Here is a 72,089-nt window from a genome sequence, read left to right on the forward strand (position 1 = left end):
TCACATACATTATGCAATCTGCTGCAAATAGTAAACCGATTTTCAAAAGCCAGCATAGTATGTAATCAATATGTCTATTTAGCGTACACAGCACATAGTGTTTAGCACAAATTCACTGTTCATTTTCAGTATATGCTGAATGCTTACAGTTGGTTTGCATAACATAGGGAATGCAGATTTAAGGCACAATAGCATAGCATAATAAATAAGAATTAGTTAACCATTAACAAATACATGAAGTTTTTTAATCCCAATATGAACTGTCAATAACTAATGACATGAATTGCATTTACAAAACTGTACAGATTTAACTTTTCAGCAGTTAGTGGTTAACAATTACATTAGTTGACACCAATTCATGTGACCTCATTGTAAACTGTTACCGCGGCGTCTTCTCACTCATGCACTCAACAGGCAAACAAAGGAGTAGCTTTCATGAGGACAGAGTCAGCATGACAAAGTGCTGCCGTGAGAAGAGTTCCAATACCTCAGTGTGTATTTATTTGGACCCAAGGTTCGCTCCCTGACATTTTAAGCTGATTAAGAATTTGCCTCGGCTAACCTTTGAGTCATGTCACCTGCCACGCCATTGCATTAGCGCTTTCATTATCATTCAGTCACATCCAATAATGGCAGGTTCTTACCTGACTGTTGATGAGAATTAAGCCTCTTAATGTCCAAACAATATCATTTAAATAAAGCTTAAACTATTAGTTAAGTGAAGTCAGGCTCTTAGCCAATGCAATGTTGTATTATTACTTTCAGTGATTTACACTTTTGAACACTTTTTTTTACACATGTTTTTGATTACATTTACATGGGCCTTTTATGAATTAATCAGTAAAAGTAGTTCCCCATGCCTTAAATGAGCTAAAATTCCTATAATTCTTATAAATGTCCATTAAATGTCCAACCTATATATGTGTAGAATGAGAAAATCACAATCTAATAATTACCTTACTAAATAATTACCAATTAAACACAATGTAATCAGATTGAGATCATTTGTACACTCTTCCTTACTGGAGGATCACAGTAAAGTACAGTTTTGAGTCAACTACTGAATGTTATCTTCCGGTTATTTGAATACACAAGAAGACTAGTATCAGAGGACTAGCTATCAAGGGGGCGTGCATTTGAAAGTGTATTTCACTGTGATTACAGTTATTTAAGAATATAAGCAAAGTAGAACCTATAAGCTATGAATTCATTAGATGTAACATACATCTTTTTTCGTTGTTGATAGGAATCATTCATGTATGCTACAATAGTTACCGCCATTGCAGCTGTAATGCTGTAAATGTATGTAAATATAAAATTGTATGATAGTCTTTGAAGGGGCTGTGACTGTGCTATGCAGATTCCTGATGGGGCTACAGCCACGGCTGCCCCTACCCAAACCCCTCCCCCCTACCCCAATTAATGACCTGTAAATCAACCAATAAAATCAATGGTAACTGTGACCTCATTAGAATGTAAACGTATTCATTTTTTCTACATAGGCTTTCTAAAGGGTGCATCTCATTTTCATTGACCAGTTAGTTTCGTTGGCCACTTTTGTGAAATGCTTGTGGAATTTCCCTCTTTACATCAAACACTCTTGACCTTCTGCAGATATATTATTCAGTAGTGGTGCTACAACAAGTCGTTTTGTTTGATTTTAGCAATAATTTGAAGTTGTTTTATCAATAATATGAGTGGTTTGCTTTTGTTTAATGCACACATTGGTGCATTGATTCTACTTAGGAGCTTGAAGTTGATATTATTGTGCTATTTCTGGTTTAATACCCATTTGGTTGACCTGTCAGTCCCTTTGACGTTGTACTGTTGGGGAAAAATGCCTGCAAGGGAAAACAAAACCTGAGATATGATGAAACATATAAAAAAACATGCTTTTTAATCAATAACAACTGTTTTAATAACCTACTCATGAGTTTTCTTCAGTCTCACCCATATGTTAACTATCACCCTGGAATCTTCATTCCTTTATTTCCTTTCTGACTAACAAAATAGGCTTTCTCAGCTGCCCTCCAACATAGTGGAAGAGGTTCGTTTCATTCCTGTGACATTGTTTATAATCTGCGCATGTTTTAAAAATCAATGCAGACAGAAGCACGCAGGACTCCCACACTGGTAATATAAGCATTAAGTCATTTTGGTCGGGGCAGAGGCATAGTATAACTGCCAGGACAAGACAGCTTTGGACTCGCATCGATTTGAAGATGTTAACACAGAAGTCTGCTTAACACCCAACTATGAGCTGCTCCCTCTTTAAACCCTGCATTTCAGCAAGCCAGGGCAGCGCATGATGTCAGGACCTCATTGACTGGCAGGGACGGCGTAGCTGGCATCAGACAGCAAGTGCACATTAGAAAAATGAAAGGCTTTCCTGCTAATTTAGGAATATCAGAACCAGATGCTCAGGGTGATATCCTGAGCTGGCAAGAGAACAAGAAAAAGTGCCGACAAGGGCCACTGCCTGCACCACTACACAGAGGGCAGGGACTTGGAGGAATTTAAAGCTAAAATGAAGGGGAAACAGTCTGACAGTGATGCATGGTGAAGTGCACTGCAATGTGTTGACCAGGTCTGCGGGGTGTTAAACCTAATACATCTGAGCTGTAAGCAGGGGAAACAGCCCTGTAATTGTAAAAATGTAAACCGGTGTAAAAATAAAATCAACCCTGTGTTTCAGGCTCTAGGCTAATGCCTTGTCGGAATAATTACCCTGGACAAAATTCAAAGCCACAGAAATAAAATGCATGAAAATGCAGAAAAAAGAAAGTTCCCAGGTAAGGGATAATCTAGCTATCGGTAAATAATGAACGACGCAGAGGCAAGGACTCACCGACACAAGTGAAGGTCATTATTTTTATATAACAGACCACCTTGGAGTGGAATATCTTAGTTATCACGCGGTGAATTACCCTACAAAATAAATAAATCAGTAATTTGACACAAAATAAATAGAAATTACTATGAAACAAATTTTCCATTGTGTTCCTATAGATAGCTAATGCCGACCTATTCGGGAGTATTGGCTAAAGGCCTTTTGGAGTAAGCTATGAGGCAAGTTAACACTAGAACCACCTAGATTACATACTACCTCAACCCCTGCATGCAGATGCCAAATCTGGGCAATCCTCGCTCATTTAGGGGGTGTTCTATTTAAGGCTTCATAACTCCAGATGTGAGCAGCACAGAGACTTGGACAATTGATTAAATGAAGCAAGACACTTTTCAATATTCTCACTTATTGTGGCCATGGATAGAACATACATTAATGAATAATTTCATGAATATTCAGGGTATTCTTGTAAATCTGATGAGGTGGTTTCTAGTTGTGTTTAAAACTCCTGTAAAAGTGGTTAAAAATAGTATCGTTTTGGAATCAAGTGTCCTGAACTACATCGGTATCGAAATCAGGAAAATCGTAAGGTTGTTGATATCATGACAACCTTATTACATAGAATTCATTGTGATTCATTGGATTTTTTCACAAGTTGTCTTAACATTTCACTGGTGACTCTTATAGACATTGTGAATAATGTGCATGACTTAACATGTTCAGTAGCGAAAACACATATCAAATATCAAATTTATTTATCTTAACCCAGTTTAAAATATGAATCCCTGTATGGGCAAACCTGTTCTGTTACCATGAGACATCCATATCTTATTATCAAGGGAAAGATTTGCCTGTTGACACAGGCCCAGTGGCATTCTAAATACACCATCAGACAGTCAAGAGGAGCCACTGCAGACTGTCCCCTGAAAAGAGGGAAATTAATAATTCAAGGTGATCTTAATCTGGGCAGGTCACAGGGTTATTTCACACTGATGGGTGTTCAAATGATTGCCCAAGGAGATGAGATTACGTTTGTGTGAAAGGCGAGAGGAGGCTAAACTACATCTTCCCTTCCAACTATTGGCCTTAGGGTAAACACTGTTATTTGTTATTCTCAAGGGAATTAATTGATGTCGGAACAGAAGTCTGTACGAATCTGTTTTGGAGAATCCTACACATTGAGAATGTTTGATAAGGCAAGACATTGAAACAAGATTATTTCCTTTTTTTTACATTTTTTTCTTACTTCTATTTTTTGAAAACTTAATTGTTTTCATTCTCATATTTAACTCATATAACTCAATTTTCAGGGGACACAAATATATATGTTTATGTCTGGCAATACTAATTATTCTGTCATCCTGACACCTGTGTTGGTAGCATCAAACTTCACATGTCTAATACCACTTGAGTTTAGTTCACTTGCTACTTTGTTCCAATGCATCCACACCCTCAGGGGAAGTAACTGCAATATGACCACACATTATGACCTTAATATCCCTTTATACTGAACTGAGATATGAACCCATACTTTGACATATCACCTATTTATGCAGTAGGATATTTACTGAACCAATTTAGCATTGGGATCCTACCCAAGCATCCAGCTGCAATGTTCAACAGGCGGTTTTTTACCTGCTATCCTCTGGTCATGAGGCCATTGCCCCAGTTATTACCCTGCACTATAAGTCATTTAATAAATCTAATCAGTGCACATGACTCCAGTGCAAATGGCTGGAATATGACCACTGCTCAGGGGAGGAGCCTGAGCACACCACATAATTTTATTTATTTATTTATTTATTTATTTATTTATTTATTTATTTATTTATTTATTGTCTGTGGTTGATTGGAATGGAATATCCAGTGCTCTGTGTGCATCTCAGTGTAATTACTTCCAAAATGAGTAATCACTCTGCAATCTCCTATGCAGTCTGCTCGGCTCCTGCTGAATCCCAAGATGCAGTCCATTTAATTGTTTGTGTGGAGGCCATCTTTTGCAGAAGTGTCTGGCATAAAGGGCAAACATCTTCAGTCGCTATTTATAACATTGTTTGAGCAGGGTATTTTAAAAAAATTTATTTATTTTATTACATTTTTTAGCGACTTAATAAGCGCAGTCCTCAATGCAGTATGTATCCCTGACTTACATCATTAGAATATATCAGAAACATAAAAGGCTGCTGTTCCTCTGACAAAACTACATTAATCATTCTTGCTGTGAAGTGAAAATAAAAAGATAAATACAGCATGTATCTGCTATGACATCCATCTGCCTTCACAGCTGAAAATATTTAAATCTCAGAGGAGTTATCTGCTCTCACGGTGATTTTATAATGATCTGCTTTGGGAAAATGTTAAATATTTAACTAAATGCAAAGGGTCAATGGCTACTTTCATGTTTATTATTCATATGTCATCGTGTCATTGTAATGTAATGCTCTATGCTTATATACCTAAGCTTAATGTTTCATTGACAATTGGGACTCAATGGAAACAAAATAAATGTATACATTATTAATAATAGTAATAATAATAATAATAATAACAATAAGAAGAAGAAGAAGAAGAAGAAGGAGAAGAATCAGAAGAATTAGACATTTAAAACAAACAAACAAACAAACAGAGGTGCAAATCTATTAAAAGGTTGTCCAAAAATAATAGTGTGCAGTACTCATACTGATATTAAACTCTCTGTATCTTCTTACTTACATACTGTGAGAAACTCCATCCTAGTGTACATAAAACAGATCAAAGCAACCCCTCCTGTTCTGTTCATTTTTCAGTTACAGCAAAAATGTTCCCGGGTCAATGTGACCCGGTGCATGTTTAAACATCCAAAAGTTGTCAGAAACCAAAAAATCCTAATGAACATTGTTTGGGTACCTCATTGCTAACAATTCAATCAAAATTTAGTGCAATGGTGTTATTCACCTCTCACAGATCATGGTTTCATTAGTATAATTCACTAGTAGTAGTCTAGTATTCATAGTGCCATTGATTTTTTTCCGTAGGAGCGTTGTACCATTCTGTTGAAAATAATATAAAAATAACTAAAAAACAGGAAATGCTGTCCAAATGGGTGACTCAGTAGAAAAAGGTATGGAGAAGATGTAGGGGGGAAGTAAACACAGTTTGTTTGGACACATATTGCTATGGAAACAAGCGCACACTGCTTGGTATATGCCATTGCTAGGTGAAGTGTGTCCAAACACCAGTAAAATGTGTTTTACTAAACATGAAAATTCACTTACGGTTGTGGGAATTTAACACATAAATGAAGAAACATAGCTGTTATTCAAACAAATGTGCTATGATATATATATAGAATGGCAATACTCTGGAAAGAAGTTAACACCCGACTTTTCACAGGCATTTCAAAAAAAAAAAAAAAAAAAAAAAACTCAAACTTTTTTTTCTGTATATTGGAAAAACCTAGATATAAAATACACTAGTTTTACATTTAATTTTTAAAAATTTGTTTTACATTTTTAAACATTTTTTTTTCATGGGGTGATGTTGCTAAATAGAGATGAGACACCTCTTCTGTTCAGGGTCAAATTGACCCGTTCACTTAAAATCAAGCCAAATGAGTCATAAGGATTTTATTGAAAGTAAACTTTATTTATGCAATGTTTAGAATGTTTAGAAATGAAGAAATGAACAAAAATGAACAAGAGATGAGCAATATGAACGAGGCGTGTGTATGTGTGTGTGTGTGTATCTGTGTGTACACAGCACACGAGTGACATGTCGTCATGTTGTGCTTTGTGCAAATGAATTTTGCACGTCGCACATGTCGTGCTCATCTTGACGTCATGCAGACCTGGCACCTCTTCCACTTCCTTCTTCCCCCAGCAGCAATCTAGAAAGATGAGGGAGATGATTACTATGTCTTTTTGCTGATCCCGATCCCCTGACACGCACGCATGCACGCGCGCGCACACACACACACACACACACACACACCACACACACACTTACTTACCTCAGGCACTGGTGTACTAGGTGCAGCCCTCTCCTGGATCTCCCTCACTCCTCGTGGAAGATGCGCCTCTTGTACAGCTTTGACACGTTCCACTCAGGAAAAATATCCATCCAGATGATGAACGCATTGTAGGCCGATACATCAATTATGTTATAAAAGATGCCTAAAGGCCAGAACGCAGTCATTCGCTTGGTGCTGTAGGACCCCGTTACTTTGTCCAAGTTGTTCCACCCCCCCCCTTTGGTGGCATTGTAATCTAGGATCATGCTTGGTTTCTGGTCCTCTCTGGTGCTGATTTCGGCATTTTTATGGAGAGTGCTCATGAGACACTAGGGCTGTGGTGTCTGTGAAGACGAACTTGGACAATTGAGGGGCCCTATACTTGATCACCAACAGTTCGGCATATCTGCACTTTCTCGCACTTTACAGGTGAGGTAGGGATAATGGATAATAAGAAGAAAGAGTGTTTGTATGTATGTGTGTATTTGTGTGTGTTAGATTGGGGTGAAATATGTGTGTGTGTGTGTGTGTGTGTGTGTGTGTATCGGCAAGTATTACTATCTTTCTGAGAACCAAATGTCCCCACAAGGATAGAAGGATGAGGAAAATTACGCAAGGTGGGGACCTTTTGCTGGTCCCCACAAGTTCAAGAGGCTGTTTTAGGGTTAGGAATAGGGTTAGGCATGTATTGGTTGGGGTTAGGGTTAGGGTTAGAGGTTACGGAATGAATGTAAGTCAATGGGAAGTCCTCACAAGTATAGCAATACAAACGTGTATGTGTGTGCGTGTGTGCATGCGGGTGTGTGTGTGTGTGTGTGTGTGTGTGATTGGGGTGAAATATGGTGGGAGGGAGTAGGAAATACCTTATGTCTCACATATGCAAAGAAAGAAATGGTCTAAATTTAACACTTCTGACCCCTTTTAGCCTCCACTTTCACTGCCGGGTCAAATTGACCTGAACAGTATCTCTGTGATATAAACATGCAGGGGGGGGTTTGCAAATACATGAAATGAACCATTTTCATTTAAAATGTTGATTACACTAATTAAGGCCAGTAGAAGAAGTTCCATACTGAAAAAATAATTTTAAGTATTTTTCCTAGATTTTCAAACTTTAAAAAGGGTCAATTTGACCTGCAACATAACAGGAGGGTTAAAGCTTGCCGTATTGAACATGCAATGGCTAGAATGCTAAAAATAATACTGCATCTTGCTTTCACTTGAATCGTTGATAAGCTCAGGGCTAAAGGCTAGAGAGGTCCCTGTTGCTACCAAAGTCAAAGTAATGCAGATAGTCAGTGGTGTACATCATAGCCCCTCATTTTATTTATTCTTTATTATAAATCTTGATCTCCTTTGAATCTGTGACTTGCATAAATGTATACACTCATCAATAGGTGAAAACTACAAATTTATTTGGATGGCATTAACAGTGGGTTGTAGTGCCCATGTAGTTTATATTGCCCAAAGACATTATTTCTTTACCTCAGGTAGAGTGTTGCAACCCATTGTTCTATTTCCATTCTGATAAAATGCCCTAAAATTCAGCAGTCCAAAAATACCACTGCATCATATTTGGCAAGTTCAAACAACAGTCAGTATCTTAGTTACAATTCCAGTGACTTTTGGGATTATATTATTAGAGGTCATCATTCAAGTTACCAGGGAGCTTTTGGTCCCATCAATCTTCTGCCAGCTGCTCTGAGTTCTGAATAGAACTATCTTTCCTGTGAATTGTGGTTGTATATTTCCCCTTCGCGTTTGAAGCCAAATCCCAACATAATGCGATGGGATTCCAGCTCAGTTTCTTGCAAGGAGATAAAAGTGGAGAATTAAATATTAATGTGATTCAAGCTGGCTAGATTCTCAGCTGGCATTAATTCTATTCTCTCCCAGGAAAGAGCCAGAATTGAGTTCTTGTAAAAGATTTGGGGGACCAGGCTCCTACCTCTAATTAAGAGATAGAACTGAGTACTTGTTAAAGGTTTGGGGGACCAGTCTTCTATGTCAAATTAGGAGCCAGAGCTGAGCAAGTGTAAAAGGTTTAAGAGACTACCTTAAATTAATTTCTAACATAAAATGGTTATGCTGAACTTAAAATATTCTGAAAGAATATTTGAATTTGAAAGAAAAATTTAGAAGGAGGGCAGAGAGAGAGAAAAAAGACATCATATAGCTGTGCATCTGACAACCATTTCACAGTGTTTACTCCTGAATGTGCCTCAGGTGATAAAATTCACCTCTGTATTACCGTTTGCCTCAGTGCACTGCACTGTGACAGCAGGGGTTGTATGTTGCCACTCTTTGACTTGCACTCTCTCATTTCCCTTCTTTTTTTTACTGTAGCACCCCACTGTTTGTGCATGCGTACTTAGGATAACACGTGGCGCATTTATCAGGGTGCAGGGGTATTATTATCCCCTGGAGGTCTGCATTCACCATGCTGTGACAGGTGCATGGTAATTTTAAGATTATTTATAATAAAGCTTCCACATCATAATTGAGTGCCTTTCGCGACTCCAGGGGAGCGGGATTCATCGACAAACCCTGGGCCCCATAGCATGGATTTTTAATAAAGCATTCTAATGGCAATGCTGAAAAACACTTTGGAATATATTACTCCATGCACTTTGGCGAATGTCAATAGTGCCATTGATTTTTTTCAGTAGGAATGTTGTACCATTCTGTTGAAAATAATATAAAAATAACTAAAAAACAGGAAATGCTGTCCAAATGGGTGACTCAGTAGAAAAAGGTATGGAGAAGATGTAGGGGGGAAGTAAACACAGTTTGTTTGGACACATATTGCTATGGAAACAAGCGCACACTGCTTGGTATATGCCATTACTAGGTGAAGTGTGTCCAAACACCAGTAAAATATGTTTTACTAAACATGAAAATTCACTTATGGTTGTGGGAATTTAACACATAAATGAACAAACATAGCTGTTATTCAAACAGATGTGCTATGATATATATATATAGAATGACAATACTCCGGAAAGAAGTTAACACCCGACTTTTCACAGGCATTTCAAAAAAAAAAAAAACGACACAATTACCTTTGCCTCAATGGCCACCAGCTATGATAAATCAGCTGTACCTCCCCCCATGTTTTTTGTGGTCTACCATCAGAACACCCTAAAATACAAATGCATTAATCTAAAACAAGCAGATTTCCTGGTCCCATGTGAATGACTTCTCGCTGGCCAAACCTATGTATAAGAGATGTAATACAGTTCATACACAAAAATATATGACATTTTAGGGTGTTTAACAGGTAATCACCACCCTGTCACCCCACATTATCTTGTATTTGCGAGGCATGTTGTGTCTATATATATACGCTTATAATGCTTGATAAGATTAATAACTTTCTTCCATTTTTGGGCTTAATGACTGAAAGTAAATCATTTAAATTCAAGACAAAACTTTTTTATTTTTTTTATTTCAATGTTTTGTCTAATAATGATGTAAACATGTCTAAAACAAGTGGCTTTGGTCTCAACTTTTAATCACCAAAATACACCAGTAAAGCTCTTTTCTTGGTAGATTACAGTCACCCACTCTTCACAGTAACAACTTGTCATTGATTTAATGGTATCACATAGTGGGATTTAAATCTTGTTAGGAGTTAGTGAAGGCTGCCTAATCAGAGGTGAGAGTTATTTACAGCAACTGAAGCAGAAACATCTGGTCTCCACTAGCATTTAAGGTCTTTAGCTGTTGAGAGATTCTATTGCTCTTTGTCTGCTTTTTCACAGAGAAACCCTAATATCTGTAAATATAACAATTAAGCATGAGATACATCCTCTTTTAAACCTTGGAGAGCACTCAGTTACATAAATATCCTTGCCATTTGCAATCGGGTAACCTTCTCTGTGTTTGTGCCGGCCTGCTGGCATTTCCACAACAGAGCAGATATACAGCAAAGTCGGACACTGGTAATCGTTTCTCGGGAGTTCTCTTCGTAAAACTTGCTCTCCGCTCTCTTCATGAAATGGCTCTTAGTGATGAAAGATCATAAACTGGCTAAAAATAATAAATCCTTCAGGAACAGAAATGATGGCTGCAAAATGTTCTGCAGTTTCTCAGAAGCTAAATTAGTTCCAGCATTAAACAGCTGCATCCCCTCAATCACTGAGGCTAATTGAGGATGAGTTGAAAATGAAGTATGTCTACTTTTTCAGAGTATAACATATAAGCTATCAGTGCAGTCATTATAGGCATGCGTTTTATTGAACATGTTATTATAAATTATATGTCTTAAGCAGTTAATCACAGAATTAACTATGAAATATAAAACAAAGTTCATGGTGCTTTATATTATAGTGCAGCAGACTAGTTTAAAAACTGATTGATAAAATTATACATTTAAACTAACAACTGCGATGGAACTTCTGCCTGATTTTGTTAATTAGCTATTTTGTGGTTGTGATATGGCAAGTAATTATAGGTGTGGTTGTGAAATAATACAATAAAATACATGTCATACCAATGCACAGAAAACTAGTAGTACTTGTTCGCCATAAATGTGTGCAAGTCATAGTAGGCCCACAGCAGACTCAAACATTGTATGAATGGCTATTTTGTAAAGCACCAGGGTGCCATATCAATACATTACTGTATGTTCCTGGCCATCCATCACTGAAGACTAGAAAATAACACAGATATTTTATTTTTATTTTTACCATTTATACTTTTAATTCCCAAACTTTTATTGTTTTATTTATTTATTTAATTTTGATTGCACTCTTGAGGGCTCTGTTCCTGTGAATTGCTACTTTAATTATGGCTCTCTGCAGATAGTTGACATGGGTGTCAAATCAATCCGTATGATACAATAAAACTCTGCCAAAGGTCTGCTGTTAAATTTGAAGTGCATCGCTTCTAGGTCAGATGATACACTGTGGGATGCTTTGGAAGGCTGTTTAGAAGGGTACACTTCTTTGTTATTTTATTTTTTGTTCAGCAGCTATTGTTTCAGTGTGAAACATATATTGTCTGGTCCAAGGCATTGCTATCTAGCACACAAAGACATATTTATTACATTTAGAGTGCACTTCACTTTGTATCAAAGCAGGAAAATGCCATTTGGGAAAAAAAATGAGAGAAAGAAAATCACCATTTAATTATAGGTTTTTGTTTGCTGTGTTTTTTATGTCTGGCTAAGAAGTTTTCAGCACAAGTTTGCAAAAGGATGGCAGTGAACTGACACATTTGCTGGCCAGAAAAGTGCAACCAATGATTCTGAAACCAATGCCATTGATTCACATTTCTGCGCTCTGACACCATGGACTTGCATCCAGCAGTGGCTGTTTCCATATATCCTATGACTGCAACTGCCTGAAAGGCTACAATGGTTAGCAGAACTAGCATTTATTTTTTATCAGACAGGTCAATTCTCACATATCACACACACTTGGAACATTCCTTCCCCCACTTCCGTGTGTGTGTGAGCTCAATTCATCTTACCTGAGTCATTCATTTAGACAGATCAGAGAGGGTAAGGTGCTAACAAAATCAGGCTATTATGTGAACTGCTGGTTCATGCAATGCAAACACAGCAGCATGGAAAGCTCAGATGTCATTTTATCATTTATCCAGAGATTCCAGTATCCCTGTTATAAAAATGTACTTAAATACAGATGAATGTGAATAATTAAATCAACTTGTTCAAGCATTGGTTCTGCACGATAGGGAGCTAGGCTGTTTTAGGGAGCTAGAGCGGTTCACCGGTGAGTGGTGATTAATTATCAGACTTGGCACATCATACCTGGTGCAAGGTCATGATTCTCCGCCTACCTTTGCGTTTGACGTTCAATCCCCATACATACACCAATTGAAATGACAGAAACCAAATTCAGTCCAGTGATGAAACAGCAATCAATGTTAGCAAAATATTAGATTGCAAGACTGGTTGGCAGAAAAAAAAAACAATACCATTTCATAGGGGCAAAAAAATGATGTTTAGTTATTGACTGAATGCATAAAAGAATACAGCCTGGGGTAAAATGAAAAGACTGAAGCTAGGGTGAATTCTGACAGTGATGGACAAAACAGAAGACACTGAACGTTTTCAAGGAACCACTATATAAAAACCCTTATCTGTTGAACGTGCCTTTAGTATTTAATGATCGGATGTTCTCAAACACACTCCTGAATACTAAGTTGGTGTTCAATGTGTTGTGGAAAAAAAATTATTTCCATTTTCCGAAAATAATCGCATGCATGTTCACACGCTGAGAATACAAACTATAGTAATGCTATTGTGGAGTAGGCTGTCCAACTCCCCTTGTGAAATGTATTGGGCCCTAATTTCTAAGCTGTGACCTAATAGGGAAATCTTTTGAGAGTGCAAGAGTTAATTTTCCGGAAGCAATCCTCAATTTATGGCTCCAGCGAGCAGACTTGCAAACTTGAATGAAGAAACCTGAACTGATTAGTCTCAGTGTGTTTCTTCCTACAGGCAAACACAGTTGAGTTTGTCGGTCCTTTGTACAGGTAAAACAATAAATAAATAAATAAATAAATAAACAAATAAATAAATGAATAAATAAATAAATAAATAAATAAAGCTGTGTCATTCAATGCCTGTGATATAAAATGTAATTTTGGTCAGAATGGCACACTTCAACAAGTTGCCACTCTCCCATTGTTTTTTATGGAAGCCAGACACATTTTCAATAAAAACTTGCCTCAAGAGCGGTCCCCTGAAATGGCAGCCTACATGCCCTGAATCAGAATGCACATATTCAAAATGAAAGTGTAAATCATTCTGCATGAAAATAAAAGCCCTATACAGAATGATCATGGGCATGGTGGAGGAATGGAGCTCACTCCATACAGCTTTATGGTTTCGGTAGAGTTAAACCGCACCTGTCTCCACTATATCCTGAGCACAATGGATGAAACATATTTACCAGTTCTAAACAGTCAAGTTCTGCTCAAACATTTACAGTACATAATGCACTGTGCTCATGATTCATTGATCACCACTTATATTCATGCACATATACATTTGGCCGTAACTCATTCTCTGACAGGATGTATTAAATCGCTGGAAATGCAGAAGGATTCAACTCTTTCCAATGTTGCTACCAGTACAATGATATTTCACATGCAATAAAATAAATAAAATCATCAGCTATCTTAGAAGTAGCGGTGGGCAATATTACTTTATTAATTTCAACCATCCTCATGTTCTTCTATCTTATAATGGCAGACTGGAATGAAATATGAGGGATCACTGAGTTATTAAGCAGGAAAGACTTTGTTCATAGATGGGAAATTACGAGCCTAATTCATGTTGTAAAGGGAACATTTCTCAGTACTTTACTGTACAACCATGGTTCCAGGAAAATCAAGACTTTCTGCTTCACATGAGTTAAATTAACTTCCTGTTACAACATATATGTGGCTTCTTAAAACAATGTCCCCTCTGTTAAGACTGTAGAGACTTGTTAGCTTTACTGAATACCCATATGTTACAGTTTCACATTTTACTGAAATGCAACGAAAGCAAAATACACAAATTACTTACACAGAATTAAAAGTGAATCAATATGAAATTCAAGTACCTTGACTTCCAATTACATTTTAGAAGCATTTTCCACAGACCCTCCAAATGTCCATGGAAGTAGATGACCATGTCAGATCCCCCTTGGCTTTTTTTTCGTTAACTTTTTTCACTGGTAGTGGCTCATAGGATTGGGGGGGGGAGGGGGGGGGGCGGGTTTCCAAAAGCTCATTTCATACATTCCTGCAACTTTTTAGAGGTTTAATAACATCATCCTTAATTGACCATGAATGTCGACCTAAATCTCCAGATAGATATTTTAAAGTTATTCCATAAGCTATAGATTTGGCACAACATTACTTTAAACAAGTAGTCTCATAGTGTTACACTTCAGAATATTTCATTAGAATCCTTTTCATCAGTCATTAATAATGTGCTGTCAGTCACTGACTTGATAGAGTGTGCATGCCAATCAAAGCAGCGCAATAGTTCTGTCAAATGAGAGTTCCAGAATAAAGAATTCACATTATAGTTTAATGCCATGGTCAGGTACATATCGAGCAGCAGTTCATGATCCCTGCAGCCACAGTGTGAAACTTACTGCTAGTACGGGACATACTGCAAATTAAGCAGCACTTATTTAAATGGATGATCACCATTGCATGGTTATTCCAGACAGATTGACAGGCAATTTCATTTTCAAATTTAATTTATATAGTGTATTTGTTGAATTTATTCAGTTACTGTGAGTGTAAAACCTTTAAAGCCAAGCTATACCAGAGACATCCACTGTGAGAAAATAAAAAGAATCAACCAAATATTCTGTGAGTCCAAAATGGAGACAAGTTGCTCTTGTCAACCTTTTTGTAATCCCCAGTGATAAATGTGATGGAAAAAGAAACTGATAGGGTCACATCCTCTATCCTGTCAAAATGTTGATGGAGGATTAAACTCTTTATTTTATCAAGACAAGCAGTTTGACATTATCTGTCTCAGGTGATTTGTACACATATCACCTGAGACCAGTCACAAGTACTGCAAAATAAATAAATAAATAAATAAATAAGTGCTTTCTACATCAGGGTATTGCACAGGGTGCACTGTCAGCAGTTTAACTGAAAATGACCTCAAAAACATAAACCACAGTATGACACACAATGAAGCGCATGCGGTATGATAAAGCAAGATGTCAGCGGTTATTTATTACATTAATTACATGTATGATTGCATGAACTGGAAAATCGTTGTGGTCATGGAAGCTGGCAATTTCCATGGATCCATATTTTATTTTTTAATGACACTGATGTGCATTAAGATTCAGTAAATCTATTCATCACTTTGTGAATTAGCTGGCAACGCCATCACAATGAGCATGCAACACTGTTTAAAGTGATTTAATGACACAATAGAGGGCACTAAATAATAACATTCATAGCCATGTAATTATTTACGTGATGCATGTCTTAAAAGTTTATATGCTACATACACCGCATGACACTATTATCAGATTGATTGGTGACACTAAAGTGGAATTCCAGCATATTTTAGGCAATAGTTTTGAAATATGGGTAACACTTTAGGCTGGGGTCAAGTAGCATTTATGAAGCTTTTACACACATGCCATAGTGATTCATAGCACTTTTTTGCACGCATACATACCCAATGCTATGCATTTATAAGTGGAAGCATACATTTTTATGCGGAATGTAGCCCTAATTCCATAATCTCAAATATAAATTGTCATAACAACATAACTATGACTTCTACCTTTACCAACATTTGCTGTCTTTATTGCTATGGAAGGGAACATGAATGTGCACGTACTAAAAAGCTGAAACATACCTTTGCCACACAATCCCTACAGCCTGCCTGTAGCACAGAACCAACTTTTTCATTTATTTATTTTCATGCGCTTCAGCATCAGTTCCATAATTTTTTTATGTATCTGGGTGATAATCTTACTTCACCTAAAATCTTCATTGTGTGAGGGACTGAATTCCCACACTCAAATCCTTTCGCCAGACTACGGATTTCTTGGTGAATTCTAATATTCCCTTACAAGCATCATAAACATTGAGAATTCACTCTACACAATGATTTGCTTGATGTTTCAACTAAATGCTTGGTTTGAATATTGTCACTATTTCTAATTGTCACCTGCACCAGTCAATTATTGTGATCAACTTTTTAAGTTGCCATGTAACATAGTATCATTTAGGGATTTTAATTCAATGCAGATTTAGACAATATATGGTCACAGTTCATTCTGTGGTCTGCACCTCAACATTGCATCTATGATTATTATTATTATTATTATTATTATTATTAGTGTGGTTGCCTTTGGCAATCACACTACTATTATCTCACGTATTATTCTTCTTTATTCCACCCCTTTTTTGGCCTTTACTCCTCCCATAGTTTACGCACCACATACATGTGCAAAATGTCAAATTGAGCGGCTTCATCGGCAATGGTGTGCTATTACTTCGGTGCATGGTATCTGAAAAATTCAAAGTTTTGTGGGCAATTCTACCCCATAGAGAATGAATGGTGGAATGTTGACACTCGTGACATCACAATGCCCTCTAGCAGCTGAACACAGAGCATTATGACATCATGAGGGTGACCATTCCACCATTCATTTAAATTGCCGTAACCCTAAAAGCTGTAATCTGACCTTAATCTGAGCTGTAACCCTAACCCTAACCCGAGCCCTAATTGTAAACCTAACCTTAACCCTAACCCTAACCGTAGTTGTAAACCTAACCCTAACACTAGCTGTAACCCTAAACCTAGCCCTAACTGAAACATTAACCATAACCCTAATTCTAACCTGAACCCTAGCTGTAACCCTAATCCTAACGTTAGCTGTAACCCTAACCCTAAGACTAGCTGTAACCCTACCCCTAGCTGTAAAACTAACCCTAACCTTAACCTGAGCCCAAGCTGTAACCCTAACCTAACACTAACCCTAACCCTAGCTGTAACTCTAACCCAAACCCTAACTCTAGCTGTAAGCCTAACACTAGCCTTACCCCGAGCCCTAGCTGTAACCCAAACCCTAACCCTAGCTGCAACCGTAACCCTTACCTTAACCACCTAGAACACCCTAGCAACCACATACAACACCATAGCAAACACATAGAACACCACAGCAACCTCATAGAACTCAATAGCAACCACCTAGCAACCTAGAACACGCTAGCAACAGTCTAGAACACCATATCAACTACCTAGCAACACCCTAGCAACTGCCTAGATCTCCATGGCTACCATCTAGCAACACCCTAGCAACCACCTTTAATACCCTAGCAACTGCCTTGAACACCATATCAACTACCTAGCAACATCCTAGCAACTGCCTAGTACTGCTTAGCAACCACCTAGAACACCTTATCAACTTCCTAGCAACACCCTAGCAACTGCCTAAAACTCCATAGCAATCACCTAGCAACACCCTAGCAACCACCTAGAACAGCACATCAACTTCCTAGCAACACCCTAGCAACCGCCTAAAACTCTATAGCAACCACCTGGCAACACCCTAGCAACCACCTACAACTCCATAGCAACTGCCTAGCAACACCCTAGCAACCACCTAGAATATCTTAGCAACCACCTAGCAACACCCTAGCATCCACCTAGAACACCTTAGCAACTGCCTAGAACTCCATAGCAACCACCAAGCAGCACCCTTACTACCACCTAGAATACCCTAGCAACCCCATACAACACCATAGCTACTACCTAGCAACACCATTGCAACCAGCTAGAACACCCTAGTAACCACATACAGCACCATAGCAACCACCTAACAAGACCCTAGCAACCACCTTGAACACCATAGCACACATGAACTTTTCATAAAGAGTTAATTTAGCTCTGTATATATGTGTTGCAAGTCAACTTGTTGCCGTGATGCTATAGCACATACACAATACTCTGTTTTTGCTCATACTACAGACACGGTTCACACTGTTAAGCACAATGTCGACTTTGCATTGGCAGCAACCACACTTCACAATTTCTGCAGGAATTGTCTAGTTATTATTATTATTATTGGTAAGGCTGATTTTATAGTGGGCTGGATGATTTGAATAGATAGTAAATAACGTTGGTACAGAGTTCAAAATGGAACGTAGTCGCTAATTCATCCGTAGAGCCTTAAATGATCACAAATTAATGTTTTTTTTGTCTTGAGAAAATCTCCATATGGGAAGTCAAATTTGATATTCTACTGAGGTATTCCCATACGTCATGTGTTAGAGCAATAGTTTTCAAACAGCATACTGAAATCTGAGCGGCTTAGCAGTCTATTTTAATTTCTGTAATGTTTTCAAAGATGGTTAACATCCTATGCAATGAAACATTTCCACACAGAATGTTATTTATTTGATAGCCATCTTACAAGACTAAATGTACTACTACTACTACTACTACTACTACTACTACTACTACTAATAATAATAATATGACCTGAATTCAATTCCATATTCTAAGGGAATAAGATAAAAACACATCACTCAGCAGGTCGGGATTTAAAAAATAATAATAATAAAAAATCACACAAAACATCACTTTACTATATTACTTATTTTTTTCCTTTGAACACACTGAAAGTAAAAGGCAGTCAATTTTCCAGAATCATGAAATGAATAAGAAAATACTCAGCCAAAACATTACCATCCACTCATTCTAAAAGGCCTGAAATTGGCTGTCCTTAACACATTTAAACAGGCACATTTTCAATACTATATTTTGGTAAAACTCAAAACAGTTTTTTGAGTGTGCTGTATGTGTTCGAACGATCAGTTTAGTTCTGATTCCCACCCTTTTCTGTTGTCTGAGCCCACCTGCACCTGCACAGGCAGTCTTCTTAACAGGTGTGATCTTCTCCTGTCTGCAGGAGACAACGTGCTGCGATTACATCTTCCAAACCGCTGTGGGTGGGGAAGAATTTTTTTCCTCTCTCACCAGGATGTATGCTTCCCTGCTTCTCTCCACTCCTTCCAGGCAGAGACCAACCTCTTACTGATCGTTTTGACTGCTACTGATCTGAATGCATAGTTGTGTCAGTCTTTCCCCCCCAGTGATTTAACAAAATGCAGCAAAATCAAATTTTTCTATTCCATCTGGTAGCTCTCTGCAGTTGAAATTACATGTTCTCAAATTCTAGCGGTAAATGTGGAAAGAATAAAAATGCTTGTATTCTATCTGTGTATGAGGATCGGGTTTTGATACAATGCCAAATAAGTATATGTATTCTTTAATTAGTTTGTGACCGGTATTTTGTATAAAATTAGTAGATGCTACAAAACTGACCGTGAGACCATCCTTTTGTGTTTGGGCTGCAGGCTGGCATGGTGTTTATTTTACATTTCCACTTCAAAACTTTCACTAGAGGAGCAGAGATAATTAGATAGGATGATGAACATGGCTGCCCAAAATGCCCTAATGGTGACTTATTTTCCTCATCCATTGCAGCTTCATAGCAGTACCTGACTGAAAATGGTTGCCCTTATAGTTTTATTTTCTTGTAGCCTTGGTGTTAATTTGTTTACACCAATAAAAAGGGTTCACCTTCATTTCTAGCTCTCTTGTGGTATAATGAGTTATCCACTGTGCGATATAAGCTATATTAGAACAGTTATTAGTCATCCATGTTTCAAAAACATAACAAAACGTCAATAAATCACAGATCATTTATATTTCTGTGTTATATAACACCATAAATGAACACTAAGTATTTTTCTCTTAGAGGTTAACGGCTGAGCCATTTTTTTTTCTTTTGCTGAAAAAAAGTAACTTTGAGAGCTCAGACATTTTTCTGACTTTTTCCTGTTGATTTTGGACTGTGCCAGTAGTGTTTATACCTTAAAAATAGTGAGCCTATATTGCTTTGCACATCTGACAAACAGTTAAAGTTGGCTCAGTCAATACTCACAGAGTGCACAATCGATTGATGTCATGTAAAATTTTATTTTTAATTTCCTTTTCAGAATAATAAGCATGCCAATAAAAGTCATTTCCGTTTGAAATCTGTGTATCCACTTGCGTAGCCAAGCCAATATCTTTCAGAGTCACATAAAATTCTTAGGTGAACAAGATCACCAAAAATAAACGTCTGTTCTCTTACAAAGAAGAACCAAAAAAAGAGGCTATTTCTGCCAAGAAACTTTGCCCGTTTCAACAGTATGACAGTCTAAAAATGAAGATAAAAAGTAAAGATGTTGAGTTCTGAACGTCTCTCACCCTGCACTCTAATAAACAGGAACAAAGTCATGCAAAATAAGTGAGAGAGAAAAGGAATGTAAACTGGCAAGACAACATAAACAAATTGTCATTAATGCCAGAAAATTGTTTTTATTAGTTATTAGAAAAGTTAGTTATTAGAAAATTAGTTTATCAGAGTAATGTTGGTTATTACTACTCAGTAACACAGTGAGTCCACTTGTTCATTTATGTTTTAAAGGTCATCGGACAGCAGCATGTTTTGGCCTGATGTTCACAATAAGTTGGGAAGTCAGTGGAATAACTTTCATTCTTAACAGCTGAGGAAAAAATAAATAGATTTGATCACCAAAATGACACCAGGGCACACAGTGATACCATGTGTGACCGGTGCATTTATTGAAGTTCAATTTCATTCCTAAAAAAAATACTGACCTGGGTAAATTACGTTTACTGTACAGCATTGCATGAAAGGCATGACCACTGTATTTCGTTAAAAGCATTTCTAGAAACTAGCATGGGTTTGTTCTGATGGCTTTGTATAATATCCAGAACACATGCATAAATAAATATCTCAAGTTGCAGGTAATTGGAAAATGTTCATTTTAACAATCACCGGCTAGTTATCTAGTTACCTTGATAGTTGCAAGCAAGCTCACTATGATAAACTCAAAAACACATTTCTTAAAACTAACGTTACTAAAGGAAACTTGCAAACACTCAAACATTACAGCAGACAATATTGTTCTAGTTCTAAGCGAACACAGTTATATCCTTTACTTATGAACAAGAACAATGTTCATCATGTTCATCATCATCATCATCATCATCATCATCATCATCATCGTCATAATCACCATCATAATCACATCATGCTAACAAAATTCACAACATCAGGCTTACCTTAGGATTAATATTTATTTGGCTTTCTCGTGGCATGTGATGTTATTGCATCATAGCCTGGCTCAAGAACTCAAACTGAGTAATTCTAAATAACAATAGAGATATTCATAGCTTACCTTATTCAGGCATGTACAGGAACTGTAAATAGCCAGAGGGTGTGCTGACAATAAGTCGGTTTTCTGAGGCTTTTTTTTTTTTTTTTTGTAGAACAGTTTTGAAATAAACAAACTGTAATGACTTTTAAAAAGGAAAATGACAGGAGAGAGGGCAAATGAGACAAAAGGAAAGGTTGTTTTTTCATTGCCAGTTCAGGCAGTGTGTCTTGAAAATACAACAGTTATGAATAAGCCTGGTTGTTTGTCATGGAACATAATTGGCTAAAGTCATGGCGAAGTTGTTGCAAAACAGTGTTTTTTTTTTAAAAACAAGAAGTTATTAAATTAAGCAAGAGATCTCATGTGCATGAGTGAGAAATGACTGAAATAACATTAACAAGTAGATTGACAGTAACACTGTATTACCAGTGATGTGTGCTTGAAGTTTGAATAAATGTCTGCGGGCAGCTGCTGCTATAACAAAAAAATACGAATACAGTCTGTCACATTGGCACACTCACCATTCGCTCACACGTTGATCCCTATGGGCAATTTAGAGTCTCCAATTAGCCTGGCCTGCAAGTCTTTGGACTGGGTACCTTCTTGCTGAGAGGTCAAGGTACTATATGCTGCATCACCTGACCACCTGCATGTGAGGTCTGTTGTTTCAAGTGAACATATTTAATTGCTGACATGCCACATATTTGTTTATGCACACCTTTGATGTGTGTGGAGCTTTAAAATATTGTCTTCAGCTCAACGTGTATGTCTTTCTCTCAAATATTTCTCTTGGCCCTAACACTGAAAAAAGAGACAGTCTTGGCTCATCCAGTTCTAAATTACGTGTCTTGTAAGCATAGTCAGAAGGGATTTTCTAAATGATACCATTTAGCTCGATACCATATGAGTATGTTATTTATCTGCCTGCACATGATCTACACAGTACCTATGGAAATTGTTCTTTATATTAAAATGAACCAAAGAAACAAAAGATAACAGCCCATTTTTTAAAGTCTGTGAAGTTTCCTAACCAACAGGTGCCAGTAGGTGTTAAATATTAAAATGTATTTAAATATATGATTTTGCTAAACATTGCTAACATCCACCAGAAAGCACAGACAACCTTGTGATCGACTATAAAAATACTTAAGTTTAAACTATATGAAGGTTTTTTAAATTTATTTTTAAAAGTATTTTTGCTAAATGGAGCCACATATGTTCTCCAAGACTAAAAAAAATATCCTGAGGTCACTGCTTGTCAGTACAGACTAGTGATAGAGGATGAACCTTCCTTTCTGAGCGAATGTCAGTCTATTTTTTTCCGCCCTTATCTCCCTTGAGTTACACTTCATTCTACAACACCATGCCTAAAACTGTTCAACACTACCTGTCAGCCCCCTCAGCCCATTTCCTCTGTCTAACTTTTACAGATTCAGTTTTTTCTGTTTCTGGAAAGTTAAAAAAAAAAAAAAAAGCTTTAAGTTTTAACTTTCTATAGCACTATGTAAATTAGCATAATATGCACTGAGAAACTATTAATTACAATATATGACAATATTTTATTTAATTTACTGTAATTTTTCCAAGCTGAACTGTTCAGTCTGTTCTAAACTGGTAAACATAGATTAACTACTTGATTGTGTCAGAGGAGATATCTGAAGTAGCACATTGCTGGAAACTAAAACTAACATTTCAGATCAATAATGTGTTGGGAGAGGGTCTAAATATAAAACCCCTGGTGTCTTGTGTTGTGGTCCATCAGTACAACTGGCTAAAGATTAAATGCATGACAGATTGTATACTTCCATAGGGCAAAAAATACTTCTCAGATTTTTTCTTATCTTATTTCACTGAACACATAATCCATTTAATTAGTCTCTCGGGACTTTACAAGTATATAATGTATTATGCTTATAAAGTTTTATTGTTGTACTTTGAATATGTTTCTATTGGTGTCTATGTGCCATTATTATGTTTTTTTATGTATTTTATGTATGTATCTTTTTTAAGAGTGGGTGTTATTTAGAAATGAGGAAACATGGCTAAGGATCTGGCCTGACATATAGACTTAAAACCACCTATTTAAACTCAGGAATTACACAGTTTCCTGCATTCATCCCTTTGTATGCCCTAATCTTTTTTACCACCTTTAAAAGGGCATTGCTCTATGGGGCCCAGCAAAATTCCCCCGGAGCCCTGTAGGCCAGGTTCCTGAAAAATCCACACTTTCCGTCTCCACATCTTCATTAGCAAAACAAATAATCTGCAAGCATGTGGTTCTGCAATAACAAATTATTTATGGCTACTAAAAAGGGCAATACTGTTAATTAAATGTTTATTATGCACATTAAAGACAAAGTGGAAATGGCTTGTTTCAATATGCTGGAGAAGTACTTTCATCAGTCTTCTAGCACTGCAAAGAAACAAGCTCATGAACAAGTTAAACGGTTCTTGTCAGGTTATAAAACAGCAAAGGACATATACAAGCAGTTGTCTGTGTATTTACTGTGGTACATCAGGACAGATTGAAAAGGAATTTAATGTCATCATGTATTGTGTTCAGAATTTAAGATGATATTCCATGATAAGCAGTCAGAGTTTGTATAGAAAATGTAAATTAAAATTGACTTGGCTATTCATCCTACTATTCTGTTAACTAGCACCGTCCTGAATGGTTTGGTTTATTTGCATTCAGTGTGCTTTTTTTTTTACAGTGAAATTTGCAAACGATACGGTCACACAAGGTTCCATTTGAAGGTGTTAAAACCCAGGACTCTAGCTCTATAGACTATTTTACGATCCCGATGTCATGGCGACAGCGGTTCCTTATTTTGTAATGAGTGGACACAAAAGGGTTGATCAAAACAAAGAATACTTACTTCTTTGTGTTCTGGAAATCCACAGAAAAGTCGATAAAAAACTTTCAGGCAAGAAAAAAAGCTTCCATGTTCACTGTATTTAAGCTTCTGTTACTTTGTTTCAGATATATGTTAAGTAATTCTGACTTTTGGAAAACTAGCTCACAAGAGTTATTTTCCAGAACAGACTAGGATTATGCCTGTACTTGATAACAGTAACAATCTTATTTTCAGGCTTGCTTTCATAAAAGGGGGTTAAAGGACCCTGGGCTAGGCAGTTTGACAGCTGTTTTTTGATTTTTATAAAATCTATTTCAGTATGTTTCTGGTATTCAAATGAAACATCAAAATGTATATGTATAGTAGAGGCACAGGACTAGACAGCCTCTGCTGCCCTAGATGAGATCACCAAATGATGCAGGGGTGAAAGTGAATTCAGATGGGGGGTAGGGGCTGATTATACTGACACATGAACACGCGCAAGTGCACACCCACGCACACATACACACACACACACACACACAAGCAATGGAAGGGGACAAATACTCTCCCTACCTGATTTATACCATTGTCAGATCTAATAGTTACAGATACAAGAGGGATTTTTTTTCCCAACAGAAAAATGACAAATAATGGATACAGATATATGGATCTATTTTTGATATGTTTCTCTTAAGAATCAATCAGTTGATCCCCTTTCACCAGGCTGACATGGCAGACGATTGACCTCATTGGGAATCCTGCATTTAACCTTTGGCAATCGTCCAAAGAGGTAAAGGGCATTTAGAATATTGACCATCTATAGAGAGTCTGGTTAGAAAGAATTAGGCTAAAAGGATTTGAATTTGCTACTATAGCAAATTCCTCACTGTGAAACAAATAAAACTCACAGCTATTTTACACTTCAGGTCACATACTTTCTGGAAATGAGACAAACAGTTCTTCGGAATTATAGCATTGTATAGTTTATTAAAGTAATGTTTAAGGGTCCATGGATGTTTAATTTATTCAATATCAACGACTGCATGGACATGTAAGTAATGAGCTGCTTCTGTAAAGTTATATGATGTGCAATGCTATCTCTGAAGATTGTCTGGTCCCACTGCTAATCATTAAAGTGATGGCACATAAGGACATTTTCTTGAAATAATACTAATAATAATAATAATAATAATAATAATAATAATAATTATTATTATTATTATTATTATTATTATTATATTATTATTATTATTATTATTATTATTATTATTATATACAACCATGACAGAGTAGGAATGTTATATAATAATATCCATAATTAGGATGAAAATTGTATAATGCAACCTCAAAGGAAAATAAAGTTTGGGGTTTTGCCAGAAGTCTGTGTTATTCTTATCTCCACTCTCCAGCCCTTGTGTGGTTTCTCATCTGAGCAGTACAGCTTTCTCCCTCCCACCCGCTTCCACACACCCTTAAAAGTATGCTATGGTACTCCATCTAGGAATTCAAAGTTTTCAGTTTTATATTTGGACTTTAGTCATGCTGCAAATGTATGAAGAGTGTAACTTTGTTATATATATATTTTTTTAAATGTGTCTGTTTGATATAGACATTATTTTTTTTCACTGAGAGAAACAGAAATGTAATTCAGATGGAACAAACATGCATAAACACACACTAAGTGCCTAAACACAGTTTAATGGGGCATTGTTTGGTAGGGGGGGTTAAGGACATTTAAAAGGGTTATAAAGACATACTGTACACATCTTACTGGGTGTGGTCTGTCCTTAGATATGAATCCTTTCAGTGATGGTCATGAGACACAAATCCCAGAGGAAGACACTGTTTAGCAGATGTATGCTTCAGGAGGGCTTTTTATGTATTTTATGTAATATATAATTTCCTTATATTATATTACTTTGTATACGTCACAGAGAATACTTCAATGGAGTTCTTATTTGCAGGCTATATTTTAGTTCTTGTAAAAGAGTACAGTGCATTATGTATTAGTTTCTGATGGAATACGTACATGTTATCTTTGAAAGCACATGAGGTTGGAAATGGCTTTATAAATAAATAAGTGCAGCGAAATAAATAAATACATGGTAGTTTCAGTGTTTTCAGTGGTTCCAAAAAAATGTTCCAAAGTTTAATTCAGCTCTACTCAAAGGATAAAGAATAAAACCTCATGACTCCCTGCTTTAGTTGTGGGACTAAATGAAAAAAAACAAAGAAAAAAACAGAACATATAAAGATGAGAAGACAATTCTACATGATACCAGCGTGACAAATTTGAAAGCATTTTTTAAACTATGTCTGGTTCCTGCGTTCCCACAAGTTCCCAGTCACTTGTCTGCTTATTAAGGGTGGCTACTTAGGACTTACTTGTATTTGTATCAAGATTTGTTTGCCCAATAAAATTAATTGTATTTGTATTTATATTTGGATAAAAACAGGAAGTGGGAAATGGATTTTAACATGGAAGGTTTATAAAATGTTAAAAATCCATGATTTTTACCGCTGTAATTGCTGCTGCCATTGTTGCCATAGCCATAACAGGTGTTTATAACATTGAGGTAAACCAACAGTCAAATCAAGTTTCAAACGTAGGCAAAATGTTTTTTTATAAATCAAAACAGTTTCCTTACTTTGAACTACATGCTTGGAACTGCATTAACCCAACCACCACGCCTACCTGAGTTACACTGAATTCAATTATAAACTGAAAAAATACAATATACTAATAAAATAAAAAGTCACAGAATGTAAGGCTAACATGTTTTGTTTATGTATTTATTTATTTATTTATGTATGTATTTATTTTTTGTTAATGCTTCTTTCTTCGCTCTATGTTGAAGGCCTAGTTAACCATTATGTTTTATTTTCATAAGCTTGAATTAATTAAATAAAAAAATGAAAAGCTTTCCTGGGTGGAATATATCTTCAGCTATTATACTCTTACTCAAAATTCCCCAAGTTATATTTTTGCTGTGAGCAGTCTAGACCAATAGGGAGACACAACATCCCCTGCTATACTGAAAAGCTGCTTGGAGGAAACACTCATTTGGGGGCAGATAGGCTGTTTTAGTGCCACACGAGCGAGTCCTTGGTGTGTTATGCTGCGTTTTTTTCTACCTACTACTGCCACGCTGATGTCCAGCGGCGTCAGATGTATCCAGCATTAGAGAATCAATTTCTGCATCAGCAGCGACCTAATTTCATAAGGATTACGAAACCATAACTGAGAAACACGGAGAAAAGTTCAAAAATGTGCATGACAAAACACAAAATAGAAAAAGTTAAATGCAAAGTTCTGATTTTGCCCAAAAAAGGTGATTCCATGGATAATAACAAATTCAGCCCATTTTTCATCCCTTCTCTTTGAAGAGCGCTTTTACATAGCCTGCGCATCGTCGCACTCTTCTCATCAATTCTACAGAGAATGTGCAACTTTGGTGGTTTGCTAGAACCGCACACACACTAATAGGTTGCATTTCCCATGGTTTTCATGTAGCTACTCTATACGGGTTATTTAGTCTCAGTTTCAGTGAAAACCCAAAATTTTGTTGGTGCCGTTATCTGTACAGAGTTCTAAGCCTATAATTTCTATAACTACAGTGTCCACAATTAGTCATCCCCATCTTAAAGGCTTTATCAACTTCATCACACGAAACTCTCACTCCACTGTCTCTCAGGTGTGCGTACGTGTATGTGTGTGTCTAATTGAGAAACTTAGTGCTGACTTCTGAGCGAACTGCATCAAAGGGGTGGGAAAAAAAAGATCTGAATCAGAATAATATCGGCCAAATTCAGGAAGAGAAAACATTAGTCAAGTGTCATAGAATATGATATTTGCATTCGGCGCCATCCCAACTGTTTACAATAACCCAACCAGCACCAATTAAATCATTTAAAACATGACGCTTTGGGGAAGAATTCTATATTTTTTTCATTATTATTATTACATCACCATCTCATTATGGTTTATTTAATTCTATCTTTAGGTTTGGCTGTGTGTTATCCCAGGAACATTTTCACACATTGGCCCAAATGTGTGAAAATGCAAACATGTCACAGTAATGTGCAATAGAATTATACCTATATAATGCATCTGTCCATTGGATAAATTTAGATGTATTTTCCTTCAGAGCATTATCAGATGAAGAAAATAACTTTGAATCACTGTCACCATCATTCACAGGAAAGCCTTTCTTGAGTCATTTAGGAGTGAAAATAATATAAAAGGCATACATTATGTGAAAGTGGACTATATCCACCCTAAGGTGCTCTTCATAGAAATATATATTTATGTTCATGTAAAGCAGACAGCCATTTATTTATTTATTTATTTTATTTATACACATTTTATGCATTGCGAACACACTCTGAAACACATTTGTTCCACTTGTTTCTTTTCATGGCATGGTTGGAAGGAGTAAAATTAATGAAGTTAAATATGTGTAGGACCCACCTGTCATTCTCTTTATGTCTCTCTCTCTCTGTCTTTCTGTCTTTCTGTCTCTGTCTCTCTGTCTCTCTGTCTCTCTGTCTCTCTCTCTCTCTCTCTCTCTCAAAACAAGACCGATGCAAGTATACCATCAGCGTTTCTGCTAGTAAAATCCTTCATTTAATTTTTAATTTATTTTTTCTGGAAGCTTTAATGGCAATCATAATTAAGACCAACTCAGTGATTGTGTTCTGAAATTTAATTGTTCATTATGTACTTGGTTAATGTCATGTAATGCCTCATCAGTCTATTTGAACAGGAAATAGTTCATGGGAAAAGTGTGACAGTTGAGCTCCCCATACAGATCCCATAGTGTCAATTATTCCTCAATGGCTGGCCAGTTCACATTATCAACAATTCATTTTCTTAATAAACTTTAAAGAATGAATAAATATTAATTGGAAAAGGATTGCTTTTTATCAGCAATAATAATGATAGTAATTTTGCTTAGTGAGGCCAGTATATTTTAAACGTGTTTTTATGTAACTATGCATGTGTTCCATCAGCTTGACACAAATTGACATTTCATGTGCTATAAATAATAGTGAAAATCTTCAAGTGAAAATCCTCAAGTTATATTCAAAGAAAGCACTAACAAATGTATTTTTGTAGACTCCCAGTTCTATCAGGATCAGTTTACTTATCACCAAAAAAACTCACTTCTGTTGTTTTAAATCTGATTGAATACCCTATCTAACTTCCCTTTTATTGCCAAATCAGATGGAGGAGGCATGCTTCATGTCTTTAAGGGTCTGAATTATGGATATACAAATCAACAGGGTCTTGAGAGGTATACATTTGGTTAAGGCGGTCTGAATATCCCTTTCTCTTGTGTGTAACAGAAAATCCAGATGAACAACATCGATACTATGCTGGGGAAAGCATTGTGCTCTAAAGCATTACAACATAAATATCATATATAATTCAAAATATTCATTGGAACCATGAGCACAATAATAAGTAGTTAATGGACCTAATAAAACTGAAGATAGGTCACAGGAGCAAACTCATATGTAATTCCCCAAATTGGGTGAATGCATTTGTACAGCAGTTAAGCATTCTGAGGTTCAGGGAAAAACCTGATATTTGTTTAAAAAAAGTAGGCATGTAGATTGAGATTTAAGAAGCATATCCTTGATAAGTGTTTTTGCTTTGTTTGTTCTCAGGGCTTACATAACAGTAGTAGTTACTATTCTACAGCAATCATTAAATACATTCAAAAATGATAAATCTCATTAAAAGTTATAAAAAATGTATGTAGTTCATGGTCAAGGTTCTTGTGTGGTGGTGGCACTTGTGTAATTGTAATTGCACCTATCTCTGGCTCTCAGGTGTCAACATACCATGAAATACAAAAAATATATACTTTTGTAAGTTTCTTTGGCTAAACGCATCAGCTCAATGATTAAGTGGTATTGCTGTTGGTTAATGGGAATCCACCACTGATTTTATTAGGTTATGATCAACTCTAATTTCAGCATCAATTTAAGTTACTCAATTGCAAAAATGTAAACTATTCCTACTCGTATAACCCAAAAAAAAAAGATGTTTTAAAATCTTAAGAACTAAGACAGTGGCTTTCGAACATCCAAAACTTTACTGCCTGTTATGTCTTCTCTCTGCGCGAGTCATAAAACAGACTTAAGATGTGTGCTTAGTCTATAGAAAATACATTCTCTTTGGGATCTACTTATTTAATTTAAGTATACAAAAGCCTCAGCCATATTTAAGGAACAGACATCTAAGCCAGCAGAAATCCGTGCAAGAATTATCAAAGTTCCTTTCATTACCTTGCTGAATAATGTATGTACCTCTACTCAGTCTGAGCATTCATGTGGATTCATTATTTACAAGTGTGAGTGCAGACAAAGGGACATTTTTATGCATACAACATTGTCTCAACCACTGTGATTTACTTTACTTGCGCTAAGTAAGAAGCTTGTCAGTGCTGCGGCACAGTCGATATTTATCACAGTATTTTTTTTCTCTCTCTGTCTCTTTAAAAAAGTGTTAACTCTTATTCTCATTTTATACTATTCTCATTTCATTTTCTCTAGCACTGAACAATACTTCCATTTTATTTCCAGTATGAAGAGCAAAGCTTGCCAGCTGTGTGAATTGTGGATCTGGCATTCTCAATCCACAAGAATGTAGCATATTTAGCATCATCAAGCTTCTCCATTTGTATTCAGAGGCTGTGACCCGCACCAGTTCACCTCTGTACAATCCACATCTGTTTGTGCGCTTTTTATTCCATCATCATTCCTGCCTCATGCCCCCTGCCTGCCCTGTTGCTCTTCCTTTTGTTCTATAAGCCTCCCCGTGCAGCTCCAACAGCTCCAGGGCCCTGAAATCCTACCCCGCGAGCTCTCGTCCCCCACTGCAAGGGTTAAAAAAAGCCAACTTGCTGGAAGTCGTCAGGGAGGCTGGTTCGAGGACGGGAAGGGAAGGGGTTAAGTTACACGAGGGGAGAGGAAACAGTGAGGTGTTGATCTCGCTGAGAGGGCCCCTCAGTCACCGAGCGGAGCCTGGAGTTCCTAGGCGCTGCGCACTTGTAGCCGCTCGCAAAGTTAACGAGTCTTTCGCGCACAGTTGAGGAGTGACCCAGCGGATGCCTGCACAACCTCAGGAGTTCATGCTCCCGAACCTCACCCAAACCGACAGCCTCTGTAAGGTAAGCAGCGCTCTCGCAATTAGCTGGCGAACTGAATGTAGTGGGCGAAAGAGAGCATAAGCAGGCACACTGTTGCATTTCAGCCTGGCAATGCTTGATTTATTTCTGATATTGTTTTTTTTCTGATTTGAATGGGATACCAGTGGGAGGCCAAAACAAAAATGTAAGGAGTGCAATAACGACTATCAAAAATGATCATAACAACTTGAACCAGATCTCTCTTATTTGACAATAGGCTGCAAAAAATAACAGGAAAGTGGAACATAATGCATCTGGAAAACAGTTTTGAAAGCAAAATTTGTACCTGTTGAAGAAGGAATTGCTTGAGGCAAATCATGTTGGCCACATGATATTTATTTTCAGTATATGATCTGATATAAAATTGCAGTTTTATAAGCTATTGCAACAATAATCTTGGCTGATGCATAACAGCTTGTGTTTTAGAAATACATTTCCTTGGGAATAACCAATGATGCTTTAAAAGAAATACTACAACAAATTCTGCTCCATGGCCAGCCATTTCATGCAATGTAATTCAGTGACTGAAGTGATATACTCGAACAGGAACAGGGGGTCAAGGGCCTGTGGGTCAAGCACTTAGATTTTTTATTTATTTATTTATTTATTTATTTTAACCTATCCTTAATTAAACTGTTTGACAGAACACTTTCAGTCAGTGCATGTAATTATCATAACCTGAGGCACATTCCAATCCTTCTATACAAAATAAATTTAAATAAATCAATGAAATTAATCATGTGAGGCTTCCCTACACATCTGGGAATTTCCATTGTTGTACTTATGAGACACTAACAACAAAGAAAGATCAAGCTTTTCATTTGACAGAATGAAAATGAATGACTTGTCCTTGTAAGTCATTACTGTGTTCTACTACTTTCTACGGGATCCCGACATTGCTATATCTCAACAGTATTTCATCTCGGAACAATCAGATAATGTATACACCTGAGGTACAGAGTTACGTTTATTCCGGTGGATCTGTTTTCATATCCTGATTTGTTTGTGCTATATTTCCTTCTGAGAATTGACCAGGAACTCCAACTGTTGATTATGTAGCTTTTCTTATATGCTTGTTGCTTTCCTTTTGAATTTGCTCAATGAAGATAATTAATGTAAGCAATTTTGAACAAGGTGTATACCTGAAAATGAGCTTACATTGTTTCGGAATAGTTTTCATATGGCAACTGAAAAGCAACTGTATCAATAATGACTGTACTATGGAATGTGTGGCAGTGCTTAAGTGTGATTTTAGCAATGGCATTAGCTGACAGGTGGCTGACGCCATTGTGCTTATGGGAAAATAATACAGTCACCCTCATGGTACAGTTGCTCTATATGCCAGTTAGAATGACTGTTACACAAATGTTTCATATATTTCCGTCCTGTAAACGGTTACAAATGTAAGGACATCATAAGTTTAACACTGACTCAGGATCACCGTTTCTGAGACAATGCTGCTGAACCTGGTCTAGACAGTAAAATACAAATTACCCCTTAGCAGGAGTTCCAGTTTCTGTATTTTATTTTTCAAAGTCCAAATTATTTTTGACAGAAGAGCACATCTGTCTGTGTACCTCCCGTTGAGATATGCCTAATGGGCTGCAGGAACCATTAATTAGCATTTATTTCACAGAAGAATTAGAAGGTAAACTGTGTAGCTGCGAGTGTAAAATTTGTTGCATAGTAAAGGGGGAAAACTGCATGTCTGCATGTTGTGTCATTAAAAGTCAGAAGGAATGGCCATTGAAACACTATTCAAAAGAGCAAGCATTAGTGCTTTTAAACAATGGGATGTGCTTTAGAATCTTGGCCAGAAAACAATAATATTCATGTGTGGAAAAAATAGAACATAATTTTTTTACAAGTTATTTGTTTGTATTCCTGCATGGAAAATGTATTTATTTATTTATTTATTTTAAAGTCATCAATATAAGGAAAAAGTGGACATGTTATTTGAAAGATGTCTTCCCTGCAACTTTCACCAATTTAGAAAGGTTATAGGTTGAACCTTTCATCTTCATGGTGATGTCTGCACTTTCTGTTTTAAAGAGAAATGATACGGTACTCATTGAGGTCAAATTGCAATGCCATTCTCAGTTGATTACCTGACTGAAACAGTACTGTTTAGTAAGTGGATCTCCTCCCCTTGTGTCTTTCACATTAGTAGGCCATTGCTGGCAGTAAACCAGCATAGTGTAAAGCATCACCCTTAGAGAATGTAAAAATGAACTGTGACTGCTGCTTCAACATATCTGTTGTTCTCCTTTAAATGGATGTGGAGATCACTTTTTCTCTATCCTTTGAATGGGTCTTACGTGATAAACCATCATATATTGATAAACCAGATTGACATGTATATTTTTAATAGGAATGTGCCTGGAATACTAGCAAACAATCAGAAGCTTCAACACCTTTCCACTATTCAATGAATAAAATACAAATAAAATACAAATGAAATATTTTGAAAATAATGTTTTTAAATGCAATATTAATGAGTAGTACTGCAACACAGATAGATGTGAGTTTTTAAATATATTCCTAAAATATGATGCTCACCTCCATGCATGCATGCATGCGCACACGCGCACACACACACACACACACAGAACGTTTTTTTCCCTTTTACTTTGTCAAATAGTTTCCAGAGTATTGACTTTCAGTTAAAGTAACAACATGTGCGTGTGAAAGTACTTTTACCTCCATTAACCTAAAGCAACATATTTCCAGTGACATGTTGAAACAGAAAGACAACCAGAAGTTACAAGAGAATGACCTAATTTTCTATGAGAAAGACAAAAACATGCTCCAGCTTCTCAGCTTTTTTTGCAGATTGGATGTGGAAATAATTATGTTTATAGTCTGACACTACGACCCCAGTTAAAATGCATAACACCGTGTGTGGGGATTTTGAAATCGTGTATGTCCAACTACATGATTTTGGTGTTATGTTTACATGTTTCAAATCCAAATTTACTATGAAGACCACAGACATTCAGGCTGCTCCCAAACATTTATACAGTACTTTGCAGCTCTTTACTGATGATCGCCCTATGCCTATTCATAGCACTGCAGCAGATTTGAATTCAAATTAAAAGTGACATCTTCGCTCTTTTTCTCTAAACAAGCCAATAGATATGATTACAGTAATTTATGCTGTGAATATTTATATAATAGAAAACTGATATATGGCAGACACAGCAAATGCCATACAAGGAAGGAAACAATTGAACAGTAACAAGAAAAAAGCCACACAGCTGTAGCACACATTCTCAAATTTTAATTCTACCTATATTTTTCAGATCAAACTTGGGCCTAGATTTAATTAAAAGTCATTTCTAACCTTTACTTGATTGAAAATAGTATTGTGTGTTTGCTTGGTGAGTTTTTCATAATAAAAAATGGACTGGTAATTTGCCACAGTGTCACTTTTGGAGGAAAGTTTTGGTCGGTATGCTTGTGTTTCTCACCATGTAAGAGTGGCTGTAGTCCACCAGATGAGCTGTGCAGACCTGTAGTACATACTGTGCAACTGGTGGGCTGTAGAGTGGGAAGGAGTATATAATATATATACTATTTCATGAAAATAGTTTTAAACGCACAACATTCATTATTGATATAGAAAATCCATGCGGAAAATTATGGCCAGGAATCGGGGGGACTTTGGATGAAGAATCTATCCCAAATTTTATATAATTTATTAAATGTATAGTCACAGAATCTACAGAATATAATTGCATAAAATCTAAATAATAATAATAATAATAATAATAATAATAATAGCACAACTCCATTGGACATGGATTGGACACATATTGTGGGCCCGTTAGATCCACAGATCTACTGTATGGACATAGAACAGATAAATCAATGTAACATAAAAAACTGTATACAACTCTGTTTGGAGTTCAATGTGCTTACAATGCAGCAATATGGAGATGTTATACAAAATTAATTTTTCTTAGGCAATGAGACATGTTCAGTTTTTATGTACCATTTGAAGACATAAAAAATCACATTAAATTAAATAAGAAAAACATTTTTAGATGGGATGCAATTTGAGTTCATTCATTTGCTGTTAGCACATTGCATGTAAAGGTTTTTTTTCTTTTCTTTTTCTGTGCCGATTGTGCTATCATATTTTCTGTAATGTAAAGTTAATTTATTTTATGCATCATCAGCTTGTAAGTTCTGTTCCACATATAATATATATATATATATGTTTTTTTTCCCCTCCCCATTACAGTACATTACATTTTCTAATTACCCCCAGGAAACATTTTATGGGAGCACGTGTCCTCATGACTTGTGCCAGGTAACAGGCTATCCATTGTATTGTGTAATGTGTATGCCTCATAGTGCAAGAATGTGGTGCTTCTCCATTGGTGACTAGTTTACAAAGGTCATTTTATGTTTCCATGGAGATGTTAGCTGGAATAAAACTTTTTTTTTTTTTTTTTTTTCAAGGATGTAACCCTTAAACGTCCATTCAAAATCACAGTATGGTTTATGCGTAACACATATCCCTGCATTTAAACCCTGATTATTTCACCCAGTTCAACTCTATTTTAAACATATTCCTTACACTTTGTTCTTTTGATTAAACAAGTGCATGCTTTATTAATTTGGGGGTACACCTTTCAGGGTATGAATTTCAGTAGTACTGTTGGGTGCTTATTTTGCATTTCCCCCATTTAGCTGACTGCCTGGCTGTACGTTTCTTTGTAGAAAAATAAAACACCGTAAATCCATCATTGCAAATTCAGCATTTGCTTGTTTAAACATCAGTGGGCACTGAAATTGTAGTCCCTGAAAACAGCGTGGCTGTGGCTTTCTTCTTAAATTTCCTTACTTCTTTCTTTGCTTTGTGAAAACGTACGTTCCTTGCAGTTGAACACACTCTACATCCCATCTCTTCTGTGACATAAACAATACTCGCTGGAATTTGTCTCTCTTCTTTGCCCACTCGAACAGATAGGACTGGAGGTGGGAACAGCATCCATTCCCATTTGTTCAGCTGGTTGGAGACGTGATTAAATAGCATGGAAATGCTCCAGGGAGCCGGCTCTCTTTGAGGGTGCCCCCACACCCCCCCCTGTGAAGCAGGCTTGAATTTCAGACCCTCAGCAGATCGCCCAGCAATTGCTTCCTACTGTGATTTATTATTGCAAATTGAAAGATTCCAAGAAGCGAGTCAGTTTGTGTTGGCACAGCACAACTCCAGGTCAGTTACAGTCAACACAGCAAGAATCCCCCCTTTTTTGAAAGTTGTATCGGTCCTGAAATAGTACCACTGCTAAAAAAAATATTCATTAATAAAGATAATGCAGCAATATGACAGGCTGTTAGTTTCTGGCATTCCAACGAGAGCATACTCTTACGAATAATAGTCGATAATAATGTGCTATTTTCAAGGATTTTTGACGTTATATATATATAACTGTCTCATAAGTGGGTAGGCAAGCTGAAACATGTTCTGTTCTCCGTAGGTACTTGATAAACCAAAAATAAATAAATAAATAAACTGAACAGTTGAATTGTTCCTGCCAAGATACAGCCTCTGGTTCTGTACCATTAACCAGCACATTGCGGTGCCTCTGCTTGACGTGTAGGCCTTTATTCCCCTTTTACTGCCCTTATGCATTATTAGTAGGACATTTTTATAACATCTTGAATAACTTTGCCAACTTATAAAATTTGCATGGCCCCAGGGCTTTCCCATCCTGCCACAGGAATGGTTTAAGTTCTGATCATGTGGTAAAAACCTAAAATCGTGTCAGAGTCAAGTTTCAAAAATCCCTTGTAGAACACTTTTATTTATTTATTTATGTAGTGTAATCATTAAATTCAACATGCAAACTCTGGAAGAGGACTTTTTGTGCTACTTATAATTTATTTATTTATTTATTTCTTGGGGGTTCCTATTACCACATCAATTCTACTTAAAGCCTTTGGAAACTGCTTGGAAAAAAAAAAAAAAAAAAAAATAATGGAAACAATTTCCAAGGAATCACATTAACTGTAACAGACAAGTAGCATCATGGCTATAATGCAATTATTATGTCTGAAAAAAAGCTTAATCCATGATTCAGTACTCATGTCTTGAATCAAATACCACCATCACGTATAAGCCTATGCTAATCAAAGACAGTTCCTTTTTGTGGAGAATGAAATACTCTTTGAAGCAATTTGTTTTGATAATGCTGTTTGTCTAGATGAAATGCACACATCAGAGACACTGTGACATAATATACTGGCATTTCTCTAAAGCCTGCACTTTTAGGGAAAGAGCCCATTAAAGCGACTGTAAGACTTTGCCGTAAATTATGACACTGGGGGTCAAGCACTTCCAATTTATATGCAGGTAATGCACACTAACCCAAATGAAGTCTTGAGTGCGGTTCCCAGGAGTCCAACAATATTGGCTGGGAAAGGCAAAACAGCCTTGGAACAATGTATAACAACTGAAAATATAAGTAATGTATGAACTCATGTGAATTAATATGAAGCAATATGAAGTGTGAAGTGTAAATGGTAGTAGAATAGATTGCTGAAAAGAATGCATATTCATATTTTACATACAGTATATCATATATTTTTATCCATTCCATTTTTTTTGCGCTACAACTACATGCAAAAAAAGAAAATAATGCATAAGATGTATTTATTTTTTTCCAGACTGAAGATAAAAGCTAAACATAGTGTTGAGTTGAATTTCTGTACTCAAACTGTGAAGTACTGGATTTTGGGTTCAAGTTAGGGATTAAGACCAGGAGCCAGACCTCCATGATGCACAATAAATGCATGTAGGAAACTATTTCACACAGGCAATGATTTTAATGAGTTTATTGGAAGTCATAATGTATAAGTCATTTGCCCTGCCAGAAACAACAAAAAATAATATGCCACTGATTACAATGCATATGGAGTACGAGAGACATTTCGATGCAATATTTTTCCTTTACATTTCTAGTGGTGAACCGTGAAATTTTCAGTTACATATGTATCTAGAATTTGCAAACTATTTTAAGATCACAACTTAAATTTTTAAATGAGATTTATGATAATGAAAGGGGTGAAGCAAGCAGATGGTATCTATTTCCCAGCCTATTTCATTTCCCTCTGTTTTATTCATCTATTCATCCTTTCTTCTTTGTAAATACAGTATGAGTAGCTATGTCCGTGGTATTTCTATATATTTGGCTATGTTTTGCTCATAAATATTTTGGGAGTGCTCGAGAATATTAAGTGGTCATGTTTTTGTCTAATAAGCAATTGAATCTGTTTTAAATCAGTTTAAGCTCTGTATAGATGATTGTTTTGGAATTACAGTGCTAAAAATGAGTTGAAGAAAATGATGTAATTGTGCCAGAATAAAATTAAATTTTCAGAAAGAATAGCGGTTATTACAATAAAACATTTTACCTATGATAAACTTTTCTATATGCTGTATCTGGTTCATTTGGCAAACCCAGGATGTTCTGGGAGAGTTGAAAAAATATTCCCAGAATCAGAAAATTGCAAATATGAAAAATCAAAATGTTTTGATGGAATACCAAAATATATATATATATTGTTTCAAGTACACTTCTAACTCAGTAAACTGAATGTCAGGGTCCATAAAATAAAAAATATATATATATATATATAATAAATACATTTTAAAAAGAACGTAAAGAACCACAAGAGCCATTCCTTGGCTTTAAACCCACAACCCAGGCAACGTACCCTTCTTTTTTATGTTATTTAAATGGTCACACATACATTGTTGACATTTCTGCTTACAGTTAATATGATTTATTTAATTTGGAAAAATCGTTCTTATGAAAAATCATCCAGATGAAAAATCATTCTTATACTGTGTGCCTATATTGGCTACATCACGCCAATTCAATATTGGAACATTGCAGTAAATTGGGAGACAATTCCACAAGTACAATAATCTAAATGCACAACGGTTACAGTATTAAAGCAGAATTGCACTTGTTCAGTTCATCAAGAGAACATTACGTTCACATGATGACATACAGTAGTGATGGTATCACAGACTGAAGAAAAACAAATGTTTAAGTAAATAATGAACCGTAATATTGACAAAATAAATTGTGTTACCTCGTCTTTTGGATCCTACATCAAGCTCAGGCATTTGTCTTCAAGACATTTATATGTCCCGTGGTTTGAAATCAAATCCTAGCCATGCCAGTATTGACTGCAACTGCAAGTCCCATGGGCAGGCATACAGTTGGTCATAGCATCATTCATTCAGCAGGGTATTTCCTTCCTCATTGTTCAATGCCCACTTCTTTGGTTGAGTGGGTGACCGGACTGATCCTACAGCGCAGATGATAGATTATAGAGTGAAAAAGTGTAAGGCAGCTTTATGCGTTTTGCAATCAAATGTGCTTTTCTGCAGCTTCCCACATTTACATTTTAGTCGTTTCGCAAACACACTTCTCAAGAACAACTGGCACAGCTGACGTTCTTTTTATTCGCCACCTATTTTTACAGCTGGGTATTCACTGAAGCATCGCGGGTTAAGCAATTTAGGTTAAGAGGTGCAAAAGCGGCAGCCCACCTGGGAATCAAGCATTCAACCTGAAGAGCACAAGCCCAATTCCCCAACAATTATGCTACACTCTAAAAATGAAGCAGGGAGCGGGGCTACATTTATGATGGTGCATTAAAACGGGAATGATTTAAATAAATTCAATAGAATTGAATGGAATATCGGTCAATAAGGGTCCATCCCATACGTCAATCTCAAGTCAAAGAGTCTGTGATCTTTATTACGGCATGTTCACAAGACACAGCCCATGATGTCCCTTGCCTGGTTACAAATCGAAATCATTAGCATGTAACATGTGGGTTTACATTGCTGATACTGTGCTGGGCTGGTCTGAGATATGTTTTGATTCCATGGACTATGCTGCTAGTTTTTTATTAATTAATTTATTTTTTTACTGAAAGTAGGCCAATATCTGGAACAAAAACTAATAGGCATCAGCAATGGTGTGATAGATATATGCTGGCGAGGACAGATTGATGCTGTATGTTGTGTTTTGCAGTTTAAAAACTCTTCTGCTCTAAAATGTACATTTGTAAAGAATCATCTCACCCTTGCTTTTCGTAAGAAGTTTGGCTGTTTCTCTGTGTTACTTTGCAGCATACTAATGAGTGCGTGGGGTTAGCAAGCCTTGGCGTGAAGCCTTGGACTGCTTGGAAGCCTAGCATTGTCATTATAAATTCTTCAATTTCATTTTCTGCTTAAACGTGCTTAATCTGCCAACTATGCAAGCTGCATTAGGTGATGTGATATTATTGTTTATTTGCCTTTGTTGGGAATCAAAGTCTGTATGTTCTTGGTGAATTAATATGAATTACTTGAAAACTCCATAATTATACATTATACTCAGTACTTCAAAATCTCAGGACTTAAATTCTTCCTTTTTAAAAAAAAAAATTTTTTTTAGGGACACACCATGATTTTGTGTGGGCATACTCATCTATAACTAACTCATGTGTTATCGTTATTTCCATTATCTCTGCAAGTTCTTATTGACGCACATATTTTATCTGTTTTATACACTTCATACATACTAGATACTAAGATTATTTATTTATTGATTGATTTATTTAGTAAACATCAAGGAAAATGACATCCACCCATCAACCCCTATTCTAAGCTTTGTTTGAAAAACTGCTAATTACACAATTTCACTGATGAAAAATTCCACAAACATCAGTGCAAATAGAGCTAATCATGCTGAAAATATAGCATCCCAAATGTTGACACTGTTTTATGGCTTAATAAATAAATAAATAAATAAACATAGAGGTTTTAGAGAAAAACATGTTATGTGAAATGAAAGCTGGATAAGATGTTTTCACTGGAGTACAGTTTTTGATGGAAGTACAGATTTAGCTGACCTCCAGAGAAGTGATTACAGACGTTGAAAAATGGTCTGGTATAAAACAAAGTTTGAAAGAAACAACAATTAAACACATTCTCCATTTACAGCCTCAAACTTCGTCTGTACTTGACACGATGACAATGCAGTTTTTTTTTTTTCATTGCACACTTCTCCAGATGTACAAGTGATTCTTGTACCTCTATAAATACACATTATTGTGAAATCAATACCAGAGACTAATTAACTTGAGTCGGTGAACTGTTTGGAACCACGGAATACGCAAGCTATGAAGTGGTTCTTATTTCATCCAAATTTTACTTTAACAGGCACATTTTAGATTTTATTACAAGCCTCTTCCTGAAACCAATTTGTTATTATTATTATTATTATTAATATGAATATTAATATTATTATTATTATTATTATTATTATTATGAAACAGCAATTGGCTGTTTCAGATGTTAAGAGCTACTATACATGATTGGCCAAATAATGGATCAATTGGGATTTGTGCTGTATATATGAACTGTTTGGCTTTTGAGAGGCAGTGAGGGGAAAAGATCACATTTAAAAGAATGGGACGCAATAACTAGATGTGCCGTCATAGGCGGAGAGAGTGAGAAAGGCATTAAAGTGCGGGAAAGATTAAGAGAGACAGGATCCATGAAACAATTATCTTTGTAATTAAATGTTGTCAAAATGTAGTTCATTAGTGGTTGATAGATAAACATGGTGGCGTGGGTACTATTTCATTGAAGCTGTCAGTGACCTTGACAGGAAATGGCTGCATTACTCTCCCTCTACTGTCGCATGGACATACCTGTGCTTGACTGAAGTGTTCAACTGCCTGTCTGTAAAATAATAATAACAATCATTCTCTGCCAGTGCTTCAGCAATGTGATGTATACTTTGGAGCATGAGGGCCCTGCTAGCTTCGACATGTCTTTGAAGCCTGCTGTCAGTAAATACAAACTGTATTTTCATGTTCCCCGTGTGAAGACAATATAAAGGGGCCATTGATTTGAAAAAGAGAAAGAAAAAAAAAACAAGTTCTTCTTGTTATAAACTGTCAGTTGACTGGGCACCAAGCCAAGATGTACAGTAACCCTTAAGACATATCACATGTCCGTTTACCAAAAAAAGTTCCAAAGCTCTAGAAAATGTAAAACCATAGCTTTCAAGATGAAATGCGCCAACAAAACTAAAAAGAATGTGAAATGACTAAATCATTTACTTAGCACAATGCATTGCCAGTGTGTGATTTATTTATATATTTGATTTATGAAGAAACATGCCACAATTTATGGTACAGTCGTTATGCTGGCTTGTTTCAATGAGAACAGATTGCAGTTTTGATATATGCCCCTAACACATTAAGTTACAGCCTGCCTGTGTTAAGTCTGTACTACTGCCCTTAGTTAACAGTTTTGTTCAAGCAGTCCATATCACAATCATGGGTAAATGTCAGTATATCAGACACAAGTAATGAAAAAATACACTGTATTGAAAAATTCTTAACACAGCTGAAGTTATGTAAAGTAATGAAGACATTCTGCTATTTTGATCATTGTTTAGACTATATATATATATATATTTCTAATGTTCCTAATTATATTATATGCTTTAATTGTTTTTATATATGATGCATGTACAACTAGTGTAGCAAATTATGTCTATTATTGTTTTGCAGTTGTTTCTTTTTATTAGTCTTTGTTGTGTAAATTGAAATGGGGAAAATGCACTGAATATGTTAGCCAAAATCTGAATGTCATTTTTAAAAAATCATGATTTCAACATTCCTATGCTTTGTGTCAATCCTAGAGGTAACTTGTTGCCTAATACCTATTTGATCTTATGGTAGGCCTGAAAAACAAACAAAAAAAAAGAATAAATTGAATGGACTTCTCCCCAGAGTAGTAATGTACCTTTGGCTTTTACAGCCTTTAAGAGTGCCACTGAATAATCATTAAGCACTGATTTCTTAATGTTGATGTATTGCTGAGATGGGACAGGTGCCCTGACTTTTGCTTCTGTGCACTGCGGCAATTAATCTAATGTGCCATTATGTGAACCGCAAGCGGCGTTAAAATATAAGATATATGAATTATATAATTCATTATTTGTCCTGTATTTCAAAGTTTGGCTCTAGCAGTGACCTTGGCTGCTCCTCGTGTAGTGAACAGAAACGGAAAAGTGCAGTAAAGTAGGCCTAGAGAGATCATTTTGCCTTTCAGAGGGAAGCTGGGCAGAAGGATATTAGCCATATGTGATTCATTTGCAGCAGTATGCTTCAATTAATCTGCTCAGGGTGGCAGACGCTGTTTTTCGGCCCAATGCCACCTGAGAAAGAATTATCTTCCTGGGTCTGACCCGCTAGTAAATAATTAGAGCAGAAAATGATCTTTATCATTAATATATCTTACATTACCATCATTCATTGGCCTACTTACAACAATGGTCAGTGGTGAGAATGGGGTGGGAAAATAAAGACAGAAAATGCATATCTCCACTGATTGTGCCATTATATGGATGATTTAAATGTAATTATTTGTACGGCACTCACAAATATGGATGAAATTTTAACATGTAGAAGCTGAAAGGAAAAAAAAAAAAAAAACTGAATGCCTACCAAAATGACCAGATGGAATTACAGATTGGGAAAGGGCTTATTGCTTCAGTGATGCCATATGGAAAACAAGAAGTTATCTACCAACTCGCCATCTTTGTCTGACTGACATTTCAGTCTGATGGCAAGAAAGTGAGAATGAATAATTGGAATGATAAAGTAAAAGGTGGCGGAACTATTTATAGTCTTAGAATAAAACAAAACATGTTTTCAAATGGAGAGATGAAATAATAAATCTACATTAGCCTAGAATCGTCTTTATTTCGATGTCTCTTCCATCTCATCTTCTGTTATTGCCAAAGTGGGTCAATCAGAAATGGCCATGTTTTTGTGCATGACCGTTGTATAAGAAACAGATGTTTAATTCCAAAATGCCTGCACATTTTAGAAAAGGTCTGCACATTTAAATCTGTAATACCGCAAGACAGAAGAAAGCTATATAGAATGTGTATTATATAACTGCTTTGTCCGAAGTCATATTTTAATAATTGACGTTTCTTGGATAGTGAGAAGTAGCACATACACTCACATTTAGCACACCCTTAACCACATTTAGGTCACCCTTCACCAGAGTGACTTACTCAGCTTTTTTCATGCAGTCCATTTTTACTGCCATTTTACAATTCAGGCTAAATATTTTGCCCTAGGGCACAAGGATATAATGCTACAATGATGTGCCACCTGGGACTTCAACCTGAAACCTCTAACTATTTAACTACCTTGAAATCCCTAAGCATTAATTTAAACTCATTTGCTTGGTGCATGTATTTCAGGGCTATTTTAAGCACAGTTAAGTTGTCTGCAGATTGAAAGAAAATCTGTTCAGAAACCGTTGTGCTATATTTATGTGGCTACTTCCCTCACAACTGACATGATTGCTCAAATGAACAATCCAGTATTGCCCAGTTGCTGTCTAAGTGAACTGTTTTTCATTGATGCCAGCTTAGATATTTCAGAATATTGCAAGGCAGTTGTAGACAATAAAGAAACACCACAACCCGCTCTAGATTGTTAAAAAATAATAATAATATAAAAATTTAAAAAATCCCAACAGCTTCAACATAGAAATATAGCAGCATGCACACAAAGAAAATAGTGCTTCTCTGCCTCATACTACCAGCTCATGTGTAGTTGACCTCTGACCCCACCGGAAGGGGTCCATGATCAGGTATTCCAGAACACAACTGACCACTTGAAATTGTTGTGAGCTAACACGATAACCAGATCAGATAGCCTTTAATGTGGACGGTGAGAACCCAGCAACAGTCGAGCCAAGTATGTGAGCACACAACAAAGGCACCTGCCCTTGCCCGAGGCCCAAACACGCCAGCTGCATGTTTTACCATGCAACACTCAGTTTGTCCTAAAAAGTCAATGCATTACAATGGCATGGTGATCAGCCTCAAGCCTTCTGTTGGGACAATCACATACAATGCTGCCTCAATTTGGGACCAGATTAGAACCTGCCACTACATGGAAAAACGAAAACTCTGGGGGCATAAAAAATGACATAAGAAAGCTTAAATTAAAGCTGTTATGTCCTCATCCCAGTCGGTTGCACTGCCCTCAGCTTGCTTTGGCACAACCGGCAAACAAAAGGGCACTCAGTCAAATGTTCATAATTTCACAGCATTGTGGGACATTCATGGCAGAGAAAAATATTTACAGTTATAAAATGACCCCACCTGAAGCCATGCTGACCGATTTCAGAAGACCCCCACAAATCTGTACCAAAGAAGTAGGACCAGCATGGTGCCGACTGACACATTTAGGCACCCCTAGGGACAGAACAACTTGCCAATACAGCTGCAAGATCCCCTGGGCAGTTAGACTGGAATGAGGAAACCCCATGGGAGTTCACACACTTATACTAAAGGCAGCAAACTAAATGCACTGCGTGGGGCTCTCAACATGAGACTTAACCATGCTTCCAAAACCTTGGTTGTGCTGCTTCCAAAACCATGTGTTTTTTTCCACTTATACATTTTCAATTTCTTCAGATTTGAAGTAAGGAAAACTGATCATGTATATTGGTCACTGGATAGCCAGTGAATCTTTTAATTTTTAAACAAGACTAGTGGTCATGACCATCGCAGACTTGATTTATGCATGGACCTCACTGGATAACTGTTTTTTGGATACATTTCGATTTGAATGATTGTGGTAAAGTGCCTTGCTCAAGAGCAGCATGGTAGTGGAACTAGCCAGGATTTCAGCCTATAGATTATTTATAATACTTTTTTCCCTTCCCTATGTGTCATTAAGATGATGTATAATATTGGGTATTATATTAACAGCAGATATGGACTTGCTTGTCTTGGCTAAACCAAAAGTTATAATGGTTTGTAAAACTAATTGATGTTGCTGAAAATAGGTATATAATTGTTGAAATCAATATATATATATACATATATATAGCTATATTGCTCAGTAATAGCTATGTTACAATAAAATATGCCGTTGTTTACATCAAAAACACCTCTCCATCACATGTATTCTTATATATTCAAATTACTGTTAAATACAGTCTATCAAAATTGTCCACATTTGCTACAAAACATATAAAACAGCAGACATTGGCATTGTTTTAAGAGGTTAAATGCCAAGAGCAGAATTTATTCTAAATATTGTATTATTATAAATTTATTTTCACCCTTGAAATTATAGTGAGAAAAGTATCTGTGATTTATAGCCACAGCTTGCAGATCAGAGACAAAAATATCATCACATGGAGAGGGAGAATTTGAAAGTCCCTATCACATAGGCAGCATTGTCTCAGGGGAGCCTCCTACCTGTCAGTCTGTTTCAAATGTCAGGAATCACACCTGGTGTTGCATTTTGCAAATGAAACACATTTTTGAGAGTGTGACTCAAAATATCTGTCCTTCCTGGGTTGAGACAATTTTACCTTGTCCACTGGATGTCAGCAAAACAAGAATGAGGCAGATAAATGTTTGGAACATGGGTGGCAGTGGGAAAAGGTGAGGGGGTTATGCACAGCGCGTGAAACACAAACTTCTTACCAGGTAGTAAGGTAACACAGAACGTAAATCATCGCACCAAATACCCAAGTGTTATTTCAGGAGAGCTCTGTTTGAAAACCATCAAGAAAAGATCAACCCAAGAGAAGACTGTATGACGAATTAGAAAATATATATATATATATATATATATATATTAGCTTCCATAACAATGGGAAAATAACTATGGGAAATATAGTCATACATTAATGAACTGAAAGCTACCAACTACAGTATATGAATGCATTATTTTTAACGTACTGTAAAACAATAAGCTAAAGGAATGCAGAATGGAGAAAAACATCAATAATATACATCATGGCTTGGGCATTTTGCTCACGGTTGCCAAATTAAGATTGTTTTTGTATTTTATGAGTGGAGCTTTAACAAAGTGGATTTTGTGAGGATGACTTAAATTACTGGAGGTTTCGCTGAGCAGAGGCAGTCGCTCTGGAATAGTGAATTCCTTTGCTCACCCTCTACGGGGACATTCACAACTGATGTGACATAAAAGGGAGAAATCCAACCTTTCTTAACGGCTCCTCACTGTGACCTCTCCGTGTATATCTGTCTGTGCCTGCTGAATAACAAGCCTTTTTTGGGGGGCTTCCAGTCCCTGTTTTTACAGCTTGATGCACATACGAGGCACATCCATCTGCAGTAACCCAGTAGAGGCATTTATTTTCAGTGCGTATTCACCTCAAACCGAGAGAGCTGCTAATTAAATAAATCAAGGAGTTTGGTGGCCCCCGGTCTGAATGTTTTCTTTTGAACGGCCTGTATTTTTCTTTCACTTGATCAGACTCACCCAAAGACACTTTTGATAGAAAACAGTGTATTACACACCCATAGCCGAATTTTTAAAATAGTGAACTAATTTATCAGTATCCCGTATCACATTCTGTTGTAAGCATATTTTATTGCTCTGGCATACATGATAAGAAAAAGGCAGGGAATATATATTACTGTGTCACTTTCATACACTTCACTTTGCATCGGGGATTACAGTTTTTGCATCCAATCACTGATGACATAATACTTAATACCTGATTGATTTGGTATAATTGTGTGCAGACAGCGTGCAGAAATTGGAGACCGGTTGACAGGCAGCTCATCAAGGATTTGTGATGCAAGTGTGATGAGATTATGCATAATGTATTCCGCATGTAAATGTCAACATGGAATATAACCAACATTTCGCAGAGAAGCTCTTGTTATGAGACCAAACAAATACCATGTGGAAAGAAATATCCTTTGATGTGCATTTCAGAGAGCCACAGATGTACATGTTTAAACATCTGACACGTTGTACAGTAGTAATTAAATTGGCATATTAAAATGTTTCACCTCTTCCAACTGTACTGCTCCTGATCAATGCTTGTGTAAAGACAAGTCTGCAAACTAACATGACCATTAAATTCCATTTACCTGCCTCAAACAAGTGCAAGTCTTTTACATGAGGATTCAAGAGATGAAATTAAGAAAATCGACAATTGCAACTATGTACAGTTTGGATATGCAAGATGTGCTGTCCTTATATTCTACAGACAAGCCTTGCATGCAGGATTCAATTGGTGTGCACTACTGCCACCTTGATTTAATGTGTTGAATTTGCAGTCCTTTGCCTATTGCCAGCCATGCGCATCACAGCTCATACTCTAAATACTAATGTATGAGTATGTATATACATAAATGAAAATATATATGCAAAATACACAATCCCTCACAGAGGTGCGGCAATCCAAAAAAAAAAGAAAAGGATTACTATTTTTAGTATATAATTTTGTTATGTGACAGACCTTAAATGCCAAATGAAGAGTGCTGATCCAATGGATATGACATCCAGTAGGAGTATTCCCTTCTAATATAATCCTGTGTAATTTCCCCTACCCCTCCCCTCAATCGAGCAGCTAGTTCTGTTTTAAATTCTTTATCGACATGATCTCATTTGATATGGACGCATGCCCCTCCGATTTTTAAGCCAATCTGTTTAAAGATTATAAACAGATCCTCGCCTATGCATGTTTCCCGTGGTCCATTATTTAATTAAGAGAAAACAGGAAAGATCTTGATGGAAATTGAATTTTGTATAATGGAAAGTGGTGGGGGTTGGGGGGGGGGGGCATGGGGGGGTATGGGGGTGGTGTGGATTAGAGAACATCTGTGGCATTTACTGTTGTATAGAAAATTAAACCGAAACCCCACTGAGGAGAATCACAAACTATTTAAAAGTTAAAATATTATATAAATTATGTTTCTCAAAGAAGCTAGAAAAAAATGTAAAAATTTTATATTATATATATATATATGTATATATATGTTTTTTAATATATATATTTTTGTGTTGTTTATAATTTCTAGAAACAATTAAATTGTTTTCATAAAGCAGCAGAGACTGCTCTTTTTGTGATACATGCGTTGTCATCATCATAGTCGCCACATCATGATCCATTAAAAGTTTCACGTCCCACCTTGTCATCCATGACTAATGATTGCAAATTGATAAGGTTGATCAATGACGCATGACATAATCAGCATGCCGTATAGCTTTTTTGCCCATTGGCCATCCATTAATCTGTCCTCCTGTCGTTACTTTGATGTCACTCGGATATCTACATTGATAGAGCGGACGCAACGGTAATTAAACAGCAATAGCCAATATCAAGCCATTTCCATGCAGCATTTATTGTGTATGTTAATTGAGCTGGCAAGGAAACATCAAGGTCAGGGAAAGATAGCTGCCCCCCCCCCCCCCCGCTCTCTGGAATAAAACATGAGTGGCCAGCTTATAAACCTCTCCATCATGGCGCAAGGGCAGCCTAGGCCATGCTCAAAATGATATTAATACCAAATATCGTTCCACTCCCAACTTCCTCTCCTCCCACTCTTCCCTAAAGCATTAGGAGGGACTATGGTTGTCTTTGCCGCTGCAGATTTCTAACTGGGATGTGGTAGGGGTTCATTACGTACAGGAGCAGTGGGTAGAGAGTCAGGCACCTCTTTAAGGTGGACTAGTTAAACTTGTGTCTGCAAACTGGTCACAAGTGGGATTCAATCAGTCTTCAGAAGTGGGCGGAGACAGAAGATATTACACACACTGTCAGTGGATATGTCTGAATAGCAGAAAAATACAGTGCTGAGCAGTCAAAGGTAATCTTCTGGAAAGAGCAGCTAGGACAGTAATAGAACAGGTTCTAAAGCCTGTACTTCTGTTATTCTTCCGAAATATCCACAATTTTTCACTGATTTGAGGGCCGCTCCTCGGTTATATATTTAGGCACTCAGACATATTCTCTTTGGTATGTCACATCAAGCGTTTGAACTTTTGCATCTGATGGCTTCATTTACATAAATCTCAATTACACACAGCAGCATATAAAATTAAAAGAGTGAAGAATGGGTTTCATCTCAGCAGGACACCTGTGATGGCTTTGACACTTGAGTGTCAGAACCGCTGGATATCCAAGGCTTGGAAGAGACCCGTAGCTGTTCACATCTCACTCTGCCATATTGTACTGTTGTACATCTGAGTCGAAAGATCAAAAATCGAACATCAAGCATATGTCCTTTGGCTTTATTGCATTTTCAAACAAAATTATAAAATATTAGCAGATTTACTGAGGGGTTTTTAGGAAGAAGCAGCCCATATAAGAATTGAGACCAGAAAAGTGATCGGATTGGGAACTTCAGCCAATTGGACCAATACTAATATTGCAGGTGCAGCTCTTTCTCTTTTCTAAATTTAATTTTATTTATTTATTTATTTTTGTTTTTTGGGGGGAGGGGGGTGATTTAATATTACTGATCTGTATTACGTTCTATCCAAGAAATAATTAGAACTGAATTTTCTGTCATCCAAAGTGCATAGTCTAAAAAGACTCGTACTAAAAATGAAAGGCAAGATGTAAAAAAAGGGGGGTGGGCAGTGGGGGGGTGAGGAGCCTCAGCCATTTCCTGACGCTTTTGTGTTACGGCAAAGGAGCATTCTTTATTCTGTGAGGGTGGGAGGGACAGAGTGAGAAACACTGAGAGAGAGGGAGAGAGCGAGAGAGAGAGCGAGAGAGAAAGAGAAAGAGAGAGAGAGAGAGAGAGGACGAGAGCAGTAGGGAGAGATCGCTATCAACCGAATTCATTACTGTAAACATCTCCCAGGGGTTCCGGGGGAGAAAGGCAAGTCTTACATTAGCAGTAAACAATCAAATGCGAGTCATTATGACCGGAGGATTGGAGCGGAGTCTTGAGAAGTGCACGCTCACTGTTTTGGGGAGGGGGGGGGACCCCGGGAAGAAGAAGTGGGAGCAGTAAGTCTCTCTCCCAGCTCTTTGGCTAATGTAATCCTTTAATCTCTGGAAGGGAGCGCGGAGCTGAGGTGCAGGGCTGAGCCGCGGGGTGACAGGACTGAGGCGGCAGCAGCAGCAGCAGCAGCAGCGACGGAGGAGCGCGCGAGAGCGGGAGACGGAACCTTCCCCTGGACCCCGTCAGCATGCCGCACGCCAGATCAGCCGCCGCCGCCGCCGCCGGAGGACACGGAGCTGACCCGCTCGCGCCGCAAAGGGCACTGCCGGTGCCGTGGAAACCGACGCGCAGCCTGAGTGCGTGAAGCCTGCCCACACTCTGAGGACAACAGACAGGAAAAGTGGCATGCTGCACACAAATACCATGAGGATATATTATGAAGAAGGTTAAAGCCTCTCCCGTACAGGTACAGATCAATGTTTTATATGGAATAGTTGTTTAAAAAGAAATATGTATTAGGTTAAATATATAATTTTTTTTTTTTTTTTTCTCCAATAAAATAACTTATATTCTTGGACAATAAAATAAATTAGCTAATAAACCTTGATCATTTTTGAGCACTCAACTACTTCAATGCATTTTAGTTAACAAGTTATGGAGGCATTGATCTTTGTTCCTGCATTATAGTCATTTAGGCTTTTATTGCCACCACTGTAATAAACTCAATTCAGTCGTATTGTTGTTCACGTAAAAAAGTATATTGAAATGTGAAAAATTACCTATATATATGTATATATATATATATATATATATATATATATATATATGTGTGTGTGTGTGTGTGTGTGCGTGTGTGCGTGAGTGTGTGTGCATGTGTGTGTGTGTGTGTGTGTGTGTGTGTGCGTGCCTCAAAAAAGACATTTCCTATTCACATTCTGTTCACAGTGCTTAGATATAGCAATACTATTCCTAAAGAAATAATTAAATAAATGGATTAAAGCAGCTTCCTTAAAAGATGTCTGCGGAGACTATACAGGTAAAAGCTGTATGCGTGCCCAGTTCCCGGTCTGTCTGTAATGTTATAAATCAACCACAGCAAGACCTAATTCAGCTGAATATCCTTCACAGCACAGCCTTTGAAGTTCACCTGATCCACACTCTCCCATTTCTGCTTAATAGTGATCGTTAACTTTTAATTACATGTCTCTTAAATCCACTCTCAATCCTTTTGTGGTGAGTGGCATATCATCATATATGTATATGTATATGTGTGTGTGTATATATATATATATATATATATATATATAGACCCTATTTTAAGAGCTGTATTAGAAGAATAAACACCCATTTAATCATGGTGCAGCTTAAAGAAAATAAGATAAGGTCCCTGGCTGAAGGGAAAATGCTGAGTGCACCACTCTTCGTGATAAGTTAACCTATTATTCATAACACAGTATTCTGCATTGACAGTTTCAGTATTGGGTTAATACCAAATTAATATAACCTGCCATTTCTTCAGTTATGTTGTCATATATTTTTTATAGTTTTTAATAATTTTAAATTAAGACCTTCTTTTTCATGTTCCATATTTAATTGTGGTACAGTTACATGTTTCTATTTGTTGAATTAAAACCATTGATACATTGATAGCCATGCGGTAAAATCTTGCTAAATATCGAGGCCCCATTTGTGCAGTTTAATAATACAATACACCATTACTGATACAGACTGCCATTATTATTATTATTATTATTATTATTATTATTATTATTATTATTATTATTATTATTCAAATAAGATTTTGTTCCAAAATGTTTACCTTCTTGCACTGTATAAAATCTAGGAGCAAAAACAAAGCTGGCATTCTTCAAAGCTTTAAAGGGAAAAAAATTGACCATCATATGTGACATTTAAATTGCATGACAGAAAGAATTGTAATATATCTGGAAAATGCAACTCCCGAATTTAAATCTGCAATAATTGTGTGACCTTATGCACACTCTGCTGTGTACCCTTCCACTATGCATTGGCCCATCAATCAGATCCAGCCTGTAGGACACAAACTTTCTAGCTGTGTTTCACTTGAGAAGTTGTAGTTAGTACATAAAACTCAGCAAAATATATTTAGAATAATTAATTAACAAATATAATTTATATCGATGTAAACACATTGATATCAAACACACCTGAGAACCTTTTTGTTCTGTCCACGGCAGATAAAAGCAGGATCACCTCCATAATAGTGGATGAATTACACAGTTAGCCTTTTGACCACACATTAAAAAATAAATAATAATAATAATATGGGTAGTACAAGGCTGAGCAACTCTTGTCTTTCTCAGACTATATTTGATGTTGTTATTTCTTATTATTGCTGCTCATTTAAAACTGTATTTCTGTGAAAAGTGGTGATTTACATGTATGGGGAATATTTATTCCTGATTATAGATTCAGTTTCCAAACTGACATTGGCATTTCAAAATAAAAGTAAAACTTAAGGCACAGGGCAGAAAAAAATACCCTTTTTATACTTACATTTCAGTACATTTTGTGATATCTGATTTTCATATAACACACACACATACACACACACAACAATAATTACAAATTAAATCTCTACACAAGGTGACATCACTTGAATAAGCTGTGAACATCTGAATTGAAGTTCACATACCTCCCTTTATACCTGTTGGTTGTATATATTGTTTTATTCCCTTTCATATAAATCTACAATGCATTTATGTGAAAGGGAATAAAATGTTGCTATAGTGTGACCATAAACCTGTGGAAACAAGGAGTGTAAGAGTTTTTAATGAGGAACTGCTGCCATGGGAAGTACTAATTTTCTCTCTATTTTTTATTAAACTAGGTATTTGGATCCAAATGTCAAATCCGAGGGAGGCTTCTTCAGTCAGGGACCAGCAGCCTGTGACAAGTGTGTAAGAGAGGAGTCCTGCATGACAAACCAGCTGAGCACTCCCCACTTTACTCCATGCCACATGATTTTAAATTGGTCCTCCCTGGGCTGAAAGCAAAATGTGATGAGCTGTGCAATCATCTTTTAACCGAGCATGTACAGATGCAGGCAAAGGACCCTCACAGGTTAATGAGCCTATTGCTCTTGTATTGGGAGTTTAGGATAGGCAATTATAGGATTGCCCCCCTACATGACTTGGACTTAGTGTACTCAACAACAAAGTAAGCAGCAAGAGCTCTCAAAGAACTGATTCTTGTTGGATTTTATTACATTTCATTTTTGACAGTTTCAAGGCCCCTCCTAATCATAAATAATGGAGTTACAAGCACGTGTGTGGAATAAATGCTGGCCTGTGTTTCTCAGATCTTGGATAACCATACTGCTGAGTTTTCACACACAGTTCGACTGGGCCACATCCTGTCCGGAAGAGTGCCGCTGTGACAGAACTTTTGTTTACTGCAATGAGCGCAGTCTGACATCAGTGCCTCTTGGAATACAGGAGGGTTACAAGACTCTCTACCTCCACAACAACCAAATCAACAATGCTGGATTTCCTGTGGAGCTGCACAATGTCGCCTCTGTCGAAACGGTTTATCTCTACGGCAACCAGCTGGATGAGTTTCCTCTCAATTTGCCCAAAAATGTTCGAGTGCTCCATCTTCAGGAGAATAACATCCAAACCATCTCCAGGGCTGCCTTGGCCCAGCTCGCGAAGCTGGAGGAGCTGCACCTGGACGACAACTCCATCTCCACTGTTGGGGTGGAGGAGGCCGCCTTTCGGGAAGCCGTTAGCCTTAAGCTCTTGTTTTTGACAAAGAACCACCTGAGCAGTGTTCCGATTGGGTTGCCAGTGGACCTGAAGGAGCTGCGCCTGGACGAGAACCGCATTGCGGTCATCGCAGAGGAAGCGTTTAAGAACGTCACGGAGCTGGAGCGCCTGATCCTGGACGGGAACCTGCTCACTGACGAGGGGATAGCCTCGGGTACCTTCCAGGATTTGGTTAATCTCAGAGAGCTGTCCATAGCCCGCAACTCCCTCACCGCTCCTCCCCCAAACCTGCCGGCTGAGTTTTTAGTCAAACTCAACTTGCAGGATAATCAAATGAATGAGATCCCTGTGACATCCTTCTCCAACCTCCGCCAGCTCGAGAAACTGGATATTTCTAACAACCAGCTGCAGTCTCTGACAGAGGGGGTCTTTGATGGCCTTTTCAGCCTGAGACAGCTTACTGTTCGAAACAACTTGTGGCACTGTGACTGCAACATTAAATGGGTCATCGTGTGGTTAAAGTCTCTGCCAGGGACTCTCAACGTCCGTGGATTTATGTGCCAAAAACCTGAGAAACTACGTGGCATGGTAATCAGAGAGCTGAATATGGACCAGATCCAGTGCCCAAACAGCACGCCCTCCGTGCCGCGGTTCACCCAGCTGCCCACGCATCCTCCCCTTGCCACCTCCACCAGGCCTGCCTGGGTAGTATCATTCTCACCTCCACCTGATCTAGCTTCGTCCACACCTGCGTCCCTCCCACTTCCTCTACCAACGCCAAGCAGTGGCAGCGAGGAGAGGACTAAACTTCCCAATCCTCCCTATCGAGACCGTGACGCTCTTCAGATTTCCTTTCATGTTGTGAACGACACCTGCATTCAGGTAAGCTGGACGTCTGTCTTTTATGTCACAGCATTTAAGGTGTCTTGGGTAAAGATGGATCACAGCCTGACAGGTGATACCGTGCAAGAGAGGATGATCAGTGGTGACCATCAGAGACTCAGCCTGGGCAGCCTGCAACCTAAGTCCACATATCGCATCTGTGTATTCCCGTTAGACGCTTTCAATAACTACAGTCCAGGCGACAATACAGTTTGTTCAGAGGCAACGACTAAGCCTGCTTCTTTTAGCTCTGATAACAAGGCCACTGGCCCAGAGCAAGCCACTCAGCAGGACCCAAGCTCTCCATTTCTGCTGGCTGGACTGATAGGCGGAGCAGTGGTTGTTGTCCTGGTGGTGTTGTTGAGCATATTTTGCTGGCATATGCACAAAAAAGGAAGGTCCTCTTCATCAAAGTGGAAATATAATCGAGGGAGAAGAAAAGATGATTACTGTGAAGCGGGAACAAAGAAGGATAACTCTATTCTTGAAATGACTGAAACCAGTTTTCAGATAGTCACCTTAAATAATGAACAGCTCCTTAAAGGAGACTTCCGAATACAACCAATTTACACCCCAAATGGGGGCATTGGATTCAGAGACTGTCAATTTGGGAACAACAGCATAGCATACTGCAAAAACAATGTTCCAGAAGCAGACTGTTGCCATACATGAGGGTATTCAGAAGATGTTAAAACATTTGTCTTGAGAAAATAGTAAAAAAATCATTTCCAAGACATGTCTACTCTGTAATTTATACTGTGGACTAAAATGTGGAAAACTGCAACCTTTTCTATTCATTAGTAAATTGTTTTTTTTTTTTTGCTTGTTTGTTTGTTTGTTTTTTTCCTTCAAATTAAATTACTTGAGTTGAAAATACTAATATAAGTCATTTATGTTTATAAAAAAAAAAAAAAAAAAAATTGCTGTACAGAGGAAATTGTACAATCAAAGCTCCCTGGATTCTTCTTACAGAAGCTGTTTTGTTTTGCTTTTCCACACTATGGAAGCCGGTACACTTTCTTAACCACAGAAGCAATTAAAAAAGAGAGACAAACCCATTCGCAGTGCATTTGGTAAGAAGACTGCTGGTTACCAGATATAAACAGTACTGCTTAGTCTGCATTAGGAAGATAAATCATAGCATTTCAGAACATAATTTTTAAAGGGCTTTAAAGGGACAAAGAGCACGAACAGATTATGAAGGCAGACATTCAGGAAATACATTATTGTGAAAATCTCAAGATTTTTTATTTTTATTTTGTATTTTCCCCTAAATATCTTCTAAAGAAAAAATAGGAAAATGTTATATATAAAATAGAGGTTGGAACCCCCTCCCCCTCCCGCCTCCCACCCCCTCCCCCCATCTAATCCACGACTTGTGAACACAGGCCACAAGGTGGCAGCTTTTTTCAGCCTAAAGAGAGATGAATTTCTGATATTAATAGTGTAGAGGCAATATGTTTGGTTTCTTTGTTTAGGTGATTACTTATATACATCTTACCAACACAAAAGAGAACATTGATGTTATGTAGTGGGCCAGTAGAGAGTAAACATGTACTTGATGATGGAAAACACAGTACATAGTAATCATGTACTTATCATGCTTTATAAGTATATAGAAATGTTTGTAATACAGTAAATACACAAGGAAAGCTATTCTGAATATCACTTATGAGAAATATTTTTTCCCTTAACTTGAGAAAATAGGCACCTTGCAACTTAAAGTGGAAGTTCTCTTTTCTTCACAGAGAATATTTAATTTATAAGTCACAACCCAGTACCTAACTATCAATTTCATTATTATTATTATTATTATTATTATTATTATTAGTAGTAGTAGTAGTAGTAGTAGCAGTAGAAGTAGTAGTAGTAGTAATAAATAGACTATAAAATTCAAAAGAAAATGCTTTCCTGGAATTTTTGAACCTTTTTAATGATTTCAGGTTTTAAATTAGCAATGATGTGGTTTACTTGGACATGATTCTTCGTTTGGGTATTTCAAGTACCTCTGTTTAAATCTTCTGGCCATGAAATAAGGTACATTTAAAGTCCCTTTAATTGGTAACAAGTACAAGCTGACACAACCAGCATTGTTTTAAAATTTGTGGTCTCTCTCTCTCTCTCTCTCTCTCACACACACACACACACACACATACACGCACACACGCACGCACAGACAAACCAGAGAAACACACAAACATGGCAGCTTCTCTGTGGTCATCAAAGTGTTTCTTATCAATTTCTAATTATCAGAAAGTTATTCCCACAAGTCTCCCAGAATAAACTCTGCTTTCATTTCTTTGTGGTTATTCCATGAATTTCGTAGATATATAAAAGAGAAGTCTCAAGCTGACACTTGCATGTCTCAGACAGGAAGTCTGAAATTTTCAAATGAAAAGAGGAAACCATCAAAGAGGGCAGTCTGCTAAGCCTAATGAAAAACTTTCTCTAGTCCGAACAAACTGGCTCTACAGACATATACAGTCCACCACACACTTTAACATTTAAAGTTTTGCTATGATTCAACATACGCTTTTGTGCTATATTTATCATTATACAAAAATATACAAGCATCCGCCAGTCCTCTTAATCTTCCAGGAATATGTTCAACATTGCACAATTAATCTTTATTTTATTTTCATTTCAAAAAACTATGTTGTTGTTATTATTATTATTATTATTATTATTATTATTATTATTATTATTATTACCCTGCGGCCCTGCTCAGGATAAGCTATTATTATTATTAATAATAATAATAATAATAATAATAACAACAACAATAATAATATAATAATAAAGTTAATCACTATGTTCCATTACATTTCTCAGATATTTAAATAGTGTCCATGAAGGTATTTACATGTTCATATTCCATCAAAAGAATCAAGTTCACTGATACTCATGTCATTGTTTTCTTCATTAAACATGTTGAAACCATAATTGGTCAATACTTTTCCCCAGCTTCAAAAGGTATTACATTTTTCTATTCAATGAAAAATATGTTGTGCTGTTGGTCTTTTGCTTTGTTGATTAAAAAGATTTTGAGCTAACAGATTAACACAAAATAATGAGTGATCATTTTGATACAATTTAGTTGTCCATGTCATGCAGTTGGTGAAATTTATTCTGCTGATCAGGAACCAAAGTTTTTTGTTCTCCTAAACAAATATTGTTGTTGTAAAATGTATGTGCCTTGAAATTAACTCACAATGTCAAGTCCTTCAAACCTCTAAATGTTTTTGCACAAATGTATATATAGTAGTGATGCTTTTGAAAATAATAAATACAATAATTGGATCACATTTATTTATTTTATACCATAATGATACACTTTATTCATTACCTGAAAATCCCGGTATTTGTGTGGACATGTTATGTGTCATTTAAACTCAATTTCTACTTTTTGATTGATGACAATTCTAGAATTATACTGTTGGTTAATCTCAGAGAGCTGTCAAAATAAATAAATAAATAATGGTGATGTCATCACAAAAGTTTACTTATGAAAAACAGCCATAAGTCACAAACATGTACACAGACACACACACACATGCACACGCACACACACACACACTCACACGAAATCCTGTTATATAAATTATATATATTTTATTTTCTTTGAATGGGAAGGCGTAGAAGATAGCATTGTCACCTCTCAGCAAGAACGTCCCTGGTTCAACCTTTCTATGTGGAGTTTGTATGCTTCCCCGTGTCCGCATGGCTTTCTTCTGGCTTCTTCCCTCAGTCCACAACTATGCAGATTAGGCTAAAATGAGAGTCTAAATTGCCCATAGGTATCACTGTGTGAATGGTATGTGTGCCCTGTGTTGGGTTGAGAACCTGTCCAGGGTGTATTCCTGGCTCGTGCCCAATGCATGCTGGGATAGGCTTGATCCCCCTATGTGAACCCTGACCAATAATAAGCAGGTTAGATCATGGATGGAAAGATGTCTTTGAATGTCACTTATTCATAGTCTTCTCCCACACTGTCCATAAATATGACTACTTTTATGATGAAGAGTTAACTGTTGAATATTTTCTTTCAAATGGATATTGTTTAAATATGTTGCATTGTTTTACTGCTACACACACACACACACACACACACACAATACACACACAATTAAATTATTATTTATATTTTACTGTCTCTAAATGTCATGTTATTTTTTATTCTAGTTTATCTATAGCCTTCTCCCACAGCTGCACATAAATATGAGCGCTCAATTTTCCATCATAAAGCCTGAACTGTTGAATAGTTTTGTTCAAATGCATATTGTTTAAAAATGGTGCATTATGTTTACTGCTATGCACACACACACACACACACACACACACACACACATACAAACATTCATGAGACTTTGTGACTATGACTTGGTAATACTCCAAAAACATTGAGGCTTATTGGAGAATTTACTGACTGATCTGTAAAGTACCTCATCTGAAATGCCTTCATGAAATCAATATGTAATTTAAATCCAGAAAAGAAATTATATCTTGGCCAGGGATTTTCCTCATAAAACACCCTTTTGACATAAGATGCAATGCTTCCATTTGTTAAGCCATATAGTAAGTGCAGTATCCCTTATTATGGAATGGCAGGCTGATACAGATAAGTGTTAATCTGCATTTCATAAAACAACATTTATATTTAATAATGCTTGTGACAAAATTTTCAAATGAATGCTTTCTCGATCCTAACACTAAAGCAATCTCAATAGAATCAAAGATTTCAGCTGCACTGAATCGACAATTATAGCATTCAAATAGAGTGGTTTCACCGGTCTTTATCTAATAGCCCACTGGAGCCTTGGTTCCGATGCATGGAGATCCATAATTTTCTAAGTGAGCACTCAAACAGAGAAATTGAGTCAACTTCTAGGAAAATCATTAGATTAGTCAGAAAGGTACTGTTTTCACACAGACACACACACGCATACACACACACACACACACACACACGCACACGCACACGCACACACACACATGCACGCACACGCACACACACACATGCACGCACACGCACACACACACACACACATATGCTCTAGCCTTTATACACTGCAGAATGTATTTGGGCAGTGACACAGTTTTTTTTTTTTGCTGGCACTGTACTCCAGCATATTGGAGTTCAAGTGAAATAATGAATATGATGTTAAAGTGCAGACTGTCAGCTTTAATTTAAGGTCATTTACATTAATGTCCAGTGATCCATTTTAGGAATGTCAGCCATTTTTGTACATAGTTCACTTTAGCAGACCAAAATAGCACTTTAGCAGACCAAAATAATTGGACATATTTACATAATGATAGGTAATGTTAAATTTAGTACTCGGTTGCAAATCCTTCGCATTTAATGACTGCCTGTTGACTGCCCCATAGTCATCACCCGATGCTGGGTACCCTCCCTGGTGATGCTCTGCCAGGCCTGTATAGCAGTCCTCTTCAGTTTCTGTTTTTTTGGGGGGGATTTTTGCCTTCAGTCTTCAAGTGAAATTCATTTTTTGTTGGATTGGTCAGGGTCATTGTCCCGCTGCAAAGTGAAGTGTGAACCAATGAATTCTGAAGCATTTTGTTGGATCTGAATAGATGCTTCCATTGACTTCAGAATTATCCTGCTGCTGAAGTCAGCAGTCACATCATCAATAAAGTGAGCTAGTTTCAGTGGTGGTCATACATGCCCAAGCCATAGCACTACCTCCACCGTGTTTCACAGATGGTGGGGTGAGATATATATATTTGTGTGTGCGTGTGTGTGTGTGTGTGTGTGTGTGTGTGTGTGTCTAAATATATATTAATACACACGCACTTGTGAAATATGTGTTTTGTGCAAGAACAGTTTAGCACTCTGAATACAGCCTACTTGGACTTTCTCAAGCAGTGTTTTCTCAAATGAGGTTACAATAACATGCTCCATTGCTGAGATGGGATTTATCTGAATGTTTTTATCATTAGTAGGGTATTTGATGTGTGTGCTTTGCCATCATTTCTGAGGAATCAGTAAATAAAACAAACTGTACATGTCCCCCTCCAGCTGACCTTTTGTTCACTTATCTGGTGGTCTCAGGGACAGGGTAATGAACTATTAGCTCATACATATGGGCCATCCAGCTGTGTGGTCACATCAAACCAAAACCCTCCCATCCTTTCCCATCCAAGAACTGATGCAAGAGAGGAATATTATTCAGTCTGATTTTTAAATCTTTTAAAATCTGCCTGCTAGTTGCAGGGCAAGCAGTGAATTGCAAACCATGGTATTTTTACAGCGACTTAGGTTTTTAGGCTATACATTAATTTCCAACTGTAATATATCCATTCTATTTACTGATGTAATTAATTGGAGACATTGCAATTTTAAGGTAAGTTCTCTGAATATAGAAATGCAATTCATTATTATTATTATTATTATTATTATTATTCATACAGTTCCTGAAGGATCTTTGACAGTATGTTTAGGTCTAACAAATCTGTTAAAACCAGAAGGAATTCTCATTTGGCATTATTAAATTAAGAACAGATACTGCAGACTGACATGTTTACTTAATTCTCATGTTATTTTACATTTCTTTATCCTACTGAGACACATCACCAGTGACTGTCCCACAGTTTGCTTTGCCTGCATGTTACCTATGAACAAACTCTCACTGCAATACTATAATGTGACAGTGCAATCTGTCTATGAACCATGTGATCAATATTTAGGAAGATTCTTTGGAATTTTACTCACTCTTAGATCCATTTTATGTTTTATGCTCATATTGACAGAATACTCTGTCAACTCTGTTTTTTTTACATAAATATTCTTGACATGCTTATGATTCAGCAAGATAGTTACAATCTTGATTCACCTTTTAAACAATAGCAAACATCGAAACCAAACCCTTAACACAAGTATGTTATTGCTTGTTTGCTATTTTTTTGTATGTTGGTATTCTGCAATAAATCATGAACATAGCTTTATTGTTTTCATGGTATATGTGCATGGATTTAATCTCATCAGAGTTAACGTCCAGAAACAAGTATGGGTTGCTAAATTGAAACTTCCATTTGCACCTCAGAAGGTTATATCTCATATGTTGCCAGGTGTACAATCATACATGTCTATAGTTGGTCAATTAGGGTTTACTTAACTTTATGAGAGCTCACAGATTAATAAAATCATTAATTAATGGTGTTTTGTCATATTTAAATGTGAAAGACTGATAGCAAATTATAGGAAGCGTTTGGTTGCTGTCATTGCTAAGGTGGTGTAACCAGCTATTAAGTTTAAGGGGCAATTATTTTTCACATGGGTGATATAGTACAACAATATATTATATATTGTGTAAATAACATAATTATATATATGTATATGTTTGTGTTTATTCCATTTCTCTTTGCCTAATATTCCATTTTGTCTACAGATCTGAAACCATTCAATGAGACACATATGCAATAACAGAGGAAATCAGGAAGGGGACACATTTTTCACAGCACTGTATGCATAGTTACACTATGTGTGTTTATTTGATGTTACGCCTTGGCTAAAGGAAAGTAATTTCAGCTGAATCCACACAATGGTATATATAACTTTCCCATGGCTTTGGTATGTAAATAGACATAATTTCAGCCGGCATTAGCCAGCAACACAAAATAGAACAACGTTTTTTTATGTCTTTCCTAGAAAAGTTTCAATCATATTTTTTATTTGTATTTATTTATTTATTTACTTATTTATTTATTTGTAGAACATTTGTAGAGCAGTATAATGTATCTGCATTACAAATGTCTTCATGAACAAATTCATAATGAATACATCTATTTGTAACAGTGTTACTGATAATTCAAGTTTGGCAAAAAAAAAAAAAAAAGTAACCATAGAATATATTTTTTATTTTTTTTCCTCTCCTCCTGTGTATACACTAGCTGCAGTGATAAATTCACTTTTGGAGGTCATTACAGTAGACATTACTGGTGTTGTTTTTGTTGCAGGGCAATTTATGTTTATGTCATACCACAAGTGCCCCCAACACGAAAGACATATAGAACATAAGCTAGCCAATATTTCCCTTTGGAGAACTTCCAGTTCTGTCCCCACTGACTTCTGTCTGCAATGAAACTTCCTGAAGACAGTCTGGAAACAAGATTTCGACAGGATATCAATCCTAGTCACAGATAAGCAATTCCAAATTGAAAAATGCAACTTAATGTTGAACGTTTTATACATTAGACATATGCAACCAATTATTTCTTCCAAAAACAAAGGTCAACATAAGGTGATACTGTTCTGTACCTACAGAAAATTTTCAGTTAAATATGGGAAATCTCATTACTTAACCCCACTACTTAATGTTTTTGCTTCATGCTGGAATGTTGAATGGCATAAAACAGTTCAGTCATAGGAAACTCCATTTCTCCTTATTTTCATCTGCAAACTCTGTTTTAGAAAAGATATCACAGTAAAATGCTCCATAACTATTTTGGCTTGAAGTGACTATGTCCTAAAATAGATAAAATGTTTCCATCTAGATGATTTAACATTTTATTACATACTTTTTCAGTTAATATTCTGGACTTAATTGCAGCTCTGGGATCAATTTACCCCGCCAAATACAAAAATGAACTATTAGGAGATTAAATTATACATTTGTTCTGTGCAGTGGAGGACAGAAAGCACACAGCCAACACTTGCCTCCTTTTCAGATAGCTACATGCCTGGCTAGTGAGGGCAAGCTAAGTGGTGCAAAAAAAAAAAATTAGAACAGATCATGGATCAGTTGTTGATATAAATAAAATGAGCAAAAATATTTTGGACAAAAATGTATGCACATTTGAGAGTTCAGTGGTGCAGAAACCATAAGTACTGATCTACAGAGATGTGGAAAAAAGTGATACGGTCAGATGTGTCATCCTTCACCATGTTCTCGACAAGTGGGCAAGAGCATGTGTGGTGTACACCAAAGAAACGGTAAAGGCCTGAGTGCTTGACCCATGCAGTGAGGGGGTCTGGTGGCTCTGTTTCCTGCCAGGAAGTAATGCGGTGAAAGAATATGCAATTAAATTGTTTATTTATTCATTTATTTTGATAGGTATTAAATATGAGCCCAGATGACCAACCGTTCTGCATAAGACCCTATATGCCTGAAACATCATTCCGTCAATGGTACAAGCAAGACAACATGCCAGAACTTTTCATTAGCACAAATAGAGCTATAAACAGTCACTCCTTTCACTTGAGGACACCAAAAATATTTTTTGTCAGTGAAGTGTACAAAATGTGGTTTGTGCCTTTTAAAAATTAAATAAACCCAATCAAGTGAAAAGGGACTCAGCTGCATATGCATGATTCCGATTCAAATCAGCGCGCTGCTAATCACACAGCACAATCAAAAAATGAATTCAGGAGGGTTAGTCTGATACTATGATTCTTTCCTTCCAAGCTCAATAGAAAGCATCAAGTACCAGAGACACACAGACAGCATTATATTAAGTTATTCCCATAACACAGCAGTTTTCAACCTTTTCTGATCCAGGGATTCTCAACAAGGCTCAAAGGCATCTCAGGGACTGCCATGAAAAGTTAAAAAGGGTTATATTAAAAAAAAAACAAACAAAACAAACCCAAGGTTTTATATGTTGAAATATTTCCCCAAATCTATATATCGTCATTGGATATCAAGTGTGGCCTGGGACCACCTCCAGTACCTTCAAGGTCCCCCAGGAGTCTGCAGATCTCCTGTTGAAAACCCAGGCCTTAAATATGAAATACATTCACCTCTCTTAAATTTCCCAACATCCTATTTATGAACTGATCTTGGTTATAAAACTGTTCAGGAGTGGAATCCTCAAGAATGGAATTAACTAAAACTATTTTAAATGAAGCATGTATTGTGAATTTAATTGCATCCATTTCCAATGATTACACCTTATTAAATTCCATCTGTGGGAAACACTAAAGCACATTTAGGGAAGATTAACCTTTTGTGGTTCATTTACTCATTAGCAGTAAAAAAATGCTGTACCTTCGCTTTTAAAACACCAAACTATTCATCCATCGCTTCATAATCAAAATATGGACTGACTGAATTAAAGTTTTATTTAGTGAAAAAAGACACATAAAAGGGACATTTGTGTTAAATTTCAGCCCCTTTTAAGCTGAATGTGACTCACAGTTGTGTGGTTTCTGCAATGATATTCCAACCAATGGATTCTGTCACTACACTGAAGAAAACTACAAGCGGGTATCAATTTCGAAAAGGCTTGTATATCCAATTTTCAATAATAATAATAATAATAATAATAATAATAATAATAATAATAATAACCCATACAATCATCCATTATCTATAGCCGCTTATCGTGAGCAGGGTCGCAGGGTAATAATAATAATAATAATAATAATAATAATAATAATAATAATAATAATAATAGCAAAATGTTGTAATACATTCACTTAGTATGACAACTCTCTTTTAACAGAAAGATGGCTCTTATAGGGGCAAAGGAGAAACAGCACTTTGTGGTCCTCAGACATAGAATGTGGGCTTAAGAATAATGTGGCATCAGCAGGCAAACACATTCTAAGATTTAATTATTCTGCCTGGATTCGATGAATGGAGTAGGTGCTGGTATCTTGAATAATTTAGTGTTAATTTGACATACATCAAGTGGCCATGTTTCACAAGTAGGTTTATGTGAGTCAGACATTTACACAAAACTTGATTCACACATTTGAGAACAGACAAGGTAATTTAGGTTTGAAGAACAGCTTGCAAAACTGAAGCCTGGAGGCATACACTTCACAGAGGTTATTTCACCACAGGTCCCTGTACCAACCCATAAGCACATTGTCATAACCCTGCACAATCATTTCATATGTTTTCAAAATGATCAAACCCAGCGAACTGTTCTGTCTACAATATGCATTGCATCGGTTGGCTTAACTATTGTTACAGTTGTCCATGAAATGCACAGTCATTGAAAATCAAATACTATCTGAAAGTCATACTTACCATTGAAACTATTGGTTCTTATGAATGTCACTATTAAGGACAAATCAGCAAGTAGACAATATATTTGATAAAGGCTTGTAAAACAAATAATGTAATATTAAATTAAGCAAATAAATATTACTGGATAAGAAATTAAATCTAGAACGTTTTTAACTTTGCAATACATGTTTCTAAAAAAAATAAAATAAAATAAAAAAAAGTGATGGAAAGACATTTTCTTATCAGATGAAGATCCTATGAGCCGGAAGAGCATTTACTGCATTGCAGTTAAACCATTTCACAAGGGAGGGTTATTACCACACATCCAGGCATTATGATTTATTACATAATAAATATTGACTTCAAAATTGCTTTCCAGTCTTGTTTCGCTTCATGCCCATTGGCATGAAACTTTGGGTGAGGGAATTTGCTGCAGATAAGCCAAACAAAAGCCATCAGCTTGCTTTGAAGTAACTACCACCTGGGCATCAATTAGCACTTGACATCATGAGCTATGACAGACAGATAGAAATAATATATGCATGCTTGAGCTCAGGCTGCACAGCAGGGCCAAATAGCATGCAAGAGCAAGGGCAATATTTCACAGAACATCATTCAATATAGTGCTGATGTGACTCTTAATGCATTCCACAAGCAATGTGGCTTCAACATTAGTGTGGTTATGATTAAGTATGAGTAGCTTATTTAAAGTTTAGAGCTTGTTTAAAACCGTTAATCCCCAAGACTAAATCCAGCTCAAATGCTAATCTTCTGATTATACATGTCATAAAGAGAAACTGAAGTCTTATTTCCAAGCTTGGTAGAGAGATGCTTTCCTCTCTCAAATGAACTCAACTTCCAAGTCACATCATAGGTCAATATAGGTACATGCATAGTTTCTCTAGACAAAATAACATTCTCTCATTCGGAAACATGTTTCTAAATTATTTATACCTATTTGCTGTGTTGCTGAAGGGCAAGCATAAGTCATTATCAATGTCACGAAAATGCTTATGAGCATGGGAACAAATGAGCACCAGGGCCGTGCACAGACTGTTAGGGGGGACATGCTCGAAATCAGGGCTGGCTGTAGCTTTTGTGATTCCCTAGGCGAGACTGTGGGAGGGAGGGGGGGAGGGATGGGGTGCAATCAGACACAGCTCTAGCCTTTCTGCTACCCTAGACAAGATTTCTGGACCGGAGGCAGGAGGGGGTAGGGGTGGATGGGTGGTGATTGTGGACTGGGGGGGGGGGGGGGTTTGGGGTTGTTCTTGGCCGTCGACTAACATTCTCTTTTTTTTTACCCTTTGGACCTCCCCCAGATGGACTGCACCCCAGGCAACTGCTCTTGTCACCTATTCCTAGGGCCAGCCCTTCTAAAAATAAAAAAGGACACCTGTGGGTTAAATAAAAAAAGAAATCACTGTAGCCGAAAGGGCACTTTTGCTTTGTCAGGGCAGGGGGCATATGCTACACGTGCCAGCTCAGTACTGTTCAACAGGGAGATGAAAGTGACAAGAACTGAAAGTGCCACCAAGTTGTCCAGACCCATCCTTGAGAAATACTTGGGAAAAATGTAGGATAATGTACTGGTCTGTCTCAATACAGTAACAGTACCACCAAATATTTTCCTTTCTTAACATTATGAACTGTAATTCTTATTTAATCTTATAGATCATTTAAAACATTTTTTAAAATAATTTTTGACTGATTGAACCATGGACATTATGTTCAAAATAAGGTTATCTCAACTGTCAGTCAAAATGTACGGTGCTCTTCACACTGGGATTTTTCAAAGAATATTTCCAAGAAAAAAAAACGTTGGGATGGTGGAGCGGCAGGGAAGGGACCATTATTTACACTGTTGGGTTGCACAAAATAGGCCATTGGGAACATAGGTCATGGTAAACACATGCAAACAGATGGCCACTGAAACAAACAACATCCCAGCTAGCTTAGCCAATAGCTTGCTAAGGACTACACAACACATCAGACCAAAAAGCCCAGAAAAGAGGCTTGGTTTGGCATGGCTGTAGCTCAGGGTAGCAGACTATGAAAACAATGAGTATGTCATGCTATTAATTTGCAGATTTCCCAATTCAGTCACTAGGCTAGGAGTACCAATCTATTACCTAGCTATGTATTTCGCAAAATTGTACAAAACCTCCATTAAGTTCAGCTTCTGAACTCTGACACTCTTGCTAGTATAGCCAGTCAGTGGTCTTTTATCCATGCCATTCCCCTGATTTCCTGGCCAGGTTTAGCAGCACATGCTGAAAGCTGATTCATAATTTTGCTTCTAAAAGGAGCTCTTGTTCCCTGCCCCACATGTGCGGGTGAACACACACGACTAGACACACACGCAGGACAAGTCTAGTCCCCCTTTCATGTCATCTTCAGTTTAGCCATTGATGATTTTAGTTTAGATGATTGTGGTTTGTTTAATAATTTCTATTTTATTAAACCAAGAGCTGTTGTTCCAGCCTATGAAATTCTTTCAATCGCTGTATGGAAAAGTTCCATTTATAGCCAATTGTAGGTTATAGGGTCCATTCCCAGACTGACCATGGGGGCCAATTAGACAGAAATAGAGGTCCTTTAATCCCGTAATGCACTTAATTACTGCAGCTGGTGTCTGTACCCTCTGACTTTCATTCCAACAGATACATTGTATGAGGTGAAGCAGCATACAATTAGATACATTTAGCTATTCAGTGTAAATATTTAGCACTTATTGAACTATATTTATCAAGTTATTACATTTTATATAATTTCTTATATAAGACTTTATGTAAGTCAGCTTTTAAGCCATGACATGATCCTTCATTCATCTCCACCCCATGCAGTCCACAAGGGAAACTGATTTGAATGCAGAGGATGTGTGCACAGCTCAACAGCCTGTGCATGAGCTATGCTTATAGGCGTTAAGTTAGGTAACGGCATATAGGATGTTGTTAATTTAATGGCTATATGTAACAGGCTTCAGGAATATAGCCTATTAGTGGTTTTTTTTGGGGGGTGGGGTTTCACGGCACTTCATTTATTTTATGCCTTTACTTACCTTTTTTGTTTACTGCTTACGAAGAGGCCTACTTTATAAAGTGGGGAACTCGCTAGTATTTTGTTGAATGAATAGCCTACCTCTTGCACTGCAGAATTCAATTTACACTGTTGAATAGATTGATGTGTTCTTTATTATAAGACTGTTCGTGTCTACAAGTGTTACAAGTGTTGTTAGAAAGACAAAAACAACAAAATGGTTAATTTGTTCATTACAAAGTTAAACATTAATAACCAATATATTTTGTCATCATCACAGTGACAGTTCAGCCAACCTGTAGTAAAACTGCCAGCCATACCTCCACTGAATATCTTTAAATAGTGGTAGCAAAAATTTACATAAAAAAATAATACATAAATACATTCAAATGTGCCATTTTCATTCCCATTCTCTGGCTCACAAGTGTGATGCCTGCCATGCTGAAACAGTGATGGCAGTGGTATGCTTCATTTTCTGAGGAGGAGAATGAGGTCAAGTCCTCCCATGAATGTAATTTAAGCTAGTATAACATGAGTTAATTATAAATACAGCACAGTTAAATGCAAAAGTATTAAAACAGTGACACAATTATTGTTCTTTTAGCACTGTACTCTGGGCACATTGGATTTGAAATGAAACAATGTATTTCAGCTTAAAGTGCAAACTGTCAGTTTTAATTGAAGGTACTTACATCCATATCAAGCAATCTATGTAGGAACAACCCTTTTTACTTCTGCATTTAACTCATTTTTAGTTATACGTAGCCATTTTAAAAGCTGTGTGTCCCCAGCAATTATTTGAATGTGTTGTAGGAGAGGACTATTTAACTTGAAGCCAAATTAGAATGAATAAAGCAAATAATATTTTTGTACAGTGAAATCAAAATTAATAAGAAATACTTGAGGCTGAATTATCTATGACTCATTATAAGACTAAATTTACATTCTAGGAATTCCCTCCATCACAACATAAGTTGTCAAATGTATTGCCTGCAAAACTCTGAAGTACCAATTTAAATTATTAAACCACCAACTGTCAATGAATGTTGGCCAACAAAGAATTTAACTTTTAATACTTTATAAAAATGCATGTAGAATATTCTATTTTATTGCTGTGCCAACGTTTGAGAGTTATGTCCTTGAGCAAAGCATCCAACCTGGGTGTCTTAAGAAATGTATCAATTGGTAAATAATGAATCAAGTAATTACAGTCATATCAGGCAAAAGTAGGAAAAAATCTTAATATTGAAAGGATCATTGCTACCATACATAATACCCTTATCACACTCTATGTTTTTATTTATTGATTGATTGAAATGCACCGAATCATCAATGTCCAGGGTGAATTACATCTTGTATGGCCTGAAATCAGCTCAAAAGCACAGACATTTATTTTACTTCAAAAGCACTTTGCAAACATCAAAGTCAGTTCTGTTTGGTAATCACCCATGCAGAAAGTACGAAATCTGCAAGAGTAGTAAATAAAATTACATGTGAAGCAGTCGGTTCTAACAGAGCATGACTGTCCATTAAGCTCTGCTTCTGGTGCAAATCACTTCAAATTCAGAATGTAGTCAAATGAGAAGGAAAAATGGCTACATGCATCTTTCAAATGAAGAAATATATTTGCAAATTGTCAGTTCTTTATGACACATTTATACATGAAAATTGTGTATTCTTGTTTTGTTTGTACTTTTTAAAGTACTGTACATGTTATATATATATATATATATACTTGGCTGAAAGTATGTGGACACCTGGCACCCAACATCTCATCCAAATTATAGGCAGTAATATGGAGTTGGTATTTGCTTCCATTCAGCCAGGAGAACATTAGTGAGGTCGGGCACTGATTGGAGGATTAGGCCTGGCTCGCAACTGGCTTTCCAGTTGATCCGAACTGGAAAGGTGTTGGTTGGGGTCGAGGGCTCTGTGCAGGCTAGTCAAGTTCCTCCACACCGTTCTGGAAATAACTATTTATGCTGTTTATGGACCTTGCTGTGTGCCTGAGGGCATAGCCATGTTGCAAT

At 36.8% G+C, this 72,089-nt stretch overlaps 1 protein-coding gene across 2 annotated transcripts; it reads left to right on the plus strand.

The window, feature by feature from the left end:
• Window positions 1-31,424: 31,424 nt before the first annotated feature.
• On the plus strand, window positions 31,425-59,344 carry si:dkey-87k14.1 (leucine-rich repeat transmembrane protein FLRT2). Of its 2 annotated transcripts, none has more exons than XM_064322074.1 (3): window positions 31,425-31,605; window positions 51,534-51,882; window positions 54,286-59,344. In XM_064322074.1, the coding sequence occupies exon 3, from the start codon at window positions 54,707-54,709 to the stop codon at window positions 56,714-56,716; it is 2,010 nt and encodes a 669-aa protein (XP_064178144.1). In that variant the 5' UTR covers window positions 31,425-31,605; window positions 51,534-51,882; window positions 54,286-54,706; the 3' UTR covers window positions 56,717-59,344. The 2 variants fall into 2 exon arrangements, with proteins under 2 accessions (XP_064178144.1, XP_064178155.1); XM_064322085.1 differs by lacking the exon at window positions 31,425-31,605 and adding an exon at window positions 51,203-51,354 and having other exon boundaries at window positions 51,538-51,882.
• Window positions 59,345-72,089: the final 12,745 nt, after the last annotated feature.

The sequence above is a fragment of the Anguilla rostrata genome, chromosome 1 (genome assembly GCF_018555375.3).
Source record: "Anguilla rostrata isolate EN2019 chromosome 1, ASM1855537v3, whole genome shotgun sequence".
In the NCBI taxonomy this organism is placed as follows: domain Eukaryota; kingdom Metazoa; phylum Chordata; class Actinopteri; order Anguilliformes; family Anguillidae; genus Anguilla; species Anguilla rostrata.

Bases quoted from the DNA above. Each gene is read 5' to 3' on its own strand.
- si:dkey-87k14.1 (XM_064322074.1), top strand. From the start codon at position 54,707: ATGGAGTTACAAGCACGTGTGTGGAATAAATGCTGGCCTGTGTTTCTC.